The following is a 62,177-nucleotide window of genomic DNA, read 5'->3' on the forward strand; positions in this document are numbered from 1 at the left end:
GAACTCAATTGAAACATCAGTTAAGGAAAGCATAATAAAAGATCAATGAAACAATAACATCCTAGGGTTTACAAAATCCAAGTACCCACTAGGGGGTTGATAAGTGCTTGTGCGATAGGAATGCGAAGCGTTCTGTCCTTATGTTGAGCATTACTTTTCTCGGGTTTTAATGCTAATATGGGTGTATTTACGTTACTTTTATGCAGGTAGGGTTGTGAGGCCTATTATGAGAGAAAAAATCCAATGTGGGTCGTAATGCACTAATTTGGAGAAAATCTTGCTAAGGTTCAAACGCGAATAAATAGGTCAGGTTCCAGATGCAGGAATGTGTGCTAACCTCCTCGTACTCGAGTTAGCACAAGTATTTGGAGGGGCACAAGGGCAGTCACATTCAAGCATTCCGACTTGTGCATATAGAACAAGATCTCCACCAACATGTCCGTTATTAAAGAAGCAAGGCGATCCATGATGTAAATGTGTGCCCGTTTGCGTTACCTCGATGAAAGTATGGATTCAGGAGTATTTCATGCCGGTACTGTAGCAGGGTATTGAAGAAAACACTGTAGCAAAAATACTGAAGCAGCACTGTTTACAGCCGGCCGAGAAAACCGAAAAATAGAGAATCCACACGGGCGTCTGGAAATTCCACACGCCCGTGTGAAAAATCCATAGGGGCACCCACATGGGCCTGTGGATTACCGATTCCAGCCCTTTAAAAGCCGATTTCAGCCCTGATTTCAGGATTCTTTTCTCCATCTTTTCCACAACTTGAGAGAGGACTGCGGCTACGGTTTTGAGTGGTATTGGCTAGGGATTTGGAGATGTTCTACGGCTCTCACATCGCGTGCCGTTTGGAAGAATGTTATTGGGAGAGATTTCCTTGGCATCGATTCGGCGAGGTGTATCCTAGGCCGGACAAAGGGACCATTGCGACGGGTAGAGGACTCTCCACAAGATCATCACCACGACTATCGAGGGGTTTTTTTTTATGGATTCTATGCTTTTACATTCGATTTCATTGATTGTATCTAGCTCCATGGAGAGCTAAACCCTTAGTGGGTACTTGGGTATTTGTGAACACTAGGATGTATTCATTTCATTGAATCTCTTTATTATGCTTGCAATTAATTGATGTTTATTGTGAGTTCCAACCTTGAATGCTTGATTGTATGAATACTCCCCTAGAGTGACACTAGGGTTGATAGTTCTTGTTGGTACCTCTTGTGAGTGAGTGACACACCTTGAGAGTTAGACAAAGCTAGATTGGAAAGGGTTGAGAGGGTGAGTCGAGAGGTAGGCGAGCGTCCCCTTTCCCCTTCGGTGTAATCTATCCTACCTCCACATTCCAAGAGTTCTTTGCGGCCATAGTAGAGTGAATGGGCTAAGGGATCACCTTCCCTGGGGCTTAGTTACGAGTGCAACGGAGTGAAGAGTTGAAGTGATTTTAGCACCTAGGGCTTAATTGTGGCTAGGGATCTTCCACCTGGACTGAAGGGTTAGGTCTATACATAGAAATAGGGTTTATCACTAGGAATTCCTACAGCTCATTGCAATTCTATGCGAGTGCAAGGTTTAGAGGTTATTCAATCTCTCCTCCGGGACATGTATAGAGTTAGACATGGTTGACCTTAGATTTGGGATCATGTAATTAAGGATTTCCACGACTCATTGTTGCATCAATTAGGAAGTATAATAGAGGGTTCTTGCACTTAAAACGATTGTCCTAGGCGGATCAATATCCGGGTACCCCATCTTTATCGATTGCCTTACCTTCTCCTTTACTTGTGCTCTCTATCTTGTTACTTTTATTTTTGTTATTTCATATTTTGTTACACTTATCACTATTTATCTTCCATATTAGTTAAGAAATAACTTAAATGTCTTTATTCCCTACTCTCTATAGATACGATACCCACTCATCTTGGATTATTACCTCGACACCCGTGAACTTGCGGTTTACACGCATATACGGACGTGTCAAGGTTTTGGCACCGTTGCAGGGGAATAGGCATTTAGAGATACTTTGCACTTTGTTTTCTTAGCTATTCATTCATTCTATTTCATATCTTCTTTTCTATCATCGCTCTGATTTTGTATTCTTTCTATTGGTGTAGCTCCAAGTTATGACCCTAGGGAACCCTTCGGCATTGATTGAAGGAGATCCCGATCTCGAACGTACACTTAGAAGAAAAGGGAAAGAACCTTTACAAGAACAGTCTAATCTAGCTGATTTGGAAGTAGAAGAATTTGAAAACATTACAGAACAGAATGAGTAGCAGCGAACATTATCCGATTATGCCAGACCTTCAATAATGGGAACACAATCGAGGATTGTGCGTCCTCCGATTACAGCTTAGAACTTCGAGCTAAAGCCGGCATTCATCCACATATTACAGCAATCCGCACAGTTCAATAGTTTAGCCGATACGGATCCAAACAGTCATATAGAGTATTTTCTCGAGGTGTGTTATATACTGAAGATAAATGGGGTGACAGATGATGCCATCAAGTTGAGAGCCTTCCCATTTTCCTTGAAAAGGAGAGCGAAGCAGTGGCTACACTTATTACCTAGAGCATCAATTACCACATGGGAGGAGATGGTAGAAGCTTTTCTTGGCCGATATTTCCCTCCCGGCTTAGGAATGAGATCTCATCCTTTGTATAGTTGGAATTGGAGTCTCTATTTGAGACATGGGAAAGGTTCAAGGAGCTCCTGAGAAAGTGCCCGCAACACGGATTTCCGGAATGGATGATTACTCAGGCCTTTTACAACAGTTTGAATCTGATTACAAGGCAACTCTTAGATGCGGCAGCATGAGGTACCTTAGGTAGCAAGACCCCCGGTGATGCCCGTCAGCTAGTTGAAGAAATAGGGTTAAACAACTACCAATGGAATGCTAGGGAGAAGAAAAAGGTGGCCAGTCTCCATGAGATAGATGCAGTGACTTCGTTGCCGGCTCAAGTGGAATCATTGAGTAAGAAGTTAGATCTTCTAACTTCGAATAGAGTGGCGGCCGTGACTACTTGCACTAGGTGTGGTGGAGGACATGCTCCCTTTGATTGCCCGATCTCTATTGGTGATGTATCTTCGGTTGAGAATGTCGATTTTGTGGGTAATGGCATGAGGAATCAAGGAAACCCATTGACAAGGTCCCCTTGCTTATATCCCGCAAGTGCATGGGTTTGTCGAAGTAATAATCCTGGATGAGTGGGTATCGTATCCACAGAGAGTAGAGAATAAAAATACTTAATTCGCTTCTTAACTATGTGAAAAGTGAATAGTGTTATATGTGACAATGATTCAATTCTCAAAAGTAAAAACAACAAGTAAGAGAGCACAAGTAAAGGAGAAGGTAAGGCAATCGATAAAGATGGGGTACCCGGATATTACTCCGCCTAGGACAATCGTTTCAAGTGCAAGAACCCTCTATTATGCTTCCTTTGTCATGCCCCAAACCAAGCTTGCCGGACTTCGTGCATCGACAAACGGCCGCACACCTACAAGGTCAAGACCTAGTAGGCGTGGAAGGCCTCAAAACCAGATTCTACAAGCTGCGCAAAGAAACGCACCACAAATTAGGAAGCCAAAAAAACTAAAACTTCATAACAAGCTAGATCAAAACACTAAGGTGCTAGAGTACAAATTAAACTGCATACAAATCTAAGTCTTCCTTAACTGCTACTAAAATGGCGCTCACTCAACGATTTCCGCTAGGCTATCCGTGACAAGTGCAGTCCTGATTTGAAACAATTTACAACGGAATTTATGAGCTTGACAGCCCAGTAAGCACCTACTAAAAATATCGGAATCATAAAAGTTTCAAAATTTCAAAACTCAAACAAGATATAATAAAATACAAGTATATCATAATCAAATTCAGAAGTCAAGTTTTTCAGTAAAACATAACTGATCAAAAAGTCAACCATATATACTCCACAAATAACTATTTCCAAAACAAAATGTCAGAGGTCATATATTTACCCTTAGTAGATGAACTCTTTCAAAACCCTATCAAGCTCAATGATTAAACAATAAACCCTCGTGAAATACCTTTCAATAATTTCAAGGTTGACTTAAGAATTTCTGGGATCTAGAATAACCGTTCAATTGATCTTGATCTCTAAGATAAAGCAAGCAAGGCTTTCACACTCACAAGCTATGCAAACAGAAATCAAAAGCCAACTCAAAGAAATCTACCATTAATTCATAAAAGATCCTTACAAAAGAAACAAGCACATCAATCAGCACTACTTTGGGCTAATCCTAAACTTAGAGAGAAGTTCTACACTTCCATGTTTTAAGTACAAGAGAGAACAAGAAACCCAGAAACTATTCAAGAGCACACCACAATAGAGCTTGGAAATTCCCTATGTTGCCCACAAAGACTTGATCTTTAGGTTTCCAGCCCTTTTCTCCTCATTTTCCTCCTCTTGGAGCCTTTAGAGCCACCTTTGATCTTTGTCCAGCTACCACCTCTTCTGCCCTACCTTTTCTCTTGCAGAAAAACCCTTTCTTGATATCCTTTATACCCAATGTCAGAAACTCGGTCTCAGGTACTTTTACAGACCACATGTGGGTTGTGTATCATGGAAAAGCTGGCCCACCAGCTAAGTGTTTTCATTGTCCTCTTTGACTTTGGAACATCATCAATTCATCAAAGTTTTGGGTCAGCTCCAGCTTCTTATATGCAAAATAACTAAAAGAAGTAGTTTGTACACAAAGGAAGAATAATTCATTAAAAAAGCTAGGAAAATGCATGCTTAATGAAGAATCAATAACTAAATGCATGATAATAGTTATGCAGTTTTATATACAATAATGAGTGAAAAATATCTCATAAAATTTGAACCATTTGAAAAGAACAAATTTATACATGTTCATAATCTTCCAATAACTTCTTGGCAATTTCTACTAACTTGAGCCATTTGTTGTAACTTACTTGGTGTCAGTGTGGGAACCAGAAGGAAGATATATGGTCTGCTGACTCAAAAATTTAAAATAGATTTTGGGGTTTGCCTTAAATAATTATATTATATTATATATATACACATATATTCAGATTGAACCCATTCGATTTAAAAAAAATATATATGGGGGAGGGGCTTTGGAGTTATAGTCATAAACTTTTTTGAAAAATCAAGGAAAAATTTAATTGCTCAAACAATAAATATTCACAAATAATTTTATCAAAATTTATATATATATTATATGTTATGCCCTACTTTATAAAAATCAGAGGGTTAAACAACAATTTTCACAAATACTTTCTAAAAATATAATTGTTTATACTTTATAAACCCATTTGTAAATATTAACCAGCCAAATAATATTTTTTATAATTATTTTCTTAAAACTGTTAATTTTTAAACTATTGGTATTAATTTGTAAAAAAAAATTGATATTTTGCAAAAAAATCAAAATTAAAAACCAAAAGGAGAGAGAGAGAGAGAGAGAGTGAGAAGAGTAGAAGAGGATGAGTTTCATAGTGGAAGGAGAAAGGGTTTTGAAAACGTTTCCAAAAAAGTTGAACATATGAAAATGTTGTAACCTAATTTTTTAAAAAAACATGATGATTGTTGCCAAAATATTTAAAAACAAAAACAATGTGGCAAACATGTTTTCATTAGTTTTGTTTCCCAAACATGAAATGAAATTGAAAACAAAAAACAGAAATTTAAAACAATGCAAAATAACCCCTTAGTGAGACACCGAATTTGCAAGCATAGGTTTCGTTAGCGAGAGACTGAGTCTATAATTGATCACATGTTTATTTAACAAGAGCTAGAGTGTGAATGATCTAAAAATCCTTCCAAATTAAAGACTAATGCTATATATCTCTTGTTGAGGTCTTTTTCTTTCCTTAATTCAAACATGCCCCTTTTTTGTTGAAAGAAAGAAAACTTTAGACGCTCTTAATCTTTCTTTTCCTTGGAGTACAAAGTGCAAGAATGAGCTTTTGCTTACCATAAAACTAACTCACAGAAAATGATATCTTTATTAGCCGTTATTGAATACTCTTATTTTTCGTTCTTGCCAATTATTATTTTGAACAGTCTTAACCATATGAGGCTACTTCTGTTTCATAACAACTATTCTTTTTTAATGTCACTAGAAATTGAAACATATTATTAATAATATTAGTTCATAAATACATACATCTTTTTGTCACGCCAAAAACACAGCTTGTCGGACTCCGTGCATCGACAAACGGCCACACACCTATAAGGTCGAGACCTAGTAGGCGTGCAAGGCCTCAAAACCCGATTCTACAAGCTACACAAAGAAATACACCACAAATTAGGAAGCCAAAATAAAAAGCTAGATCAAAACAATAAGGTGCTGGAGTACAAAATAAACTGAATACAAATCTAAGTCTTCCTTAATTGGTACTAAAACGGTGCTCACTCAACGATTCCCGCTATGCCATCCGTGACAGGTGTACTCCTGATTTGAAACAATTTACAATGGAATTATGATCTTAATAGCCCAGTAAGTGCCTACTAAAAATATCGCGATCATAAAAGTTTGAAAATTTCAAAACTCAAACAAAATATAATAAAATACAAGTATATCATAATCAAATTCAGAAGTCAAGTTTTTCAATAAAGAAAAATTGATCTAAAAGTCAACCATATATATTCCACAAATAACTATTTCCAAAACAAAATATCAAAGGTCATATATTTACCCTCAGTGAGCTTAGCATAAATATCATAGGTCATATGTTTACCCTCGGTGACCCGAGTCAGAATTATCAAAGGTCATTATTGTTAATCGACGGAAAGAGTTGGGAAACTATAGTTTCTATTTTAGAAGTACGTATCGACAAAGTCAGTGTTTAACCCTAGTGACAGGGTTATTACAAAGTTAGTTGGGGACTACAATTTGCTATGTCAAAACATGTTACGTTCAAATATCTATCGAAACAAAATACAGAAATTCAATGAACCCATTTTCAGATATAAAATAATTCCAATTCATTTCCAAACCTAAATACTTACATATGAATTGGAAATAATAAATAAATAAGTAATTCAAAATATAAATCGAAATAATCACTATTTTTCTCAAAAATTTCAAAAGTTCATAAAACTAGAATTTTTTTTATTATATACATATAATAGGATTTATATGTAGAATACTTCCCTGTCTAACGGCCAAATTTTGAATCAACACCAATTTAGTTTTCTCAGAAAGTCCTATATTTGGGAATAAACCACCAAAATTATAGACAAAACAAATTCTAGAATTCAAATGAATGCAAAAACATGTTTAAGACACTAACAAAGCTACCAAAGTCGAGACTAATAACCAATTCCCCTACAACCCTTAAGATTGAAATCATCATAGCTTTACGAATCCTAGCCCAAATCAAAAATTTCAATATTCTGAGAAAACTAGACATATACATTTAGAACATATCCAAATCTCACAATCATTTGAGATCAACATGATCTAAGCGATCACTTTTAAAAATCATAAACATGGAAACCAACCATTTCAGACAAGAATTTTCTAATAAAAATATCTCACAACATATAACTTCAAATGAGGTTAAACTTTAAAAGCATATAAATAACTCATAATTGAACAACTTTCTTATAAAACATGAGTCATGATTCAACCTCTAAGATCATAAAATTCTCTAATCAATCTTCATGCTTTATACAGAAATGCCATTGAGCACACCTATAGAAATCTAATTATATCTATAAATTATAGTGTTAAAAATTCTAAAATTTGGTAGAATCAAAGATAAAATCATCTTCTACAACATTATTATATAAATCTATGTCTAATTCAGAATCAAAACCATAAACAAAATCAAAATACGCTTGAGGGACTACAGAGAAAACCAACCCGAGGAACCTGAATATAAAGGCTATATCTTACAGGATACATCTGCAAAAATTTTGAAATTTGGCAGTAAGATAAATAACATCAATATGAACGATTTTCTTAGTTTGTTTTCCTCCAAATTATGTCTTTAAGTCTACCAAATTATAAAGGGATCTCTGTTATGCTACACAATATTTATGAACCTAATTTTCCTCAAATAAATCAAATCTTCTAATTAGGTTACAAAAATACATTTCATCCTCATTATAATTTGGAAACATAATCTTCATACTTGAGCATCTTTGATAGTAAAATAGCAATCAATCTCATGAACATTAGAATATTTATCTTCTCTGTTTCCATTATTCTTAAGTAATCATCGAATCAGCCGAAATCATATTCACAACATAGATTCCATCTCCGAACAGAGTCAAAAAGTCCAATTTCCAGTGTTGAACAGTTAGCTTTATTAATCCTAATCCACTTTGACAACAATAATGCAAGAGAATGAAAAGAAACGGTGTAGCTCTAAAGATAGATCTATCAACAAATTTGCCAAATTAATGCCCAGAGCTTACCTCAATATAATAGTGAAGCAACGAAATCCTTCTCCCATCCTTGCCGCCAACACCACACACAAAAAGGGAGATAAAGAAATGAGGTTAGGTCTCTTCCCTTTTTTTAAAAGGGTGATGTAAAATTGAAGTAGACGAAGATACGGCTAGGGTTTCAAAACTAAAACAAAAATAGAATATAAAAACGTTTTAACGTAACCACCTAACATTAACATTTAAAATTAAAATAAAAATTAAATTTCTTAGTGGGGCCCATAAACTTCCCCCTTTAAAAGAGTTTAGTCATCTAAACTCAAACTTGATCAATCGAAGAAGGCTTTCAGTAAGATTCAGACCATTAAAAATGTAGAGTGTCACTGGATTAGCTGATAAGATTCAAAGACCAAGGGATTTAAAACAAAACTTGACTGATGATGATACTTCTAAGGACAAAGATCACAACAATGATAATTGTTGCCAAAGTATTTGAAAACAAAAACAATGTCGCAAACATGTTTATATTAGTTTTGATTCCAAAACATGAAATTGAAAATTAATAACAGAAATTTAATACAATGCAAAATGATCCCTTAGTTAGCGAGAGCCCGAACTTGCGAGCATAAGTCTAGTTAGAGAGAGATTGAGTCTATAATTGATCACATGTTTATTTAACAAGATCTAGAGTGTGAATAATCTAAAAATCCTTCCAAATTAAAGACTAACGCTATATTTCTCTCTTTCTCTGTATGTGACTTCATCCTGACATCCCTACCTCTCACTAGGAAAGTATTCACAAACGCACCTCTATCTCTCTCTCATTCTTGTTGAGGTCTTTTTTCATTCCTTATTTCATCACATGCCTTTTTTTGTTGAAAGAAAGAAAACTTTAGACACTCTTAATCTTTCTTTTCCTTGTAGTACAAAGTGCAAGAATGAGCTTTTGCTTACCAAAAAGCTAATTCATAAAAAAATGATATCATTATTAGTGGTCACTGAATACTCTTATTTTTGGTTCATGCCAATTATTATTTTGAGCAGTCTTAACCATATGAAGCTACTTCAAGTTCATAATAACTATTCTTTTTAAATGTCACCAGAAATTAAAACGTATTTATTAATAATATTAGTTCATAAAAATATACATCTTTTCACAAGAGTGATAACAAAATAAAAGTTCCATACACTCCTCCACAACTAGCTTGTTACATTTGCAAACATCCTATATTCTTATTTACAGCTACATATACCATTAGCATATATTTTTAATTATTTGTTGTGTTTTCCTTCTTCTTTCAATAAAACAATGATTTATTCATTTTATTGAAAAAAAATTATAAATTATTTAGAGTATTATTTGATAGTGAGGTAAAACTGAAAATTTTTGAAAAAAAAAATATTAGACTTGTATGTAATCATATTCTCTCCTGTCCCTCACTAGGAATCATCCATTCACTTTTTAGAGAAAGCAATCTCAGGAACATCTCCCTCTCAGCATAATCATCATTTACCCAAATGAACCGTAATTGCAAATCCACATGATACAGGCATACCATAGAGCAAGACAAGAAAAACAATTGAATAATATAATAGTACCACATCCTCCTCCATGATGTCATGTTGTTTTATTTCATTAATATGATTATCCACATAGATATACAAACAAATGATATTCTGGAAGTTCAAATAGGAAGAGATTCCCTTCTCCCTGTTCATGCATGGATGAAATTGGAAGAGATTATTTCTATGCTTTTATTTATATCCCATAGGTGGAATAGTAACACCATATATATTGCTGGCGCCATGCCCATCATGAAGAATCGCTCACCTGAGATTGAGAGAACACAAACAAAAACATATCATTGTTAACATGGATCATTATGCTTGTTCTGTATATAACAAGACAATAAACAAGAACCAAAATAATCTTTTGCATTACTTTTCCCGTGCCAGTACTGGCCATGCACATGCTTGAAGTCAAGAAGTTCCTTGTAACCGCTTGACTTGACCCAAACCTTGGCTTGGTAAAGTTGCTTCACTTCGAGATTGGTGGCCTCCAAAGTTATGACGTAAATAATTCCCTAAGTGACTGGTTCTATCATCACCTTCACAACTTTGATGAACACAAGATGCGCATTCTACATGAGAGATAATCATGTTAAGCATATGATATGAAGCACCATACTGATATTGTTGTTGATATAAGTTGCGGTACACATATATAGATCAAGAGAAAAATAGATGTGATGACCTCCTTCTGGTTGTGCATTTGCACAGCAAATTTGTGCGAGGTATGTGATGTACGAATCAATCTTCAGGTTGATTTCCACATCCTTAATTTCTGCTGTGTCTTCCATTGTTCGACCGAAGTAAATGGACGGAATTAATAATAGAAAGAGTAGATGATAACAAAAGCTTTGTGTTGGATGGTCTCAGTGACTGCCATTTGCCCCACTTTTATAGTGTGATCATGTGCTTGGGTGTGCAGGTTGTCCATTAGTGTGCATAATAAAGTTGTGAAAGTACATAGATCTATTTAGTTATTCCAGTGTGAATATCGCATTACCAATTGTTGGATATTCTGATATAGTTAGTGGGAACTCTCAGGACCAGATAATAAATAATGAGGATGAGCATGGAATTCGTTATTCTTTAATTAGTTCTGAATGTTCAGGCTAAATTAAGCCACACACTGTGGGAAACTTTCAACCCTTAACTCTTTGGTTTTCGGTTAAGACATTGAGTTTAAATATATTTATATATTTTTTGTTTAAATAGTCACCCTAATTGATGGGAAGGGGTACATATTTTTATAATTTTCTTAGGCTTTTCCATGTTATTTGGAAAAAAATTAGAGGTCAAGTTAGTTGACCTGGTCAATTATAAAACAATTAGGGGTACATATTAAAATCGGATGGGTTCAAACTGAATATATGCATATATATATAATAAAATTTTTAAATGCAAACCCCAAAAATCGGTTTTTAAGTATTTCAGTTAGCAGATAGGTAATTTAAATAGGAAAAATTTTCCTAGATAATTAGCTAGGATATAGATAGGGAATAAAAAGGAATGATGAGATATAAAGGTAAGAAACATTACCCAGTGATTACACAACGAAATACCTAGGGAATTAGCAACGTCAAAACTTTCACAAGCTACTCTATTGTTAAATCTCATGGGACCTAGGCGCATAATATTTAGCAATGAATTACCATAAAAAATTATCCTTTGGCATCTATACCCTAGCTAATCCCTGAGTAAAATTAAATAACTTTAAAATTACCAAGGAATTAGCTAGGTAAAACAATCGTTGTTATTTTTCCCTAGCTAATCCCTGGGTACAATTGAATAACTTTAAAATTACCTAGGGATTAGCTAGGTAAAATAGTTGTTATTTGTCCGTAGCTAATCCCTGAGTATTTTTAATTCTTAGGATTTTTATTTAACAAGAGATTAGTTTCCGTAAGTAAAATTGTTGATCTTAAACATTACCTAAAGATTAAGTAGGGACGATAGCCATCATTTTTACTTTAGAGCTAATCCTTGGGTAAATACAAATTAACTTGATTTGTTTATAAGAGTATTAAATTGCTTTTTTTAGGATTTGTTATTGAGTTTAAAAATCTTATTATTAATTGTTTTAACTACATTATGATATATATATATATATATATATTGTATATATACTTTTATAGTATGATTTTTACTAAAAAATTGCATCTAAAGAAAATAAAATAATTAATGACCTCAATGTCTCCTTGTACTCCAGCCTCTGTTTTCATCATTTTTCCCAACCTCCTTATTAGCCACATCACCATAATTAATTAATATAGTTATTAAACTCAATCCGACTAAAATTAGAGTCAAATATATTATTTAGAATTAGACTCAAGAAACCAAATAAATCAGATAAGATATGGATAGTGATCAATTTAATTGGCTATAATTTACTTATGTAACATAAAATCCTCCAATCCTTTCTTTTTCTATTAAAAAACATTCAATTTATTTGATATATTAAAATATTAATTTTTATTAATATTGTAAATAGATATTTGTTACCATTTCCTCTTAATTAGAGATTCAAAATTAAATTCCGTTCCATCAGTAAAATTTTAATTAAAAAAATAAATTTGATAAATTTGTTAGATTATGTTATTTTTTTAAAAGTCACGATAATGTGTTTATTAAATAAGTATTAATTTGTTATGATGCAAGACATAAGCTTCACTCTATGAATTAATTATAAGTCAATTAATTAATCAATATCCATATCTTAACTAATTTCTTTCAATGAATTAATTAATCAATTAATTAATTAATGAATTACCTTTGGGAACATCATTCACTCTCTTAGGTCCACCCCTAAACCCTAATCCCTAATCTTTGCCTCCTCTTCACCCAAACCCTAATCTCTGTCTCCTTCGCCGACATCCTCATCAGCAAGGTCACGCGTGTCGAGGTCATCCAAGGCCGCATCGTGCTGGTATTGGTGTCGTGGTCTAGCCGGTCCTTGATCCTTTTCTCCCTGTTTGGCATCTCCGGGCTCAAAGCTCACGACATCGTCATTCGGCCCCGTGAGCCTGACGCCATCAATCCGCATGCTCTCGAGATTCACCGGACGCCCCAATGCTCGACATGAGGTCTATCCCTGCCCAACTGGTAACACACACAATGCATGTTTGGATGACAGTAATGGTTTCCCTTTGTAGGGGAACCATTACTTACACAACTTTATACCTTTGTTTGGATGTTATTTTAGAGCGGTAATGGTTCCTCCTATAAGCAACCATAACCCTAGAGGGGGTGATATTTCATTCCCCTCATGGTGAAGAGAAGCCTCTTCACCTCTTCCTTGCAGACGGACTCTCTATTTCTCTCTCCAAATCGAGAAGCTAGAACTTTGTTGCTGCAGGTGAAGAGAAGCCTCTTCACCTCTCTCTTGTAGACACACTCTCTATTTCTCTCTCCAAATCGGGCTTCTCTCTGGATTTTTGGACCGGCAGGTGATTTTTTTTGTGATAATTTCTGGCACACCACTTGCGTGTGTGTTTTGCAAGTACACAGGTTGTCAAAGTAATAAAGTACCCAACAGATGGCTAGTCGAATCCACAGGGAATAGATGTCAAGAAATAACTAGTATTGCTATTTAGCTAGAGTGAAAATTGATAAGTGATTGTGATTCAAACGATTGATAAGGATAAAATAAAAGTGAAAGAAAAGAGAGTAAACAAGAGTAACTAGAGAAAGTAAACAATGGTAAAATGGGCTACTCGGACAATGCTCACCCTAGGACTATTGTTTCAAGTGCAGGACTAATATTATGCCTCCTAATTTAATGTTAATGAGTCGTGGAGATCTAAAGACACACGGTCCCAAACCTAAGGTCAACCGTGACTAGCCCTCTATACTATGCCCCTGCGGAAAGGGATACTCTCAACACCTCGCACTGTGTGGGACTGCTTGAGGTTCTAGAGACTCCAAGTGATAAACCCTATTCCCTAATTTGGATCTAACCCTTTGGTCCAGGCGAAAGACCCCTAATCACAATTAAGCCCCAACACTAAAAATTTCTCAACACTTCACTATGTTACTCACGCAACTAAGCCTCAGTTAAAAAGATCTAATAGCACTTCACTCTATCATAAATGCAAAGAATCCTTGGAATATGGAGGTAGGATAAATCAGGTCCGAAGGGAAAGGGGATGTTCTGCTACCTCTCTACGCACCCTCTCAACCCTCCTCAATCTTTCTCAGTCTAAACTAATGAAGTGTCACTCATTCACAAGGTTACCTAAATGGATTCTCAGCCCTAGTGTCACTCTAAGGGAAAATCAAAACAACAAGCACACAAGATTGAAACTCAATTTAAACATCAATCAAAGAAACATAATAGAAGTCAATCAAACAAAATCATCCTAGGGTTTACAAGTCCAACCACCCACTAGGGGTTTAGCTCTCCATGGAGCAATACATAAGTAAAGCTGAAATCAAAAGTGAATGCAAAAAATGCATAAGGATAACCCCCTTGCATTCCGTGGTGATGGTCTTGAGGAACCAATTTTCTTCTCCAAAGATTCCTTCGTCGAACCTAGGGCACATCCTGCTAAATCAAAGCCATCGGAAGCTCCCACAATAACTTTTCTCTAAAGAAAATCGATGTCGAATGCGGCAGAAATGCTCCAAAATCCCAATAAAAATCTCTCCAAGCCCTAGGCAGGCTCTCTCCAAAAGATAGGCTAAAGATAGGAAAAGAGATGCCAAAAACAAACTTACGAAGCAATATTTAAAGGGCTGGAATCGGGATTTCACATGCCCTTGTGGAAATTCAACACGGGCATGTGAATTTCTAGGCTTCTCATTTTCTACATGCTGTGAACAGTAACTGCTACGGTACCTTGCTGCAGTGATTTGCTACGATACTCCAATTTATAGATTTACTCCTTATTTCATTTTCTTCATCGAGGATGCATGGTTGGGCACACATCCATGCTAGTAAATCATGTCGCATCATCACGTCCAAGCACATTGATGAAGTTCTTATCAATATTGCACAAGTTGGAACATATGAGTGTGACTGCCTTTGTGTCCCTCCAATTTATAGATTTACTCACACATTTTGGAGGTTGGCACACACCCATATGCCTATGATTACAACTTGTTCTTTCATCCTTGTTTGGTACAAGAGATTCCTCAAAAATCGCGTTCATGATCTATTTTTGCTTCCTTTCTTCCAACCTTGTCTCCACAACCCTAAATGCACAAAAGAACAGAAATACACACGAATGAGCCATAAAAACTGATAAAAATGATGCTCAATGTAAGAAAAGTATACTTAATAATGCTTATACTCAAGCACTTATCAATTTCTCATGGATGGACACTTGTTAATTAGTTTGAACAATAATGTTTTATGGTTTCTTTGATAGATTGTATGTTTTTACTTTCTTTTAATTAATTTTTTTTGGGGGGTTTTGTATTTTTGGTATAATTTAATTGTATTTTTTATGTATTCATGGTTATTGTCTTGGATTTATAGATTGCAATCTATTCTCTTTCTCTTTCCAAATCTTGCTTCTGTCCTTATCTTTGCACCGGCCAGTGAGGGGTTCTTTTTTTGTGATAATTTCTCATGGATGGACAGTTGTTAACTAGTTTGAACAATAATGTTTATGGTTTCTTTGTTAGATTGTATGCAAGTTTTAGGCTTTTCCTTTCTTTTAATTGATGATTCTATCGGGGGCTTTTGTATTTTTGGTATAATTTATTTTTTTTTTATGTATTCCTGGTTCTATGTCGTGCATTTATAGATTACAATCTATTCTCTTTTTCTCTATAATTCTTTCTTCTCTCCATATCTTTACTACTGTAATATAGAAAGAAAATAAACCAACTTAATGATGTATATCTTAATAATAATGAGGAGTGAATGTTGCTTGGTTTTATTTGTGAGGAGTGATTATTAAGTTGCATTTTACACATGGACATGTATATCTAGGTTTCGGGCAATTTGACGGCCGGACTTGAAATTCCCAATATGGATGATCGTAGCGAAGTGAAGTTGTATTTCTTGATGTACTTGTGTTACTTTTACATTTTAAACCTTATGATCATTGTATGTGCACAAAATCGATGTCATCATGGAAGTCATTTAATTCAATACAAAATTGAAACAACATCAAGTAGGCGACAAAGATAACATGAATACTTGAGACGGGTTATTTATGAAAGTGACATAACATCCTTTAATAAGTTATGCATGGATAGGCCTTGTTTTCATCGGTTTTGTGAACTATTGACTACCACCGGTAGATTACAGGCCACGAGAAATGCTATGGTGGAAGAAATGGCCGCAATGTTTTTAAACATTGTAGCCCACCATGTCAAAAATAGAATAATTAAGTTAGATTTTGTGCGATCGACGGAAACAGTTAGTCGGCATTTTCAGGTCGTGTTGCAATAGAATATTCGTTGCCATATTGTTCTCCAAACTAAGGAAATCGTTCATATTGCTCTTAATTATCTTACTACCAAATTTTAAAATTTTTGTAGTTTTATTCTGTAAGATATAGCCTTTATATTTAGGTGCCTCGGGTAGGTTTTCTATGAAGACCCTGAAGCGTTTTTTCATTGTTTTTATGGTTTTGATTCTGAATTAGACATAGATTTATATAAGAAAGTTGTAGAAGATGATTTTATCTTTGGCTCTATCAAATTTAGAATTTCTAACCTTTTCATTTGTGAGATATGATCAGATTTCTATAGGTGTGCTCAATCTCATTTTTGCAAAAAAGCATGAAGATTGATTAGAGAATTTGATGATCTTAGAGGTTGAATCAGGACTCATGTTTTATAAGAAAGTTGTTCAATTTTGAGTTAATTATATGCAATTCATAAGAAATTTGTTCAATTTTTTTATTTTGAATTAATATTGAAGTTTTATAATTTTGTATGTATTTTATATAACCAATTTGGATGTAATTTTTAATTATATTTTGAATTGAATTAATCGTACCAACTAAGCCTACCCTCCACCATATTGGATACAGTACAAGCATCATTTCTTGTATCTGTACCGCTCTCGTGACTTGGATCGTACCGTGTTTCTAGTAACTATGGTGTAGATTAAACAATAATTGCATGATATATATACATATAAATATATATATATATATATTTGCAGGTAATGGGAAATCTCGGGACCTGATAATGAGAATTTTGATGATTGGGATTGATAAATGTATATTGCACCACGTTTTGGTCTTCAATGTTTAGACATGACGCTCCTAAAAACTGTTTGGAATGCTTGTTGTTTTAGTTGGCAGGATGTGTGATTGCTTAGTTTTAGTGTTGTGCTGTTGAACTATTTCTTGATATGCCACAATCGCTCAGCAAAATTTAAAATCCCATTTGTACTATTTATTTTTGTGCCCTTAATATTAGAATTGAGGTTTTACGTTTGGTTGAGATTAGATAGGTGTTGCAGAGAAAGCACATAAGCATTTTTAATGCAAACAAACTTTGTCAGTTTGTGCTTACCTGATTAAAACCTTCATTTAATATAGTCGAGTTCTTGGTCAAACACCCTTTGTGTTTTAGCTCAAAATTGTTTATAGTAGTAATTGAAAAACCACATGCTAAAATTCTTGAGGATCATAGCAAGGGATGCAAGTGAGGTAGGGCAGGGTTGGGTAGGGGATCCCCATCCCCACTTCACACAGGGCGGAGATTCTCCGGCCCAAAATTCCCCACCGGGGAGAAATTGTCCCCACTCACTCCCCCACGAGGATCCTTGTGGGGTTGGGGTATCCCCACCTCGTCCAACACAAATACTAACCCCTACATCAGGGTTAAGCATCGGTGTTACAAGGTTGCTAACCCGGATATTGGGGATACAATAAGGTACATATATATATAACTTTTTTAAAAAAAAATTTTTGTCAAGATTATATTTTAAACTCAACTATTTTAAATTAAATTTCTATTAAACCACAAAGTCATATTTACTAAAATATTATTAATAAATACCAAAAATTTGTTTTTCAAAAAACCAAATATTTGGTCAATATAATATTATATTCATATTAAATTTTTTAAAATAAATAAAAATTAAAATATATAATTTAATTTTTATGTTGGGAAATCCTCAAGGGGTGTGGTATTTACTGTGGGGATTCCACGCGGAATCTTATTCCCCTTAGGGATTTCCCACAGGGAGTAGGGTGAGGAGAGTATTCCCCTTCCCCACCCAACCCACCCTGCCCGTTAGGCAGGGAAGGGGTTTTCCTCATCCAGCACCCAGCGGGTGGACTATTTCGAGGAATCCTCGCCCCTTTGGAGCGGCTTCCGGCGGGGAGCTAGGATTCCACAACCTACTTGCATCCCTAACCTCAGCCGTTTATACTAAATAATGATATTGTTATATTTATTATTACTTTTAATTTTAAATATTTAGTTACTTTGAATTTAAAATTTTAAATAACCTTGCTCTTATCCTTTGGTAACAATTAAAATCTTTTGATTTTATCCGGTTCCGTAGCCCTGAACTCGTAATCACCCGATCTCCTTCACCTTGGTACCATAGTTGTTCTCCCTTCTTTCATCATATGGGGGTGCTAGAGATGAGGTTTGGAAAGTCTTCTTCGGAAGCCATATACTAGTGGGTGAGTTAGGTTATTTGTTCTTCTCTGTAAGTTCATTTTTGGTCGTGATGTCTAGTGGTAATGTTGTTCACTAACAGAGGAAGATATTTGTTGAGTGGCACACACTTGTGAGTTTAGGATTGTGTCAATTCTTCCTCCATGTGCTTTTATATGTCATATTGAGTCATTTTAAATGTTGTTATTTTATTAAATTACTGATTACTCTTAAAGAACACCCCTTTTCCATAAGAGAGGGGATCCTATATCTGCTTTTAATTGAACTTATATTTCATCCTTTCATAGTGAGCGATTGTTGATATTATACTCCAATTTAGAATCCCAAAATTCTATTATATTAGTTTACATGATTGTATCATTAAATTAAATTAATAACATAGATTGGTATTTTTTTTTTGTTGACAAATTAGCAACAAGCACCTTTTTATTTTTTTATTTTTGCATTGTGCTTGAGAGGTTTCAAACTTGAGACCTCTCAAACACAAGCAAGGTAGGAAACCATTAGGCTATGCCTTGGTTCCTACATAGATTGGTATTGTATAAATGTTACACAACCGCGAGGGCACAGTTTTGCCAAGTAGTAATTTAGATATCGATTCCATGAAGACCAAGTGTGATTACTAATCTATTACAACAATAGGCTATCTAGGCAATTAAAAGATATATAAATGGAAGACTAAAAACAACTAGCAAGACAAATTACAGAAATGGTAATGCAGAAACGTAGTGTTGTGGACTGAAAATCGGATTTAGATAAACCTAGATTTGGGAACTCACCGCAATGCGTAATCAAAGATGTGCTAGGATCTCTACTTAGTTTGGGTAGATAAAATAAAGGGTAATAACCCTTAATTACTTGCCGCTCTCTTTAAAGAGACAACAAGTTGATTTTGATTAAACCATCTCCTACTTTCGTGGTAGATGAACTCTTTCAAAACCCTATCAAGCTCAATGATTAAACAATAAACGCTCAAGAAATACCTTTCAGTAATTTCAGGGTTGACTTTAGAATTTCTGGGATCTAGAATAACCTTTCGATTGATCTTGATCTCTAAGATAAAGCAAGCAAGGCTTTCACACTCACAAGCTATGCAAACATAAATCAAAAGCCAACTCAAAGTAATCTACCATTAATTCATAAAAGATCCTTACAAAAGAAACAAGCACATCAATTAGCACTACTTTGGGCTAATCCTAAACTTAGAGAGAAGTTCTACACTTCCATGTTTTAAGTACAGGAGAGAACAAGAAAGCCAGAAACTATTCAAGAGCACAGCACAATAGAGCTTGGAAAATTCCCTATGTTGCCCACAAAGACACGATCTTTAGGTTTCTAGCCCTTTTCTCCAGCTTTTCCTCCTCTTGGAGCCTTTAGAACCTCCTTTGATCTTTGTCCAGCTGTCACCCCTTCTGCCCTGCCTTTTCTCTTGTAGAAAAACCCTTTATTGATGTCCTTTATACCCAATCTCAGAAACTAGGTCCCAGGTACTTTTACAGACCACATGTGGGTTGTGTATCATGGAAAAGATGGCCCACCTACTAAGTGTTGTCATTGTCCTCTTGGACTTTGGAACATCCTCAATTCATCAAAGTTTTGGGTCTCCAACTTCTTGCATGCAAAGTAACTAAAAAATTAGTTTGTGCACAAAGTGAGAATAATTCATTAAAAAAGCTCGGAAAATGCATGCTTAATGAAGAATCAATAACTAAATGCATGATAATAGTTATGCAATTTTATATACAATAATGAGTGAAAAATATCTCATAAAATTTGCACCATTTGAAAAGAACAAATTTATACATGTTGATAATCTTCCAATAACTTCGTGGCAATTTCCTCTCTAACTTGAGCCATTTGTTGTAGCTTACTTGGTGTCAGTGTGGGAACCAGAAAGAAGATATATGGTCTGCTGACTCAAAAATTTAAAATAGAGTTTGGGGTTTGCCTTAAAATATTATATTATATTATATATACATATATTCAACTTGAACCCATCCAAATTTTAAAAAAAAATAGAGGGGGAGGGGCTTTGGAGTTGTAGTCATAAACGTTTTTGAAAAATCAAGTAAAAATTTAATTTCTCAAACAATAAATATTCACAAATAATTTTATCAAAATTTATATATATTATATGTTATACCCTAGTTTATAAAAATCAGAGGGTTAAACAATAATTTTCACAAATACTTTCTAAAAATATAATTGTTTATACTTTATAAACCCATTTGTAAAATATTGACCAGCCAAATAATATTTTTTATAATTATCTTCTTAAAATTGTTAATTTTTAAACTATTGGTATTAATTTGTAAAAAAAAATTTGATATTTTAAAAAAAATCAAAATTAAAAACCAAAAAGGAGAGAGAGAGATAGAGATAGAGAGAGAGAGAGAGAGAGAGAGAGAGAGGAGTAGAAGAGGATGAGTTTCATAGTGGAAGGAGAAAGGGTTTTGAAAACGTTTCCAAAAAAGTTGAAAATATAAAAATGTTGTAACCTAATTTTTTTTACAAAAACATGATGATTGTTGCAAAAATATTTAAAAGCGAAAACAATGTGGCAAACATGTTTTCATTAGTTTTGTTTCCTAAACATGAAATGAAATTGAAAACACAAAACAGGAATTTAAAACAATGCAAAATAACCCCTTAGTTAGAGAGAGACCGAATTTGCAAGCATAGGTTTAGAAAGCGAGAGACTCAGTCTATAATTGATCACATGTTTATTTAACAAGAGCTAGAGTGTGAATGATCTAAAACTCCTTCCAAATTAAAGACTAACGCTATATCTCTCTTGTTGAGATCTTTTTTCTTTCCTTAATTCATCACATGCCTCTTTTTTTTGTTGAAAGAAAGAAAACATTAGACGCTCTTAATCTTTCTTTTCCTTGGAGTACAAAGTGCAAGAATGAGCTTTTGCTTACCAAAAAACTAACTCACAGAAAATGATATCTTTTTTAGTGGTCACTGAATACTCTTATTTTTTCGTTCATGCCAATTATTATTTTGAACAGTCTTAACCATATGAAGCTACTTCTGTTTCATAACAACTATTCTTTTTAAATGTCACCAGAAATTAAACATATTTATTAATAATATTAGTTCATAAATATATACATCTTTTTGTCATGCCCCAAACCCATCTTGCCGGGACTCAGTGCATCAACAAAGCAACCCGCACACCAACAAAGGTCGAGACTCGTAGGGCGAGGCAAGGCCCATAAAACCCACTCTACAAAATTTCGAACAAAGAAACACACCACAAATTAGGAAGCCAAAAACTAAAACTTCATAACGACTAGATCAAAACACTAAGGTCTTTTGGAGTACAAAATAAACTAAATACAAATCTAAGTCTTCCTTAACTGGTACTAAAATAGCGCTCGCTCAACGATTTCCACTAAGCTATTCGTGACAAGTGTACTCGTGACTTGAAATAATTTACAACAGAATTTATGAGCTTAACAGCAAAGTAAGTACCTACTAAAAATATCGGGATCATAAAAGTTCAAAATTTTCAAAACTCAAACAAAATATAATAAAATACAAGTATATCATAATCAAATTCAGAAGTCAAGTTTTTAAATATAACATAATTGATCAAAAATTCAACCATATATATTCCACAAATAACTATTTTCAAAACAAAATGTCAAAGGTCATATATTCACCCTCAGTGAGCCTAGCAAAAATATCAGTGTTTAACCCCAAGTGACAGGGTTATTACAAAGTTAGTTGGGGACTACAAGTTGCTATGTCAAAATACGTTATGTCCAAACATCTATCGAAACAAAGTACAGAAATTCGATGAACCCATTTTCAGATATAAAATAATTTCAATTCATTTCCAAATCAAAATACTTACATATGAATTGTGAATAATAAATAAATAAGTATTTCAACATATAAATCAAAATAATCAGTATTTTTCTCAAAAATTTCAAAAGTTCTGAAAACTAGAATTTTTTATTATATACATATAATAGGATTTATATGTAGAATACTTACCTGTCTAACGGCCAAATTTTGAATTCACACCAATTTAGTTTTCTCAAAAAGTCTTATATTTGGGAATAACCCATCAAAATTATAGACAAAAAAAAAATTCTAAAATTCAAATTAATGCAAAAAACATTTTCAAGACACTAACAAAGCTACCAAAGTCGAGACTAATAACCAATTCCCCTACGACCCTTAAGATTGAAATCATCATAGCTTTGCGAATCCTAACCCAAATCAAAAATTTCAATCTTCTGAGAAAACTAGACATATACATTTATAACATATTTAAATCTGACAATCATTTAAGATCAACAGAATTTAAGCAATCACTTTTAAAAATCATAAACATGCAAACCAACCATTTCAGACAAGCCTTTTCTAATAAAAATATCTCACAACATATAACTTTAAATGAGATTAAACTTTAAAATCATATAACTAACTCAAAATTGAACAACTTTCTTATAAAACATGAGTCCTAATTCAACCTCTAAGATAATAAAATTCTCTAATCAATCTTCATGCTTTCTACAGAAATGGCATTCAGCACACCTATAGAAATCTAATCATATCTCACAAATTACAGGGTTAAAAATTCTAAAATTTGGTAGAATCAAAGATAAAATCATCTTCTACAACATCATTATATAAATCTATGTCTAATTCAGAATCAAAACCATAAACAAATAAATCAAAATACGCTTAAGGGCCTACACAGAAAACCTACTAGAGGCACCTGAATATAAAGGCTATATCTTACAGGATACATCTGCAAAATTTCTGAAATTTGGCAGTAAGATAAATAAGATCAATATGAACGATTTCCTTAGTTTTTTCTCCTCCAAATTATGTCTTTATGTCTACCAAATTAAAGAGGGATCTATATTATGCTACACAAAATTTCTGAATCTAATTTTCCTCAAAAAAATCAGATTTTCTCATCAGGTTACAAAAATACATTTCATCCTCATTATAATTTGGAAACATAATCTTCATACTTCAGCATCTTTGGTAGTAAAATAGCAATCAATCTCATGAACATTAGAATATTCGTCTTCTCTGTTTCCATTATTCTTAAGTAATCATTGAATCAGCTGAACTCATTTTCACAATAATAGACTAAAAAAGTCCAATTTCTATTGTTGAACAGTTAGCTTTATTTATCCTAATCCACTTTGACAACAATAATGCAAGAGAATGAAAAGAAAACGGTGTAGCTCTAAAGATAGATCTATCAACAAATTTGCTAAATTAATGCCCAAAAAGCTTACCTCAATATAATAGTGAAGCAATTAAACCCTTCTCCCATCCTTGCCGCCGATACCACACACAAAAAGGGAGATAAAGAAATGAGGCTAGGTCTCTTCCCTTTTTTTCAAAGGGTGATTTAAAACGGAAGTAGGCGAAGAGTCGGCCAGGGTTTCAAAACTAAAAAAAAAAATAGAATATAAAAACATTTAAACTTAACCACCTAACATTAACATTTAGAATTAAAATGAAAATCAAATTTCTTGGTGGGTCCCTTAAACCTTCCCCCTTAAAAAAGTTTAGTCCTCTAAACTCAAACTTGATCAGTCGAAGAAGGCTTTTAGTAAGTTTCAGACCATGAAAAACGTAGAGTGTCACTGGATTAGCTGATAAGATTCAAAGACCAAGGGATTTAAAACAAAACTTGACCGATGATGATACTTCTAAGGACAAAGATCACAACAATGATGATTGTTGCCAAAATATTTGAAAACAAAAACAATGTCGCAAACTTGTTTTTATTAGTTTTGATTCCAAAACATGAAATTGAAAATTAAAAATAGAAATTTAATACAATGCAAAATGACCCCTTAGTTAGCGAGCGCCCGAATTTGCGAGCATAGGTTCAGTTAGAGAGAGACCCCTTATTTAACAAGGGCTAGATTGTGAATGATCTAAAAATCCTTCCAAATTAAAAACTAACTCTATATTTCCCTCTTTCTCTGTATGTGACTTCATCCTGACATCGCTACCTCTCATTAGGAAAGTATTCACAGACGCACCTCTATCTTTCTCTCTCATTCTTGTTGTGGTCTTTTTTCTTTCCTTAATTCATCACATGCCTTTTTTTGTTGAAAGAAAGAAAACTTTAGACGCTCTTAATCTTTCTTTTCCTTGGAGTACAAAGTGCAAGAATGAGTTTTTGTTTACCAAAAAACTAATTCATAAAAAAAAAAAATTGATATCTTATTTTTGGTTCATGCCAATTATTATTTTTTAGCAGTCTTAACCATATGAAACTACTTCCAGTTCATAACAACTATTCTTTTTAAATGTCACCAGAAATTAAAACGTATTTATTAATAATATTAGTTCATAAATATAAACATCTTTTCAGAAGAGTAATAAAAAAAATAAAAGGTGCATACACTCCTCCACAACTAGCTTGTCAAATTTGCAAACATCTTATATTCTTATTTACAGCTACATATACCATTAGTAGATATTATAAAATATTTGTTGTGTTTTCTCTTCTTCTTCCAATAAAGAAGTGATTTATTCATTTTATTGAAAAAATAAATTATAAATTATTTATAGTATTATTTGATAGTGAGGTAAAACAGAAAATTTTTGAAAAAAAAAATATTAGACTTGTATGTAATCATATTCTCTCCTATCCCTAACGAGGAATCATCCATTCACTTTTTATTGAAAGCAATATCAGGAACATCTCCCTCTCAGCATAATCATCATTTACCCAAACATAAACAATTGATTAATACAACAGTACCACATCCTCCTCCATAATGTCATGGAGTTTTATATCATCAATATGATTATCCACATAGAAATACAAACAAATGACATTCTAGAAGTTCAAATATGAAGAGATTCCCTTCTCCCTGTTCATGCATGGATGAAAATGGAAGAGATTATTTCTATGCTTTTATTTATTTCCCATAGGTGGAATAGTAACACCATATATATCGGTGGCGCCATGCCCATCATGAAGAATTGCTCACCTGAGATTGAGAGAACACAAACAAAAACATATCATTGTCAACATAGATCATTATGCTTGTTCTGTATATAACAAGACAATAAATAAGAACCAAAAAAATCTTTTGCATTACTTTTCTCGTACTAGTACTGGCCAAGCACATCCTTGAAGTCAAGAAGTTCCTTGAAACCGCTTGACTTGACAAAAACCTTGGCTTCGTAAAGTTGCTTCACTCCGAGATTGGTGGCCTCCAAAGTTATGTCGTAAATAATTCCCTCAGTGACTGGTTCTATCATCACCTTCACAACTTTGATGAACACAAGATGCGCATTCTACATGAGAGATAATCATGTTAAGCATATGATATGAAGCACCATACTGATGTTATTGTTGATATAAGTTGCGGTACATATATATAGATCAAAAGAAAAATAGATGTGATGACCTCCTTCTGGTTGTGCATTTGCACAGCAAATTTTGCAAGGTAAGTGATGTACGAATCAATCTTCAGGTTGATTTCCACATCCTTAATTTATGTTGTGGCTTCCATTGTTCGACAGAAGTAAATGGACAAAATTAATAATTGAAAGAGTATATGATAACAAAAGGTTTGTGTTGGATGGTCTCAGTGACAGCCATTTGCCCCACTTTTATAGTGTGATCATGTGCTTGGGTGTGCACGTTGTCCATTAATGCGCATAATAAAGTTGTGAAAGTACGTAGATCTATTTAGCTGTTCCATTATGAATACGGCATTACCAATTGTTTGATATTCTGATTAAGTTAGTGGGAACTCTAAGGACCAGATAATAAATAGCGAGGATAAGCAAGCGATTCGTTAATCTTTAATTAGTTCTGAACATTCAGACTAAATTAAGCCACGCACTGTGGGAAACTTTCTACCCATAACTCTTTGGTTTTTGGTTAAGACATTGAGTTTTAATATATATATATATATATATTTTTTGTTTAAATAGTCACCCTAATTGATGGGAAGGGGTACATATTTTTATAATTTTCTTAGGCTTTTCAATGTTATTTGGAAAAAATTAAAGGTCAAGTTAGTTGACCTGGTCAATTATAAAACAATTTGGGTTACATATTAAAATCGGATGTGTTCAATCTGAATATATGTATATATATATATATATAATAAAATTTTTTAATGCAACCCCCAAAATGGGTTTTTAAGTATTTTAGTTAGTAAATAGGGAATTTACCCAGGAAACATTTTCCAAGATAATTAGCCAGGGAATAGATAGGGAATAAAAAGGAATGATGAGATATAAAGGTTAGAAACATCACCCAGGGATTACACAATGAAATACCAAGGGAATTAGCAACGGCAAAACTTTCCCAAGCTATTCTATTGTTAAATCTCATGGGAACTAGGCGCCTAATATTTAGCAATGAATTACCATAAAAAATTATCCGTTGGCATCTATACCTTAGCTAATCCCTGTGTAAAATTGAGTAACTTTAAAATTACCAAGGAATTAGCTAGGTAAAATAATCGTTGTTATTTGTCCCTAGCTAATCCCTGGGTACAACTGAATAACTTTAAAAGTACCTACTAGGGATTAGCTAGGTAAAATAGTTGTTATTTGTCCGTAGCTAATCCCTAAGTATTTTTAATTCTTAGGATTTTTATTTAACAAGAGATTAGTTTCCGTAGGTAAAATTGTTGATCTTAAACATTACCTAAGGATTAGGTATGGACGATAGTCATCATGTTTACTTCATAGCTAATCCTTGGGTAAATATAAATTAACTACATTTGTTTATAAGAGTATTAAATTGCTTCTTTTAGGATTTGTTATTGAGTTTAAAAATCTTGTTATTAATTGTTTTAACTACATTATGATATATATATATATATATTGTATATATACTTTTATAGTATGATTTTTATTAAAAAATTGCATCGAAAGAAAAAAAAAATAATTAATAACCTCAATGTCTCCTTGTACTCCAGCCTCTGTTTTCATCATTTTTCCCAACCTCCCTATTTACCACATCACCATAAATAATTAATTTCATTATTAAACTCAATCCGACTAAAATTAGAGTCAAATATAATATTTATAATTAGACTCAAGAAACCAAATAAATCAGATAAGTTATGGATAGTGATTAGTTTAATTGGCTATAATTTACTTATGTAACATAAAATCCTCCAATCCTTTCTTTTTCTATTAAAAAAACATTCAATTTATTTGATATATTAAAATATTAATTTTTATCAATACTGTAATTAGATATTTGCTACTTTCCTCTTAATTAGAGATTCAAAATTAAATTTCGTTCCATCAGTAACAGTTTAATTAAAAATAATAAATTTGATAAATTTGTTAGACTATGTTATTTTTTAAAAAAATAAAAGTCACTAGGAGTGTAAAGTTCGGCCTTAGGGGATGGTAATTTAAATTTGGTAATTAGTACATTGATAGGATTTTGTTATTGATTAAGTGGAAGGTTTAAAGTCAGTAGGTAATTCGAACTTGATGATTGCACTGATAATGGCAACATTGATAGTATTGAGGCCAAATATGATTTTGTCATTGATCATGAGGAAGGTAATTCGAACTTGGTTATGGTTAACATAATGTAAAGGTTAATAGGTTTGAGGTCACATTGTATATGCTTTTTGTCATTGACCAAGAGGAAGGAAAAAGTTTGAAGTTGATTCAAGTTTAACTATTAGTACGATGATGCCTTGATAAATAGGTTCAAATTCAAACTTGTTGACTATGTCATGGTGTGTTGGTTGGCTGGTGTTTTAAATATTTTTTTCTGCTATTGAATTTCAATAAGTTAGGTGTTGATGTTTTATGAAATTGTGGTCCCCTAAATAAAAAGAAGAGTAGTCCAATGTTAATATTGAACAAATATAATCAATGAATTTTGATAAGTGTTTGTGCGATATGAATGCGAAGCGTTTATTCCTTATGTTCAGCATTACTTTTCTCGGGTTTTTACACTAATATGTGTGTTTTTATGTTACTTTCGTGCAGGTAGGGTTGTGAGGCCGATTATGAAGGAAAGAAGCCAATGTGGATCACAATGCACCAATTTTGGAGGAAATCTTGCTAAGGTTCAAACGCGAAGACATAGGTCGGGTGTGAGATACTAGAGTGTGTGTCAACCTCCTCGTATTCTAATTGGCACATCCATTTGGAGGGGCACAAGGGCAATCACACTCGAGCATTCCGATTTATGCACATTGAACAAGAGCTCCACCAACTTGTCTATCATTGAAGAAGCAAGTGATCCACGACGTGAACGTGTGCCCGTTTGCATTACCCCGATGAAAGTATGGATTCGGGGAGCTATTCATGCCGGACACTGTAGCAGAGCACTGTAGCAACACTGTGGTAAAGTGTTGTAGCAAAGACTGCTCACACTGGGCCGAGAAAACAGAATTGAGAGAATTCACGCAGGCGTGGAAATTATACACGCCCGTGTGGAAATTCCACATGGCCGTGTGTAAAATCCACAGGCCCGTGTGGTCGTCCGATTCCAACCCTATTTAAAGCCGATTCAGCCCCGATTTCAGCATTCTCTTCTCCATCTTTTCCCCAACTTGAGAGAGGGCTTTGGCTAGGGTTTTGAAGGGTATTGGCTAGGTTTTTGGAGAGGTTCTATGGCTCCGACATCATCATTCCTGAGGAAGAAGGTTGGTAGGGGAGCTTCCGTCGAGGCGTATCCTATACCGGACGAGGGAATCCTTGGACGACGAGTAGAGGACTCTCCACAAGACCATCGACACGACCATCGAGGGGGTTTCTCTATGGATTCATTGCTTTTACATTCTATTTCTTTGATTGTACTTAGCTCCATGGAGAGCTAAACCCCTAGTGGGTACTTGGGTATTTGTGAACCCTAGGATGTATTTGTTTCATTGAATCTCTTTATTATGCTTTCAATTAATTGATGTTTATTGTGAGTTCCAACCTTGAATGCTTGATTATATGAACATTTCCCCTAGAGTGACACTAGGGTTGAGAGTTCTCGTTGGTAACCTTGTGAGTGAGTGACACACCACGAGCGTTAGACAAAGCTAGGTTGGAGAGGGTTGAGAGGGTAAGTCGAGAGGTACAAGAGTTTCCCCTTTCCCCTCCGACGTAATAGATTCTACCTCCGTTCCTTGAGTTCTTGCTGCCATAATAGAGTGAATGGTCTAAGGGATGAACTTCCGCTGGGGCTTAGTTGCGCGTGCAATAGAGTGAATCGTTGAGGTGATCTTAGTATCTAGGGCTTAATCGTGGTTAGGGACCTTCCACCTAGACCAAAGGGGTAGGTCTATAATTAGGAAGAGATTTGTCACTTGGAATCCCTAGAGCTCATTGCAACTCTATGCGAGGGCGAGGTTGAGAGGTTATCTAATCTCTCCTCCAGGACATGTATAGAGTTAGACATAGTTGACCTTAGATTTGGGACTATGTAATTAAGGATTTCCACGACTCACCATTGCATTGATTAGGAAGCATAATAGAGGGTTCTTGCACTTGAAACAATTATCCTAGGCGGAGCATTATCCGAGTACCCCATCTTTATCGATTGCCTTACCTCCTTCTTTACTCGTGCTCTCTTACTTATTGCTTTTACTTTTGAGAATTGAATCATTGTCACACTTATCACTATTGATCTTTCACATAGCTAAGAAGCGAATTAAGTGTTTTTATTCCCTACTCCCTGTGGATTCAATACCCACTCATCCGGGATTATTACTTCGACAAACCCGTGCACTTGCGGGATATACGCAAGGGGATCTTGTCAAATTTCTATTATGATCTCTTTCATATTAATTTAGTTTTATCATGTAATAGGGGAAGCCTTTTTTTAATTTACTTCCTTTTCTTGGGGAGAGAATGTGGCCTTTAAGAACTATATCGTTTTATGGTTATATTATGATTCTTTGATACTGCTTTTGTTGTTTGCCTTTTGTCTTTGACCTAAATAAAGCAATCTGTAATCCGGTATTGTATTATTTGGATAGTAGTATTATTTTATGGTTACAATCTGATCCTAGTTATCTTTGGATAGTAACTGCTTATTCTTTAGTAGGCTCAACAAGATCGAATGTCTGATTAATGGGAACCGTAGAGTTCATAAAATTTGTTCTCAATTTCATTCCTTGTATGTATACCAACTGTTAGCTAACAATCAGAAATGTCCTAAGATACCACCTGAAGTAAAGAAAATTCACACAAGTTTCTTATCTTTTTTTTTTCTCATTCCTTTTAATGATTTTGTCTTCTTTAAGTATTCAATTGCCCCGGCCAAAGGATGTATGATGAGTTGATGAGTCTTCATGTGTGTTTCTACTCTCTGGTTATGAATTATAATGTGTCAAATGATTAATTGAGGCCCATAGTTTCATCATTCTTGTTTGTTCTTGATGAAGCCTCCTTGAAATTTCAACGCACTATGCTCTTCATTTTATGTCAATATTTACTGATGAACAACATGATAACATCTCATTGGAGGAAGGTGTGGGTTTATCTTAAATGCTTTTGATGACCTATCCATACCCACACAAGAGCGACGTAGTCTCCATCACCCATGCCATCTGATAACAGCACCTCGACATCTAGGCGCCGAGAGAGGAAGACTGTTGCTAATGACTCAACAATGGACCAAATTTCTACAAATTTTCAGGATTTTAGAGCATTGGTCGAGGGTCTGCACCATGCACGTCGAGTCGGCAGCTCGACATTCGACTCACACGTAAAAAGCTAAATCTTTTTCATGAAATGTTGAAATTGCCAAAAAGAATGTTGAAATATTTGCTCGTAACATTGAAATCACATCGCACAATGATGCAGCTCATGCAGAAATGCAAGGGAAAAGGCGATCGCTTAGTGATGTGCTTCTTTCTATTAATGGTCTAACAGTAGATGAGGCAATGTTCATGTTGCAAGTGTTGGCAAAAGATGAAGATCAACTAACAGTGTTTTGGGATCTTCCAGTTGATAAGAAACTTTGCTTTTACCAAGTTTTCTTATCAAGGATGTCATATTGCCCACCTAATACTTCAATCATCTTGGTAAGAATTTTACATTTCAAATGTTTACCATTTCAGATACAACAATGGTTACTTCATGTGTCACGCCCCGAACCTGGAGCATTGACAAACGGCCGCGTACCTATAAGGTCGTGACCAAGTAGGCACGCAAGGCCTCAAAACCTGTCTCACACTAGATAAAATAACCTTTAACAAAGACATTAACTTTAAGACAACATAGAGGCACAATGCCCGAAATATGATAAAAAAACAAATAACAAGTGTCTCATATGACACTAAACGTAAGATAAAAGTTCTAAGTCCATAACAAAGGAAGATTATTAACTTGAAATATAACTAGGCAGCGACTTGCTCAACGACCCCGCTAAGCTGTCCACCACCCAACCCTACTCCTGATCTGAAAGAGAGAGATAACAACTTAATGAGCTTGAGAGCCCAGTAAGCAACCACTAAAAAAATATCGGGATCATAAAAATGTTCAAAATTTCTAAAAATATATATAATGTAACAAAGCGGAATAAACAACAAAGTGAAATTCAAGAATCAAAAATAAATCATAACAGATTTCCTTTATCAAAATAACAAGCATATATGTCGCCTAACAACTAATGCCAAAACAAAATATCATAACTCATTTATTTAAACTCGGTGACCCGAGTCGGATTTCAGAACTCATAGGTTTATCCTTGGTAACCCGAGCCAGAATATCAGAAGCCGTTATTCTTCACCGACGGAACGGTGCCAAACTATAGTTTCTATGTCGAGTACATGCGTGTCGACACCCGGCCGGGTGTTTAACCCCCAAATGACTGTGGTTATTGCATTATTAATTGGGGACTACGAGTTTCTATAACAAAATATGTTGGGTCCAAAATCATTGTCAACACAAAAAAAAATAAATAAATAAATAATGAAATTCGGTGATCCCGTTTTCCTTACAAAAATTAAACCAATTATATCAACAATAACACACTTAACAAAACAATAAATAAATAGCCAAAGTTATATATATATATATATATATATATATATATATATATATATATATACACAAATATATGCACACTTATTATTGGTTGATGGTGAAAACCAGCAGCATTTCAGTATCCATTTTAATATATATTATCCACCATCCAAATCCAGCACCCAGATTCAGTTTCTTGGGATGCGATTTTTATAATTTAATAGATAAACTGAAATCAATGTTAGTAAAAATAAATAAATAATTTACTAATATGATAAGCAAGTGACCAAATAATAGAAGAAATAATTTAATAAAAACAATTTAACAAGTGTCACAAATACATCATATATTAATATTTATAGGTGGTTTACTTACCTGACTAGCTAACACCAAAACTACAAGCACCACGAAATTAAGCTTCCACAGAACACCCTATATTTGAGAGTACATTCCAATGTATTAAAACGCGAAACATGCTACAAATACACAGGAATATACAGATGGCTCCCTATGAGGCACTATAAGGCAGGAGATGCAGATCGCCTATTTGCTGGGATGACGTGGGAGAGAGAAGATTGTTAAGGCCAGAGATTGTACAAATGATAGTGTAGAAACCGTACCTACATCATGTCTCTCTTTCAATACTTAAAAGGCTTTATGCTTAATGTCTTCTTGCAACATTTTTTGCCCATTAAACTGATATTTTATCAAGTTTGTACTTAGAATTCAACTAATATTTTGGGATGGTTGCTGGCCATTGAAGTACTTTATCAAGTTTGCACTTAGAAACCTACTAATATTTTCCATTCCCGTGCGCTTTATTTGCAGGTTTATCAATTTGATAGGCAAGTGTTTGCAGGTTCATGTCATTATGAGAAGGAGTTGCTTTATGTTTGTGATGGTTTCCCTTTTTCACAATGGACCAAATTGTTTGTTGTTTTCTTGACTGTTAAAATGTTTGTTGAACTTTGGTGGTTCTATATTATTAATTTTGAGTTTTCAAATTTGGTTGAGGTTGCCACAAGTAAATTTTTGAGTGTTTAATTTTTAAATTCGGATCAAGTCACACAAATATTTAAATTAATACGTACGCGATTTATTGAACAAAAATATAATAAAATTAGTAATTATAAAATTAGTACCACATTAAATTAGTTATTTTAAATTAATTTTCAATTTAACATTAATCAATAGCAATAAAATAAATAATTATATTTCAATTATTTTATAAATAAAAATTTATAATATACAAATAGTAATTATAACACAGAAATTAATAAGTAATTATAAAAATTAAAATATTAAATAAAATGATATATATATATATATATGGGACCATAATATTTTAATAAATTCAACTAATAGTCGTAGTATAAACTTTAATACAATTTATTAAAAAATCATGTACGGCGATAAATTAGTTATTTAAAATTAATTTTCAATTTAACATTAATTAGTAGCAATAAAATAAATAATTGTATTTGAATTATTTCATAAATTGAAAATTATAATATATAAATAGTAATCATAACACAGAAATTAATAAGTAATTATAAGAATTAAAATATTAAGTACAATGATATATATATGGACCATAATATATTAATTAATTCAACCAATATTTGTAATATAAAGTTTAATATAATTAATTAAAAAGTCAAGTACAACATTAAATTAGTTATTTGAAATTAATTTTTAATTAAACATTAATCAATAAAAATATAATAATTAATTATATTTCAATTATTTTATAAATTGAAATTTATAATATATAAATTACATATCTTTACAAGAGGGGTAAAAGGGTAATTTTAGCACAACTTCATTATTTACTTTTCCCATTCTCAATGTACTACATCTCCAACCAAACACTTTCTTCATTACCATCCCATACACATTCCTTTCCTCCTCTTCATTACCTCATTACCCCTCATCCCCATTACTGTAATCCAAATGCCCCCACACTCTCTTCCCCTACTCATTACTTTTTTCTTTCTCACTCCTTTTTTTCGGCGCTATTGTTTTGCTCATAGATCCTGGCTAAGTTGACCGCCGTACACTGTTTTCGAGGTAGATCCAACGGTGGAGAGCACTCTAACGGCTGAACACTGGCAAGATCGTTAGTTGAAGTTCTTATTGTTTTTACATGACCAACATTAATCATCGGCAGTTGGACTAGCTCGATAGCATCAAGATTAGGTGAGTTGGACAAGATCGATATCTTTCGTCGAAGTTCTCATCATTTTTCTTTCCCATTAAATCTGTCGATCTCCAGCTTCTTCTTAACATTGTGATGTTTTGTGGTTTTTTTTTGTTGATTGTTCTCCAGTTGTTGGATTTAGGAAAAAGAGGGGGCCAAACTCATCTGAGAAGTAATTGCGATATTAGTTTCTCTAGTTTGGTTTGAAGAAGTAATTAGGGCTTTTGTTTGAGTTGATGGGACCATACTTATGGCTTAAATTATCATGATAAGTTAAAATAGTTTACCAAACTTTTTTTTATATAAATGTGGTTTACCTCTAAGGTGAGAGAGTTATTTATTATAGGGATGGAGCTCTGTTATTTATTTATTTTTATTTTTATTTTTTACTAGTCTTATGAACAAGTAGATTGGTTGAATGACATCGAGAAAAGCATAATAGTGAATGATTTTTCTAAAATACACATGTATATTTTCTAATTGCATCCTAATACACATGTATTGTCTAAGGTCATAATAAATTCGGTAAATTCTCTTGTCTGTGCACTAGCTTTAGTGTGATCACCAGGGCAAAACTAATTTATTTCAGAATTTGACCCTAGTTTTATGTTGTCTTTTAGTTTTTTTAATGATTAATTAGAACCAGTTGATTAAAGAATGATTGTAAAACCTTTTTTTTTTTTCCGATTACAAGTGAGCTATGTTTCATTTCATTTCGCTTCTTTTTTTGGGACTGTTTCTCAATTTCTTTTGATTTCTTTTTTTTTAAAATTTTTTTCATATTTTTCGTTCGCAATTTGCCTAATTTATTTGCTTCTGTAAAATGATATCGTTCTTAAAATGCTACAAGAGCAAGAAAAATGATGTAAACCGCAGTTTATAACGTGTTTATAGCTACCATGAGTGAACCATAGTTTAAAAAGTGTTTACCCTTCTTTTACAAATAAAATCAATCAGACGCATTGAAATCGATGATTCTAAGATAAGGCGTCCTTCTCAAAATTTGAAGTTGCATTCTTATGTGCATAGATTCTTAGAATTTTTTTATTAGACTGCCTTTGACCATTAAGTTACTAAAGAATGATTGTAAAAGCTTTAGGCATCTGATTCAATCTACTGCATCTGATTCAATCTATTAGTCTCTAACAAACACATTCATCCACACAAACCCACACACACACCCTCATCTGATTTGATTGATTCTTTCAGCAAAGTTTATTTTCATCTTACAAAAGAGAAAGATGAATTGTTGCTGATTGTTTGATGTATGTTCTTTTTTGCGATTCTATTGTTGTTTTTACTGTCAAATTGTTGTACTAAAGATTGTAACAATGTTCCTCAACATTTTATCTAATTCATTTAATGATTTCTCATCTTGCTTAATTAATTGATGTCGCTTTTAATATGAACAATGTATTATTCCATATATATATATATATATATATATATCTATAAACATTAACATATTTGGTCAAGATTGGATTATTGTGGCAGGTGGGATGGTGAGCCATATTAGCTCCACAATTGACTAACTTAATTTCTCTTTTATATTGATTAACTTAATTTTGTTGGAATTTTCCAGAAGATTAAAATTGTTGCTTTTAATATTAGTTAGTATCTAGAAATTGAAATCCATGTTTTTTACTTGAAAGTTAGTCTTATTCTTGAGTTTTTGAATTCCATGACCTCATAAACCCCTCAAATTAAGTAATCAATATTTTATATCTTTAGGATGCTAATTTTATATGTTTCGTTATAATTATCAATAGTGTTCAAGTTTTGTGTTTATTTGTTATAAGACATCAAACACTTCCGATTATATCAATATGCAAGTTCTAGCTGGCTGTTATACTTATCATTCTGCGCTTCTTTTCCTTGTAGTGTACCTCTTGGTTGTAAGCATTCATCTACTTTGCTTGCAATCTAATGTTCATAGTTGAAATTTTACCCCAGGTTCTTCATGCAAGGCAATTCTATTTCAACTACACTACTCTAGATCGATCTCAACAATAGTTGTTTAGAACAAAAACACAATTCCCAACAGAGCATTGGTCATTCACAAGGCAAAAAATCCATAAGAGATTCAATATATATCTCACTTATAAGGTAAACTTAATCACTCTATTGGTTCCACATTCTGAAAATGGTTACAGCAAGGCCAATGGGAGATCAATCTAGGCGCCTAGTCCTCGAACACCCTAAGCGCCAAGGCATGGACCTTGCCCTTCTCATCACCATTATATGGACATCAAGCAAATTGCAGCTGTTCTCTTCCCAAACTCATTAGCTTCAAAATGCGCAATGATGCCACCAAGTTTACCAAGACCAGTCTTTAATGCCATGTCTTCCAATAGAGTTTTGTTCTATGAGGATGACTAATGCCATGCAGTTGCCCAGAATAAGCTCCGTTAAACTTAGGACTTAGGAGTGTCCTCTATCTTCTGTGTATATATATGTCACTTAGTTTTACCTTTATGAAACAATCTATGCTGGAGATTCTTATGCTTATGTTTTAATGGCTTTGCTAGTTGCTTGTTTAGATGTGTGTGCTATGGAAACATTAAATGAAATGAAGGGGAATACTAGGCTTTTGGTTAGTAGTAATGTTTTGGGTTGCATATTGTATTTTTAGCCTATTGTATTAAAATTTATTGATTATTTTAAATGAATGATTTAATACAGAGTTTTGTATTATAATTTATAATATAATTTTAAAATAAATAATTAAAACTTTTTTTATATTAGCAAAGGATTACCCAGGGAATAATCCTATTTTCAAATTTTATTACCCAAGGATTACATAGGAAATGATCCCTAAGTATATTTAACAAGGGATTACCAAGGCTACGATTTATTACTGTTCCATCGAAATACTAATGAATTACCCAGGAAACGATTCCTATGAAATATTACCCAGGGATTAAACATTTCAATTTTTGAAAATTTAGCAATGGATTACCTATGAAAAATACCTTGCTAAAATTATCTAGAGATTTCCCAAGAAATGTTCCAAAGCAAATTCTTTGCCTTCGATGAATAAATTAACTTAAATTACCGAGAGATTGCCCAGGAAATATTCCGAAGAAAATTCCTTATCTTTAATTAATTTATTAACATTAATTACTCAAGGAATTTATTATTTACCCACGAAATAATTCTTTCCTATTTAGCGAGAAATTATAAAATACCTGGGTAAATCATTACCCATGAGGCTTTTACCCAAGGACGTCACTTCCTGGGTAAACCCTCGCTAACGAATGTTACCCAGGGATTTTAGCATTTTAGCTAGGGAATTGTCCTAAGCTAATTGTTGTTTTCCTTGTAGTGAGACCATATATCTTCCTTCTGGTTCCCCACTGACACCAAGTAAGGTACAACAAATGGCTCCTGTTGGAGATGAAATTGCAATGAAGTTATTGGATGATTATCAAATATATAAATTTGTTAGTTTCAAATTGTACAAATTTTATGAGATATTTTTTACCCATACAATACCAATATATGCTACTAATTTAATTTAATGATACAATCAAGTAAACTAATATGAGAAATTAACTTTTATAAAAAAATATAAAAAATAAGAATTAAAAAATTAATAAAAAAAGGTCACAATAATTTTTGTGCTAAGCAAACATGTTTTTGTTTTTCAAATTTTTAAAAATACACAATAGTTAAACAAGAACAAAAAAATAATGCCAACCGACCCCTAAATTTGCGGATTAAGCATTGCCACAATTTAATCTCAACACCAAAATGAATTGGATCAATATAAAGAAGTCAAGAAAACATATTACAACCAAGTTCCATCAAATTCAAGCACCAAGAAGGTGTTTAGCAACGCCTAGATAAAAATGTCATACAAGATATGGTCAAAACACTAAAGAAAATAGAAAAATCTCGTAATAATAATTAATGAAATATAATTATATAAAAAAATTCAATTTTGAATCTTTTATATATGTTCATCCTTAGTAATCATTAATAAATAAAATGCATTACATTTTTTGATGATGAAATTTTTAGCAGTCAGGTTTTTATGTTTTTGTTTTTATTTTTTTATTTTTTTGGTATGAACATGTTGCCCCTTCTGAAATTTATATTTACTAATCGATAATGCTAAATTAATACGGGTTCTTTTTATTCTATGCCTAGCCTTCTTAGTATTGACCGGTCAAAAAAATAAGGAATTACAAATCAACATTTTTTTAATTATGTTTTCAAGTAACTGTAGATTCCTGACTTACATTGGAAATTATTAATTAATTGCCCATAGTTTATCATGAGAGCAAGTGTGAGCGAGAAATAAATATACAATGATTTTCATTAGTCTCTTAATGTAACAAATACATGCATGACACCACGCCTTTGATTAAGAATCATTCAATCACCTGAGAGGAAACAAACACTCTGTTACATATTTTCATTTGAGATTAGTCTTCAAAGCCTGAATTAATGCCACTTTGCTCCCACCTATAGTCTACAAAATGGCACAGAGAATAAACCTTAAGGATACAACGAAGCTAATGATTGACTATAATTTGGACTATTGAAAGAAAGGGGAATAAGAAGAGAATGTACGTTATCAATTTTCTATCTCACTGAGTAATAAGAGGAAGAGAGTCCTATATATAAACAAAATCTCAAGAAGAACTGTTGCCCTTGACAAAACAGTCTATAAAAGCCATTTAACACCTGTTGAAATGAAAATTAAACATAATTATCTATATACTACTATTTTATATCTAAACAAATCTCTCCTTGTCACTTTGCCCATATAGGATATTTGAAAATGTTTTAACATGCACACATAAACTTATCATTATGAGCATGGATCATTAAGTTCGATATAATTATTAAGATGACAACAAAGAAAAAGTACATAGATTGTGCAAACCTTTCCAATTAGATGTAGCATAAGTGACGTCTTAATGTTTGGCTTAAAAATCTTATCAGAATGATCAATAAAAATAAAGATGGTGTAAGTGCCCGGACATAGTATAAACACGTCATGTGTTCTTCATCAACAAATGATGTATGGGTTGCTTGTCAATAATGAATCCAACTAGTGAGTTTAATTATTATTCTCACGGCTATTGTATTTAAATTACCAAGACTATTAACAAGGCAATGCATCATTTTCTTTTCAAGGTGTAGTTTAACATGGAATAGGTGGTGAATAACTCAGAAACCCAACAACTTAATTAATACAATTTTCCAATCAAGGAGATATAGTTGGGACAATAGTACTAGTCATGGTTCATAACGATCAGATCCTCTCTCTCTCTTTCTTAAACAACAAACTGAAAAGACATGCAATGTAAGTGAAAATACTGTATTTCAACTTAAATCGTTGTTGTTTGATTTGATGTAAATGAAAATGTTGTATTTACTTTTTATGTGTGTGTGTTGATGTAAGTGTTAGAGGTATGGTCAAAATAATTAATTAATTTAATGGTGAGATTACCTCCATTAGTTTTTATTACTAATTATTTAATACTTATCATACAAATTATTTTAAATCAAAATAATTAATTAACTCAATACAATATTTATTTAATGTAAAAATATTTAATATTTATTTTTTAAATTAGCATTAACTTTAACTAAAAAATAATATTTCCACAATTATTATGATAATTGTGGAAATATTATTTGTTAATTAAATCTAATGTTAATTTTAATTAACAGACAATATAAATAATATCTCCACAATTATTATGATAATTGTTAATGCTAATTTTAATTAACATATAATATAAATATTAATTGTTAATTAAATCTAATGTTAATTTTAATTAACAGATAATATTTTCCCTAGATCTGATCACTCCGTTGGGCGGAAACCCAAAGAGCTTCCAAGCAATGTAGGTCAGCACATCCACGGGGTTGGAGACCACCATCAGTAACGCCTCCGGTGAGTGCTTTGCCAGCGCCGGTATGATGATTTGGAACAGATCTATGTTTTTTTGGAGTACATCTAGCTGAGATTCTTCTGGGATTTGTCTTGCGCTACGGTGATGATGCAGAGATCTAATGAGGCGGTGATGGTGTAGTTGGTGTCGGCGAAGATGTGGATGCGAGAAAGGAAGGAGGCGGCGTCATGCTGGAGGTCTAGCATCTCAACACGGAGCTTGTCTGGTTTGGCGTCAACTAGGGCGAGCTCATCTATGAGGTCTTGGGTGAGGATCGCTTGTGTGAGTGCTATGCCGACGTTTCCGGCACCGATCACTGAGCTTTGTGCGCCACTTCGACGGCGATGGTGGCGCCACTAATTGGATTGGCCGAAAAAAGGCTTGTGAGATGACGGCCAATCGTAGAAGTTGTTTAGTTAACTTTAACATGAGGATGAAATGTTTTACAGTATTTTCACTCACAGGCAATTTTGCTATGAGTTGAATCATTGCAAAATAGGGGTTAGTGGTAACTAGTATTACATGTGAAATATACTTTTACGCTAAACCAAACACCAAAAAGCAACTTTCACATGTAAAACTAGTTACTTCACTCCTACTTACACCTAGTTACTTTCAACCAAACAGCCCCTAAGTATAATTGAAAGGTTGTAGGGACAAAAAAGGGCATTCTAGCTGATAAGGATGCAAGCGTACGAGCCGATCAAGTAGTAAAGTGTGCTCAAGAACAGGGTATTGATTCACAGGGAAAATAGAGAGTACTAGTACTAATCTTAACTCTGAAACTAGTTTACCCAAAGTTATGATGTGTGAACATGAATAAAAGAACGAAAACAGAAATCAAGAATAAGAATATAGAATCGGTCGCAAAAGAAAAGGGAAATAGGATGCTCGGGCATAGAATCTCTTTAGGGTTTTATAAATCCTGGACAAAAGTTGTAAGTTAGTAATATTATTCGAACCGAGAGAAATCCTAAAAATATACGCCCCTTTTTGAAAGGATGAATAGTAACTAATAGGGATGCAAGTGTACGTACCAAAAGTGTAATAAAGTTCTAAAAAGCAGGGTATCGGTCCATATGAAAGATCGAGAATACTAGTACAAATTCATATCTTGAAAGTTAGCCTAAATGAAAGTAGTGATGTGTGTGAACAAACTATGTAGCAAGAGCAAAGAAAAACAAGAAAAAAAGGTAATAAAAAGATAGAGAAACCGGGAGAGAAACGATGCCGAGGCATAGTATCCCTTTAGTATTTATTAACTTCAGGAAAAAGGTCGTATAAGTATGCAATACTATTTGGACTGAGAGAAATTCTAAAGTATATTAAACCCCTCTTTCAAAAGCGATTAGTACCTGATTCAATACAGTGCTGAAACAGACACCCCACAATCGCTTTGTACTTTATGAAATCTCAATATGGATTAACAAGAATTTCTCAAATAGATAATCCTTATTACAAAGATATTATCCCTAATAACATACATAATAGAAATATGATTTCTCCTAAGATCTATTCCCTACAATTGCAAAGAGCATGGAAATCACTTATTAATCCACTCGGAAGGATTGAGAAAAGAGAACTCTCAACTACAAAGTACCCCATTGCTAGACTTACTCACAATCCCCTCCAATCACGGCATGTCTATGGTAGATGTGTATTTCTACTCATCGCAAAGCACATCAAACATGAGAGCTAGGGATGGGTTAGGGATGCAAGTGGGGTGGGGAATCCCCCCTCCCCCCGGAAGGGACCCACCCAAAGAGAGGAGGATTACTTCAAATAGTCCCCTTGCGGGGCAAGGAATGAAGGAAAACCCTTCCCCGTCTAACAAGGTTGGCGGGGGGGCGAGCGAGGACCCGTGAATACTCTCCCTGCCCCACTCCCAATTGGGAATCCCCACAGTAAATCTCACGCCCGAAAGGGATTTCCCAACAACAAAAAAATAAATCATATATTTTTAATTTTTTTATTTATTTAAAAAAATTAATATGAATGTAATTAGGGGTATATTTGAGCCGAGCCGTTCGTAAACTGCTTGGTGTTCAGCTCAATAAGGGCTCGTTCGATTTCAGCTCATATTGTAAACAAGCTAAGCTTGAGCTTCATTTTCAAGCTCGATTAATAAATGAGCCAAGCTTGATCAGCCTAAAGCTCAGCTTGTTTTGACTCGCGAACACAGCTCACGAACATAGCTCGTTAACAAACTCATTTATAAGCTCATTTATAAGTTTGGTTGTGAGCTCATTTATATATATATATATATATATATATTACATTAATATATATACATGTATATTAAGGTGCATATGTGATTATTATTATTATTAAAATTAAAATTAAAATTATTATTATTATTATTATTATTATTATTATTATTATTATTATTACTTGAGTCACATATAGGGATGTAAATGAACCAATGCATTCATTAAATGTTTGAAGGCTTAGTTCGTTAAAAGCTAAGCTCGGCTAGTTCATTAAGTTAAATGAGTGATTCACAAGCCTAATTGTTGAGCTTGTACGATAAACACGCTAAGCCTGGCCACCACCAAGCTTGGCATGTTAAGACTCGTGAACAACTCATTTATTGTATAATTAAAAGTTCGTTTATGGGAATCGTTAAGAGACTCGTTTATAGTATCATTTACAATTTTATTTGCAATAATCATTAATATGATCATTTATAGTGTCATGAACAAGTTTATTTACTGGATCGTAAATAATATTACAAAAAAAAATTATAGATAGTTACATCACAATGTTTATTTTGTTATTATTATAATTATTTGTTAACTTTTTAATGAAGATTTTAACAAGCTTGAACACAAGCCTTAATGATTCCATAAACAAGTTTAAATAATTCTTATACTAAAATGATCCTCAAACTAAAATTGAGTTGAGTCACACTTGATAATGATCCATTAAATAAGCCTTAAATGATACTTTACTAAATAAAAAAATAGAAAATAAAAATATAATCAAGCCTTAATCATGGTAAAGTGCCAAGTCTAAGCTTCAAATTTTCTAAGCAAGTTGCGCTCGAGCATGAAGCTCGAAATAAGCTCGGTTAAAATAGCAACAAGCCAAGCTTGAGCCTAACAAATGAAGCTCAAAGATAGCTCTGCTTGAGCTCGAGCTCGATTAAAATAGTAATGAGCCAAGCTTGAACAAGGCAAAGTTCGGCTCAGCTCGTCTCATCTCATTTACAACCCTAAATATAATATTATGTGGACCAAATATTTGGTTTTTTCAAAAAAATTATTTTTTGGTATTTGTTAATATTTTTTTAGTAAATATAACTTTGGGGTTTAATGGAAGTTTAATTTAAAACGGTTGAGTTTAAAATAGAATCTTAACAATTTTTTTAAAAATAGTTATATATATGTATCTACCTTGTAGCCTTGATATTGGGGTTAGCACCCTTGTAACACTGATGCTCAACCCCGATGTCGAGGTTAGCATTTGTTTTGGGCGAGGCAGGGATTCTCTGACCTTGCGGGGATCCCAGCGGTGGAGTGAGTAGGGAGAATTTCTCCCCCGCAGGAATTTTGGGATGGGGAATCCCTACCCTGTGAGAAGTGGGGACGGGAATCCCATTCCCCGCCCTGCCGTGCCCCACTTGCATCCCTTGCTGGGATCCACAAGAATTTTAGCTTGTGGTTTTTCAATTATTACTATAAACAATTTTGAGCTAAAACACAAAGGGTGTTCGACCAAGAACACGACTATATAAAATCAAGGTTTCAATCAGGTGAGCACAAACTGGCAAAGTGTGGGTGCATTAAAAATGCTTATGAGCTTTCTCTGCAACACCAATCTAATCTCAACAAAACAAAAACCTCAATTCTAATAGTAAGGACACAAACATAAATTGTACAAATGGGATTTTAAAACTTGCTGAGCCATTGACGCATATCAAGAAATAGTTCAACAACACAACATTAAAACTAAGCAATTACACATCTTGCCAACTAAAATAACAAACATTCGAAGCAGTTTTTAGGAGCGTCTTGTCTAACAATAGTAGACCAAAGAGTGGTGCAATAAACATTTAACAATCCCAATCATTAAAATTGTCATTATTATCAGGTTTCGAGATTTCCCACTAACTGCAAATATATATATATATATATATATCATGCAATTTTTGTTTAATTTACACCTTCCAAGTAGCACCAAATCAACTAACTTGACTTGACCTCTAATTGTTTCCAAATAACATGGAAAAGCCTAAGAAAATATTAAAAATAAGTACCCCTCCGATAAATTAAGGTGACTATTTAAACAAAAGATATATACATTTATTAAAACTCAATGTGTTAACTAGGGGTGGTAATGGGGCGGGGAATCCCCGATCCCCACGGGGACCCGACCCAACGGGGATGGTGATTCCCCGAATCCCTCCCCCATGGGGGTGGGGACGGGGGCCAATCCGTCCCTGTTTCCTAAATGGGGATGGGGACGGGGAATGCCCTCCCCGCCCCGTGGGGATCCCCGACCTGATTAAAATACACACACACACACACATATATATATATATATATTGTGTGTATATGTATGTATAATTTTTCAAACATTAAAAAATTCAATGGTATAGGTGATAATATAAAAAACTCTAATTTTAATTTAATTGCGCTAATCACATAAACTATTTATTTTAAACTAATAACAATTAAAATTAGATATAAGAGCCCTATGTTAAGTAGTTTTGATCTTATCATAATTTTATGTATATATTTATGTTGAGTTGTTTTTATGTTCCAATATGTAATAATATTTTTACAACTAGAGAATCCCCGTGGGGATCCCCGCGGGGATTGGGATGGGGAATCCCCGTCCCCGCCATTGACGGGGACGGGGACGGGGAGGGGCATCCCAGCCCCCGTCCCGCCCTGTTACCACCCCTAGTGTTTACCGGAAACCAAAGAGTTAAGGGTAGAAAGTTTCCTGCAGTGCCTGGTTTTAGTCTGAACGTTCAAAACTAATTAAAGAATAACGAATCCTATACTTATCCTCACAATTTATTATCTGGTCCTTAGAGTTCCCACTAACTATATCAGTATATTAAACAATTGGTAATGCGATATTCATACTGAAACAGCTAAATAGATCTATGTACTTTCACAACTTTATTATGCGCATTAATGGACAACCTGCACACCCAAGCACATGATCACACTATAAAAGTGGGGTAAATGGCAGTCACTGAGACCATCCAACACAAAGCTTTTGTTATCATCTACTCTTTCTATTATTAATTCCTTCCGTTTACTTCGGTCGAACAATGGAAGCCACAACAGAAATTAAGGATGTGGAAATCAACCTGAAGATTGATTCATACATCACTTACCTCTCAAAATTTGCTGTGCAAATTCACAACCAGAAGGAGGTCATCACATCTATTTTTCTCTTAATATATATATATATATGTACCATAACTTATATCAACAACAATATCAGTATGGTGCTTCATATAATATGCTTAACATGATCATCTCACATGTAGAATGCGCATCTTGTGTTCATCAAAGTTGTGAAGGTGATGATAGAACCAGTCACTTAGGGAATTATTTACGTCATAACTTTGGAGGCCACCAATCTCGGAGTGAAGCAACTTTACGAAGCCAAGGTTTGGGTCAAGTCAAGCTGTTACAAGGAACTTCTTGACTTCAAGCATGTGCTTGGCCTGTACTAGTACGGGAAAAGTAATGCAAAAGATTTTTTTGGTTCTTGTTTATTGTCTTGTTATATATAGAACAAGCATAATGATCCATGTTGACAATGATATGTTTTTGTTTGTGTTCTCTCAATCTCATGTGAGTGATTCTTCATGATGGGCATGGCGCCAGCAATATATATGGTGTTACTATTCCACCTATGGGAAATAAATAAAAGCATAGAAATAATCTCTTCTAATTTCATCCATGCATGGACAGGTAGAATGGGAATCTCTTCCTATTTGAACTTCCAGAATATCATTTGTTTGTATTTCTATGTGGATAATCATATTAATGAAATAAAAACGCCATGACATTATGGAGGAGGATGTGGTGCTAGTGTATGTAATCAACTGTTTTTGTTGTCTTGCTCTATGGTATGCATGTATCATGTGGATTTGCGATTCACGGTTCATTTGGGTACATGATGATTATCTTTGAGAGGGAGATGTTCCCCGAGAATGCTTTCTCTAAAAAGTTAATGGATGTTTCCTCGTTCCTGAGATTGCTTTCTCTAAAAAGTTAATGGATGATTCCTCGTGAGAGACAGGAGAGAATATATATTATTACATACAAGTCTAATATTTTATTTTTTTTTCAAAAATTTTCTGTTTTACCTTGCTATCAAATAATACTCTAAATAATTTATAATTTTTTTTTAATAAAGTGAATATACCACTGTTTTATTGAAAGAGGAAGGGAAGACACAATAAATAATTTATAATATCTACTAATGATATATGTAGCTGTAAATATGAATATAGGATGTTTGCAAATTTAACATGCTAGTTGTGGAGGAGTGTATGCACCTTTTATTTTGTTGTTACTCTTGTGAAAAGATGTATATATTTATGAACTAATATTATTAATAAATACGTTATAATTTTTGGTGATATTTAAAAAGAATATAGTTGTTATGAACTAGAAGTAGCTTCATATGGTTAAGACTATTCAAAATAATAATTGGCATGAACCAAAAATAAGAGTATTCTGTGACCACTAATAAAGATCTCATTTTTTGCGAATTAGCTCTTTCGTAAGCAAAAGCTCATTCTTGCACTTTGTACTCCAAGGAAAAGAAAGATTGAGAGCATCTAAAGTTTTCTTTCTTTCAACAAAAAAGAGGCATGTGATGAATTATGGAAAGAAAAAAGACCTCAACAAGAGAGAGAGATAGAGGTGCGTCTGTAAATACTTTCCCAGTGTGAGGTAGGGATGTCAGGATAATGTCACATACAGAAAAAGAGAGAAATGTAGCATAAGTCTTTAATTTGGAAGGATTTTTAGATCATTCACACTCTAGCTCTCGTTAAATAAACATGTGATCAATTATAGACTCAGTCTCTTGCTAACTAAACCTATGCTCGTAAATTCGGGCTCTCGCTAACTAAGTGGTCCTTCTGCATTGTTTTAAATTTTTGTTTTTTGTTTTTAAATTTATGTTTTGGAAACAAAACTAATAAAAACATATTTGCCACATTATTTTTGTTTTCAAATATTTTGGCAACAATCATCATTGTTGTGATCTTTGTCCTTAGAAGTATCATCATCCGTCAAGTTTTGTTTTGAATCCCTTGGACTTTGAATCTTATCAGCTAATCCGGTGACACTCTGTATTTTTCATGGTCCGAATCTTACTAAAGGCCTGCTTCGACTGATCAAGTTTGAGTTTATAGGACTAAATTCTTTTAAAGGGGTGGAGTTTGTGGGCCCCGCCAAGAAATTTAATTTTTATTTTATTTTTAAATGTTAATGTTAGGTGGTTAACTTAAAAACATTTTTTTATATTTTATTTTTTTAGTTTTTTTAAACCCTAGCCGCCCTCATCGCCTCCTTCCATTTTAGATTTCCATTTTTAGAGAAGAGACCTAGCCTCATTTCTTTATCTCCCTTTTGCATGTTTTGTTGGTGGCGAGGATAGGAGAAGGGTTTTGTTGGTTCACTATTATTGTTGAGGTAAGATTTCTAGGCATTAATTTAGCAAATTTGTTGATGGATCTATCTTTGGAGCTACACCGTTTTCTTTTCATTCTTTTGAATTATTGTTGTCAAAGTGGATTAGGATTAATAAATCTAACTGTTCAACACTAGAAATTGGACTTTTTGAATATGTTAGGAGATGGAATCTATGCTTGTGAAAATGAGTTTGGCTGATTTGATGATTACTTGAGAATAATGGAAACATGGAAGATGAATATTCTAATGTTCAGGAGATTGATTGTTATTTTACTATCAAAGATGCTGAAGTATAAAGATAATGTTTCCAAATTATAATGAGGATGAAATGTATTCTTGTAACTAGATTAGAAGATTTGATTTATTTGATGAAAATTGGTTTTAGAAATTTTTTGTAGCATAACAAAACATCCCTCTATAATTTGGTAAAGTTAAAGACATAATTTGGAGAAGATCAAAACCAAGGAAATCATTCCTATTGCTCTTATTTATCTTCATCGCCAAATTTTAGAATTTTTTTCAGCTTATATTCCGTAAGATATAGCCTTTATATGCAGTGCCTCGGGTAGGGATTCTATGAAGGCCCTTAAGCATGTTTTTTTCATATGGTTTTGATTCTGAATTAGACATAGATTTATATAAGAAAAGTTGTAGAAGATTATTTTTTTCTTTTGGCTCTACCAAATTTTAGAATTTGTAAGCCTTTAAGTTGTAGAGATATGATCAGATTTCTATATGTGTGCTCAATAGCATTTCGCAGAGAAAAACATGAAGATTGATTAGAGAATTTGATAATCTTAGAGGTTGAATCGACTCATGTTTTATAAGAAAGTTGTTCAATTTTGAGTTGATTATATGCAATTCATAAGAAAGTTGTTCAATTTTTTTTTTATTTTGAATTAATATTAAAGGTTTATAATTTTGTATGTACGTTATATAACCTATTTTGTTGTAATTTTCAATTATATTTTGAATTGAATTAATCGTACCAACTAAGCCCATCCTCCACCATATCAGATATAGTACAAGCATTATTTCTTGTATCTGTACCGCTCTCGCGACTTGGATCGTACCACGTTTCTAGTAACTATGGTGTAGATTAAAAAATAATTGCATGATATATACATATATATTTGCAGGTAGTGGGAAATCTTGGGACCTGATAATGAGAATTTTGATGATTGGGATTGATAAATGTATATTGCACCACTTTTTGGTCTTCAATGTTTAGATCAGACGCTCCTAAAAACTGTTTGGAATGCTTGTAGTTTTAGCTGGCAGGATGTGTAATTGCTTAGTTTTAGTGTTGTGCTGTTAAACTATTTCTTGATAGTCTCAATGGCTCCGCAAACTTTAAAATCCCATTTGTATAATTTATGTTTGTGCCCTTAATATTAGAATTGAGGGTTTTTCGCTTTTGTTGAGATTAGATAGGTGTTGCGAGAAAGCTCATAAGCATTTTTAATGTAACCACACTTTATCGGTTGTGCTCACCTAATTGAAACCTTTGATTTTTATATAGTCAGGTTCTTGGTCAAACGCCCTTTGTGTTTTAGCTCAAAATTGTTTATAGTAATAATTGAAAAACCACATGCTAAAATTCTTGTGGATAACAGCAAGAGATTCAAGTGGGGTAGGGTAATGTAGGGTAGGGGATTCCCATCCCCACTTCCCACGGGGCGAGGATTCTCCTCCCCAAAATTCCCCGCCGGGGAGAAATACTCTCCACTCACTCCCCCACGAGGCCCGACAAAAACACTAACCCCTACATCAGGGTAAAGCATCGGTGTTACAAGGGTGCTAACCCCAATATCTGGGTTACAAGGTACATATATATATAACTTTTTTTAAAATCTTTTTTGTTAAGATTTTATTTTAAACTCACCTGTTTTAAATTAAATTTCTATTAAACCACAAAGTCATATTTACTAAAACATTATTAATAAATAACAAAAAATAGTTTTTTTTTCAAAAAACAAAATATTTGGTCAATATAATATTATTTTCATATTAAATTTTTTTTACAATAAATAAAAATTAAAATATATAATTTATTTTTTATGTTAGGAAAATCCTCGAGAGGGTGTGGGATTTCTGATTCCGCGGGAATCCCATTCCCCGTGAGGGATTCCCCATAAGGAGTCATGCTAGGGAGAGTATTCCCATCCCACCCAACACGCTAGGCGCGGAAGGGGTTTTCCTCATTCCGCACCCAGCGGATGGACTATTTTGAGGAATCCTCGTCCCTTTGGGGCGGGTCCCCAGGGAGCTAGGATTCCACGACCCACTTGCATCCCTAACCCCAGCCGTTTATACTTAATAATGATATTATTATATTTATTATTAGTTTCAATTTTTAATTTTTAGTTACTTTTGAATTTAAAATTTTAAATAACCTTGCTCTTATCCTTTGGTAACAATTAAAATCTTTTGATTTTATCCAGTTCCGTAGCCCTAAACTCGTAATCACCCGATTTCCTTCACCTTGGTACCAAAGCTGTTCTCCCTTCTTTCATTACATGTGGGTGCTAGCGATGATGTTCGGAAAGACTCTTCAAAAAGCCATATACCAGATGAGAGAGGTAGGTTATTTGTTCTTCTCCGTCCGTCTCATTTTCGGCCTGTGATGCTAGTGGTAATGTTGTTCACCCGATGCAGCAAGCTATTAGTTGAGTAGCACACACTTGTAGAGTTTAGGATTGACGTCAATTATTCCTCCATGTGATTTTATATGTCATATTGAGTAATTTCAGATCTTATTTTTTTAAATTACTGATTACTCTCAAAGCACACCGCTTTTCCATAAGAGAGGGGATCCTATATATGTTTTTAATTGAACTTATGTTTCATCCTTTCATAGCGAGCGATTGTTGATATTATACTCCAATTTAGAATCCCAAAATGCTATTACAGTATTTTACATGATTGTATCATTAAATTAAATTAATAACATAGATTGGTATTTTTTTTGTTGACAAATTGGCGACAAGCACCTTTTTATTTTTTATTTTTTGCATTGTGCTTGAGAGGTTTCAAACTTGAGACCTCTCAAACACAAACAAGGTAGGAAACCATTAGACTATGCCTTGGTTCCTACATAGATTGGTATTGTATAAGTGCTTTGCACAAACGCAAGAAAGCACAGTCACAAGTAGTAATTTAGATATATATTCCACGAAGACCAAGTGTGATTACTAATCTATTGCAACAATAGGCTATCTAGGCAATTAAAAGATGTATAAACGGAAGACTAAAAATAGCTAGCAAGAGAAATTACACAAATAGTAATGTAGAAACGCAGGGTTGTGGACTGAAAATCGGACTTAAGTAAACCTAGATTTGGGAACTCACCACAATGAGTAATGAAAAATGTGCTCAGATCTCTACTTAGTTTGGGTAGATAAAAATGAAGGGTAATAATCCTTAATTACTTGCCGCTTTCTTTCAAGAGAGACAACAAATTGATTTTGATTAAACCATCTCCTACTTTCATGGTAGATGAACTCTTTCAAAACCCTATCAAGCTCAATGATTAAACAATAAACCCTCAAGAAATACCTTTTCAGAATTCGTGGTTGACTTAAGAATTTCTGGGATCTAGAACAACCTTTCGATTGATCTTGATCTCTAAGATAAAGCAAGCAAGGCTTTCACACTCCACAAGCTATGTAAAATGTAAATCAAAAAGCCAACTCAAAGTAATCTACCATTAATTCATAAAAGATCCTTACAAAAAGAAACAAGCACATCAATCAAGACTACTTTGGGCTAATCCCAAACTTAGAGAGAAGTTCTACACTTCCATATTTTAAGTACAGGAGAAAACAAGAAATCTAGAAACTATTCAAGAGCGCGACGACAATAGAGCTTGGAAAACTCCCTATGTTGCCCACAAAGACTCGATCTTTAAATTTCCACCCTTTTCTCCTCCCTTTTTCCTCCTCTTGGAGCCTTTTAGAACCTCCTTTTGATCTTTGTCCGGGCTTTACCACCCTCTTCTCGCCTTTGCCTTTTTCTCTTGCAGAAAAACCCTTTCTTGATGTCCTTTAAACCCAATGTTAGAAACCGGGTCCAAAGGTACTTTTTACAGAGCACATGTGGGCTGTGTATTATGGAAAAAGTGGCCCACATACTAAGTGTTGTCATTGTCCTCTTTGACTTTGGAACATCCTCAATTCATCAAAGTTTTGGGTCAGCTCCAGCTTCTTACATGCAAAGTAACTGAAAGAATTAGTTTGTGCTCAAAGGGAGAATAATTCATTAAAAAAGCTAGGAAAATGCATGCTTAATGAAGAATCAATAACTAAATGCATGATAATAGTTATGCAGTTTTATATATAATAATGAGTGAAAAATATCTCATAAAATTTGCATCATTTGAAACGAAGAAATTTATACATGTTGATAATCTTCCAATAACTTCATGGCAATTTCCTATCTAACTTGAGCCATTTGTCAGCCAAGCCAACCACAGCTATGTGCTCGCCCTAGCCTCGTTTCCTCATGCTCAACCAGCTTACACGTGAAACTAGTCTTTGCTACTATGACGGCGGAAAGAAGTTGTCTCTCATGTTCATGGATGGAACCAGGACTTATTAATTGTGTGTGTTTGTGGGGGTTGTGAGCATAAAACTGTCAAATAAATATTTCAATCAACATAACAATTATATTCGATATGAAATAGTGCTATATTGTGACATTTAATTTAAACAATCACAAAAAAGCATAAAACATTTATCTTATAAATATTTCAGTCAACATAACAATTATATTCGATATGAAATAGTGCTATATTGTGACATTTAATTTAAACAATCACAAAAAAGCATAAAACACTTATCTTATCTGATGTGTGGTTTAGGATTAGTTTTGATTGAGTAGTAGATCCCTGTTAGCTTTCATGGCCTTGGCTATGGTCAATGGATTTCTTATTTTTTTTTCTTTTTTTTCAAACTATTTTCTAGTAATTCTTGATCTTCAATTAAATGAATCTCATATTGTTAAGAGTTTTAGCATTCCTCATGTTTGATCTTTTTATTAAATCCTTTTTTATATAGTTAATGATGTGATTTTTAATTCATCCAATCATAAAGTTTGGTATAATTCAACTGTGAATGATGTGATTGAAAATAAGCTAATTTTTCTTTATATAAAAATAAATAATATTAAATTGTAGATTTTACCAACTAAGCTTCCTTGCTATGCAATTAATAAAATATAAAAATAAATTATATTAATTGTTCTCTAAACAATGTTGCTAAAATAGAATTCAAATACCAAAGTTGACTAATGAAATTATTTTTCTAATTCTAAGTCTCTAACACATGTTAAAAAACAAATAAATAAATTTCTAAATATTATGATTTATATTAAAACCAATATTTATTTTAAACCCTCTAGATTATATATCAGTACTAAATATATATTATTATGAAAAATAAAAAATAACCACAATTCTAACAAGGCTCAAACTACAAGCCCAGCATCTATTCTTGGGCCATCACAATCGAGCCCATATAAAGCCTATAAAATTCAAACCCTTGTCTCTTTCCTGAGTCTCTTCAATGATGGCGAGTAGTGCTCGAGCGCACGCGAGGGTAGCATCATCGTCGGGGCACCTTTCACACGGGTGTGCGACTCGTGGGGAGTCGTCCCACTACACCGAAGACTTCAGTCGCCAAGATCTTCACCGTGACGGTGGCGCACCACCATCCTCGTCTACTCCTTTGGTGACTTTAGCCTAGCGAGTGGTGCCGTATGAGCCGAGGAGGGGCTGCGGCCGGGTTTGCTGGCAGTCGAGAAGGGGGCTAGGTTTGTGTCTTCTTGCCAAACAAGGAAGAACGCCAGTGATCTTGAGGGAGGGTTGAAGCCCTGCTATCCCCTTGGTTCCAGTCCACACTCGTGTTTAGTTGTTAAAATAATCTAAAAACAGCATAGACTTGCTAAACATAAAACTAGAAACTAAGTATGAACATAGACATATACAAACAAGTATGTTTTATACGAAGAATGAATACTTATCAATAACTATTTAAAATATTATTTGATATTGATGTAAAACTTCAAACTTTGTATATATATATATATATATATTTGCATTCTTATAGATGTTCTATTTTGTAGCCTGTGAGGAATTATCAGGCACTAAGTGCATGTTTGGATTATAGTAATGGTGGAAGGGGGAACCATTATATATAGTGATGGATACCCATGTTTTGGTATCCATCACGAGTCATGAAAACCCTTTAATTGAAGGGTAATGGTGATCTATTAGCTAGGGTAATGGACCCTTTTTATTAGAAAAATGCTTCATATTCTTTAGTAAAATCCACCCATGAACTCTTTGCAAACTTTCCTTTCTCCATCGTTTATCCTCCACTCCACTCCACCATCCGTGCTTCTTCCAAGTTTTTCACAAACTTTTAATTTCCTTTTTGTTAAACTACGTGAGCATTTGTCAAAAAAGTAGTGGCTTTCCATCACTTTATCAACTTAATAATTTAATTTTGAGAAAACTTTGACTGACATCAATTATAATGAGTTGAAGCTGATTGTACTACATAAATACAATAGTGTCATTGAAAGCAACTTTGACTATATACTGCTCAAGAGTCTGAAAATTATTGAGGCCACTACAAATGTAAAATTATTATACTCCCTCCGTTCCTTTTTAGTTGTCACGTTTTGAGCGCTTTTTGTTCCTTACTTATCATTAGAATTTTATGTAGTATTAAATAATTTTTCCTAAATTTATCCTTTAATTTAATGTACTTGTATAATTTTCAATACATCACAATCAACTAAGCGTTAAATTATATACTCCACTAGTGGGGGTTTTAAAATAGGGGTGAGTTTTGGAAAGCAATGGAATTTTTATAAAATATAGGTAACCAACTAACTTTAACCAACTTTTTAATCGGAGTGAATTAGGTAAATGTGACAAGTAAAAAAGAATGGAGGCAGTAATAAACAACAAGACAAATTAATGTCATGATTTGTGATTTGTTAACTATCAATTAATCACCATGATGCTAAACAATTTAATACTCAATCTAATTAATTAAAATCAATATTAAATGTGTATGTTTGTACATGCACATGGTCTCAAATCATGAAGAGCACAATGCACAATATGATTTGGTTAAAAATAATATATATAATTTACTTTGGTTCATATCTCTATGAGTTAATATATGTACATATATAAAAAACTATTTGTTTGATGCTCGGTTTAAATTAGACATAATCATTATGTTGTTATTAGTCGAGTTCTTTATAGATAATTAACATAATAACAATATTAGTAATATGAGTATGCTTAGCATAGTTTTAGTTCTATTTATCTCTGACTTTATTTCATAATGAACTTGTGCCACTTTTATGTTTAAAATGTCATGACCACCGTATGTGCAAAAAAATAATGCAACAATAGCATGATGCGTATGATATAGAGTCAACGTCAACTAGGAGGCATAGACTTTAGGTGTACTTGAACCGAGAGTTGTTTATGAGTGACATCAAATCGTTGATAAATTACGCATGGATGCAGTCGGTGTTTTTATAATCTATATCAATTACTAACCCACACCTGGGTGGCCTATGAGGCTACAAGAAATATCATGGTTGAGGAGATGGTTGCAATGTTTTTGAATATTATGGCCCACCATGTCAAAAATAGGATAATTAAATTCGACTTCATGCGATCTACCGAAATAGTTAGTCAGCATTTCTACTCCATCTTGAAGTCAATTATTCTTTGTCATGATGTTCTATTAAAGAAACTTGCACTTTGTTCATCGAAATTCAAATGATCCCAAGTGAAGATGGTTCAAGGTAAAAATATTTAGCTTGACGAATTTTCAATTTTATTTTTATTTTTATTTCGATAGTAGAGTGGATGAGTTGTAAGTAATAATTTGTCATTTTGAATTTCGAATTGCCTTGGAACATTAGATGGGACACATATTATGGTGAATGTGCCTAAAGCTAATCGACGAGATATAGAATAAGAAAATCGAAATCACTACTAATGTACTCGTCTTTTGCAATCAAGATATGCAATTTATATATATTTTGTCTACATAGGAAGGTTCTGCACATGATATCCTAGTACTTAGGTATGATGTTACAAAGCCTAATGGATTAAAAGTTCCAAACAGCAAATAAAATATGCTACCATTGCTTTTCTAGTTATTTTTGCTAATAAACTAATAAGGAATATATGTGCATGTTAGGTTTTTATTATTTGGTCAATTCAGGATATGGCAATTACCTTGAATTTCTTGCACCTTTCGAGGCCAACGATATCACCTCGGTTCATGGGGCGATAGAGCGTCAACCAACTAACACCTCAAGAGTTTTTCAATATGAAACATGCTAGTGCTCGAAAATGTAATCCAGGCGGGCATTTGGTCTTCTAAAACTATGTTGGAAAAATTCTTTCTAGCCAATGTTTCTACAATATAACCACCCAACAGTGTATCATTAATGTGTTGTTTTACTGCATAATTTCATTAGAAAGGAAATGATAGAAGACCATGCAAAAGAAGAAATTGATACTCAAACTTTGGAGGAAAACATGCAAAGACAATATTGACAATGTTACAGTCATTGAACCAACAGATGCATTGACTAATTTTAGGCTTGACTTGGCCATGGACATGTTTAATACCTAGAAATCAAGTTAATTTCATAAATGAGATCATATCTTATGTATGCTTTTATGTGCACCTTTTTCTATGTTGTTTGCTAATTTTGTAATCTTACATTTTGATATCAACTTTAATTTGTATGCTTTTTTCTTTGAAGTATTTCCATGGTGGTTGCTATTTTATTTCAATGATCATGTTGTATTATTTTAAATAATCCATATGTTATTTCATGTGTTTTATTGTTCCTTTGTTTTTTATGTTTAGTATGGACTCAGAATCGCAACAAAGAGATAGAGGGCAAAACAAGTGCAATTGGACACCCGAAGAAGATAAGGCCCTTGTTGAGCCTTTGGTTGAGCTTTCTCCAGATTCCATGTGGAAAGCTAAAAATGGTTTTTGAAGTTGATACCTCTTTCAATTAGAGAATGATAAAGGAAAAAATTTCACAAACCATGCTTAAGGTAATGCCAAATATTGAATCTCGTGTGAAACTATTAAGAAGACAAACTAACACCATTCTTGATATTGCAGTATGAGCAGTTTTGATTAGAACCAGGAAAGTAGCATGATTATGTGTGAGAAAAGTGCTTACGATGAGTATGTCAAGGTGCGAATATTTTTATTTGCTAATTTTACATAGAATAAGACATGTTGTCTACATTACTATCTCCAAATGCATCATAGATTCACAAGGAAGCAGGGTTGGGCGTATATGGCAAATCCTTTCCATTCTTCAACTATCTTGCCCTGGTCGTCACTAAACATAAAGCATATGGCAACTCTAAGGGTGATATTGGTGATGATGCGGCACTAATATGAACATGATGCTAGCATTATATTAGAGGATGAGCGGGTTTTTCTCAAGTTCCCATTGATGATTTCTTCATGCCTACGAAACCACCTCAAGAACATATGCTCACTTTGAAAAGAAAAAAAGCATTGCAATGGACCCAATGATGGATAAAAATATCTGAAAAATTTTTTTAAAGTTTCATAGATATGGTTGCCAGGAGTTTAAATCATTAGCCGAGGATGTAACCTACACTGCTGATTCTATAGCTCGCAATGTTGAAATTATTGCTCTCAAGGAAGCGAGTTCATGTAGAAAATTGAAGAAAAAGAAATTTCTAAGTCAAATACTTTTTGAGATTGATGAGCTTCTTGATGATGAAGCAATTATCATGTTCGAGTCTTAGCGGAGAATAAGGATCATTTGAAGGTTTTTTGGGGCCTTCCAAATGATAAAAATTGCGCTTCTGCCGAGTACTTTTAGCTAGGATGCCACATGATAAGTGCTTGTGTATAAATAATCAAAGTATCTTGTTCTTACATTTAACATTACTTTTATCCTATTTTATAGCTCATTCATTGTGAATTTGTGTTTTTCGTGCATTTTAGGGATGTGGAGACAAGTTTGGAAGAAAGGAAGCAAAAAGTAGATTCGCGGATGCGATTGTTGATGAAGTTCCTAGATCGAACAAAGGTCAAGGCACAAGTTGTGCTCAAAAACATATGGGTGTGTGCCAACCTCCATTATGCTCAAGAGAATACACAAAGTGGAGGGGTACAAAGACAGTCACACTCATATGTTTCGACTTGTGCAACATTGTTAAGAGCTTCGTCAATGTGGCTTCATTAAAGACGCGACATGATCTACTGCATGGATGTATGCCCAATCATGTGGCCTCGATGAAGAAAGTGAATTCAGGAGTATTCCGGCAAAGCACTATAGTAGTTACTATATCAAAAAAACAACATAACGATTCTTTCATTCACGCGTGCAAGGAAAAGAAGACCTGGAAATCCACACGCCCGTGTGGATGCCCAATTTCGGCACTATAAATACCACTTTAAGAGTTCTGTTGGTGAATCTTCTTCCTATCTTTTGCCTATCTTTTGGGGCGAGCGTGACTAGGGTTTGGAGAGCTTTAAGAATTCTGTTGGTGAATCTTCTTCCTATCTTTTGCCTATTTTTTTGGGGCGAGCGCCACTAGAGTTTGGAGAGGCTTTTGCTAGATTTTAGGAGCAGTTCTTCGGCATTCGACATCGAGTTCCTTCAAAGGAGAGCTATTGGGGGAGCTTTCGTTAGTATTGATTCGGTGAGGTGTGCCCTAGGTTTGACAAAGGATCCTTTGGAGAAGACGAGGCGGCTCCTTAAGACCATCGACACGGACGACAAGGTGGTTTTCTCTATGGATTGCTTGCACTTACTTTTGACTTCATTATTAATTTTGTATTGCTCTATGGATAGCTAAACCCCTAGTGGGTGCTTGGACTTGTAAACCCTATTTTTAAAAAAATTATACAATATTTAATAATACTTCATGATACTTATGGCACAGGTCTAAGTCTTTTTGGACACTTCATATTCTGAAGTCTTTAGTTTTTAGTTAACAATTTGAGTTTTAATATATTTAAATGTTTTATTTAAATATTCATCCTATTTGATGGGAAGGGATATATATATATATATATTAAGGTTCCCATGTTATTAATTTAGGAACAATTAGAGGTCAAATTTGTTAACCTGGTGGTACTTGGATGGTGTAAATTCAACAATAATTGTTCCATATATGGTTAGTGGGAACTCTTAGGACCTGATGATAAATATATTGAGAATTATAATGCGTGGGATTGAATAAGTGTTTGTGGGACCACGCTTCGGTCCTTATAACCATTATTAAAAGCTCTCCAAAGTTAGTGGTTTGGTGCATGGTGATTTTTTATGAAAACCTTAAAACCAGATCTATAATTCGATCTAGAATCATTTAAAATAAATAATTTTAAAAAAATATTATCTAGCTCGAATTTCAAATGTTGGGTGTTAGAAAATTTTATAATAATTGGCTTATTAATAAAAATATTTATTATCATGTTGTTAAAATTTGAATATCTTATTTAATTAAAAGATAACTTAAATATATTTTTTATAAAAAGGTACATTTTATCAGGTAGTTGTCATTTAAAAAAATACATCTACTCGTTTGTATACAATGGATAGAAAAATTACATCTTTTCATTATCATCTCATAGTTATGATACTTTGCATCTTTTCATTTATAACGGATAAGATATTTTAAAAGGATGTATCTTTTGAAAACATATATGTTCACAAGCTATTAATACGAATGGAGAAAAGTTTTCAGACACATAACAGACAACCATTTCAAGTTTTTTTTTTTTAAATTAAGGAGAAGATCAATACCTACTTTCCTTTTTCTAATCCTGGTTTTCTCTTCACTAGTGCTCGGTGCTTAAAAACAAAGGCTTGTCTTATCCACTAAAGCTATTTGCATTCAAATCCTACAACAATCTCAGGGGAGAGGAAGCAAATAACGCTTTTAGGAAAGTGTTCATCAACGCATTTCAAGCCTATCCAATATCTACATAGATTTCCAACATTGGGTTCATGTTTTATCATTTTAAAAAATTAATTCATTATATAGCAAGAAAACGAAATGGAAAATATAATGAAAAAAGTCAAACTCTCAAATTTGTGTATGGGAGATAATGACATTGTTAATTGGCTACTGTGCAGGTGATATAAAAGCAGGGGCATGATCTTTGATTTTTGAATATTTAATAATTTCTTAATCTATACTATAGATTAAATGACCTTTGAGGTCCTTTTCGGATTTTTACGTACACACTATTTATAAACATGTCTTAGTAAGTGCTTGAATGAATGTATTTGATTATTATTATTTATAGAACTTTTGCACGTAATTATTGAATATATGATTGAATTTGGTGTTTAATTCACTTCTATTTCAGTATTCGAGGGCTAGAATGAGGATATTTAGATCAAGAGGAACAAGTTTGAGATGATTTAAGATAATTTTTGGAAGAAACACGGAGATTTCGAGTAACTTAAAGTAGGGCTCACGGGTGCTATTGCGGGCGATACTGCAGCATTATACTATTCATAGTACTGTAGCAAATCACTATTCACGAGCACTGTTATGGGTGTAACCCCCAACCCAAGAATATTCGCCCATTATTACGACTATAAACATCAGGCTATAAGGACCTCTTACCACTGTGATGAGTGTACATTGTTCTATTATTTTATATCATTTTGTACACTCATTAGGCATGTATTAGAAATATATTGTGGAATTCGACATTAGACATAGTGTGCTTTATATTCTCAGCCTTTGGGTGACACTTACAGATGAGAGAGAACCAAAAGAAGCATTCTAAACCCAAAACGAAGACGATGGAACTCTCTCGGCATCAATTGGACAAGGACAAGGCAAACATTATGCCTTACGGTCGTAAGCCTATACTAGAAAACCTTATGGGCATGCTTATACCTGTAAAGAGGATACCAGAGTCAAACCAGAGGATCTTACGGGCGTGATTTATGCCCGTAAGGACTATCCAGAGGAGTTTACAATCAGAGCTTACGCTTGTAAGAGCGGTCACAAGGGCAGCACATTACATCTTATAGTCCAGCAGTTACGACCGTAAGCTTGGCCATAACACAAACAGAAGACCTTACGAATGGGACTTATTGTCCTAAGTGTTCCCGTAAGGCTCGTGACCCATCATCTCCAACTCCTTACAGCCACGTCCTTAAGCACGTAAGCAACCCGTAAGAGGTAAGGTATAAATAAACCTGAAGAGGATTTTTAGGGTAATCTTTGATTCTTTTCATGGTGCCTAAGCTAGGAAAAATAGGAGGTGGATCCTCAGGGGTTTAAATAGAATTTTTGGAGGGGATTTGAATCCACCATCAAGGAAAGGAAGATCATAACTGTCAAGCTCATCTTAGCTGCTTTCGTGGAAGGTTCTTGGGAGCCTTCCGGTGATCAACTATAGCACGATTGAGAAGGAGGGTTTTTATGATTATGTTTATTCTCTTCATGTCTTATAATTTGAATGCTTGCCCTCCATTAATGGAGGGCTAATTTCTTAAATGTTTGGGCATAGTAGAACTCTAGGGTTTTACTTTTTTGATATTGGTTGTAGATCTTGTTGCTTTACTTATTTATTAATTACAATCCATGTTATTTAAATCTAATTTCATGTTTGTATGCTTGATTTCTATTATGGTGAAAGCCCTAACTATCATATCCGATGTGCTTTATGACGAGTAGAAATACTTACCTAGCATAGACATGACGTGATTAGAAAAGATTGTGAGTAAGCCTACAAATAGGGTATTTGGAGAATTCTTCTCTCTCAATCCTCCTGAGTGGATTAACAAGTATTTATGTGC

At 33.7% G+C, this 62,177-nt stretch overlaps 1 non-coding gene and 1 pseudogene across 1 annotated transcript; one reads left to right on the forward strand and one right to left on the reverse strand.

The window, feature by feature from the left end:
- Window positions 1-2,632: 2,632 nt before the first annotated feature.
- On the reverse strand, window positions 2,633-2,739 carry LOC120264064. Its single transcript, XR_005537244.1, has one exon. It is a non-coding gene; the product is annotated as a small nucleolar RNA R71 (small nucleolar RNA).
- Window positions 2,740-36,540: 33,801 nt separating this feature from the next.
- LOC120263217 lies at window positions 36,541-37,126 on the forward strand (annotated as a pseudogene).
- Window positions 37,127-62,177: the final 25,051 nt, after the last annotated feature.

The sequence above is a fragment of the Dioscorea cayenensis genome, chromosome 6, assembly GCF_009730915.1.
Source record: "Dioscorea cayenensis subsp. rotundata cultivar TDr96_F1 chromosome 6, TDr96_F1_v2_PseudoChromosome.rev07_lg8_w22 25.fasta, whole genome shotgun sequence".
In the NCBI taxonomy this organism is placed as follows: Eukaryota; Viridiplantae; Streptophyta; class Magnoliopsida; order Dioscoreales; family Dioscoreaceae; genus Dioscorea; species Dioscorea cayenensis.